A 72,089-nucleotide genomic window follows, 5' to 3' on the forward strand; every position below is an offset into this window, starting at 1 on the left:
GGCAAGAGCACCATGTCCACAGGAAAGCAGAGTGGGCTGGAGGCTTTAAGGGTGAAGTCTGTGAACACAATGCCCAGAGGGTCACCTGGTGCACTCTTTTATCTGGAGGTCCCTGGTGGGAGCTGTCACTTTATCTTTGTCAATCATGGCCTGGAGTGCCCCCAAAAGTCAGTGATTTACATTCCTGCTGATTGTGCTGTAAAACAGTCAGCTATCTCGTGCTTAGACACCCATTTAGTTGACACCATGTAATTACGGTTAGTGGGTAGCATGCCATTTTTCCCACATCACGTAACTCCTGTAAGGGGCCTCTGATGACATGAAGGACCTTGGTGTGATATACAAGGGCTCAGCCACCTTCCCGCAGGCACAGACCACAGCGCTCGTGGATGCGGGGACTTCCATGGTGGCCCAATAAAACCCCCCTACGCCTTCATTATCCATCACAATAAAATGTAACAGAAGATTAACAGGAGGTCCATGAGCAGAAGTCGTTGTTCCTCAGGAAGTCTGTAAAGCGTTGTTGAGACGCTCATTCTGTGGCGCTATTGTTACTGTGGAGACTCGTAATATCACATTGCAGCCAGGGAGCTGATCCCCGGCCGCCGGGGTACACGATACCATCTACAGGAGTCTACCCTGAGGTATGGCTGCACCTCACACCCCCAACTCTCCTTCAGTTTATCCATTCTGCAACATGTGTACAATGTCTCAGGTATCTGATCCATCGCATTCTCCTACATCCCGGCCCCCATCTTTTGCATTTACCGAAGACGCATTACCTGTGAAATGGGAGAAAAGGTTACTAATATTAGTATTTGATGTTTGAAACTTGGGGTCCTGAACAGTGACACTTGGGGTCCAGGATAATGACACACTGACACTTTGGGGGAGATCTATCAAACATGGTGTAAAGTGAAACTGGCTCAGTCGCCCCCGGCAACCAATCATATTCCACCTTTCATTCCTCACAGACTCTTTGGAAAACGAAAGGTGGAATCTGATTGGTTGCTAGGGGCAACTGAGCCAGTTTCATTTCACACCATGTTTGATAAATCTCCCCCTTTGGGTATAAGACAGTGAAACACTGACACTCAGAGTCTAAGATAACGAAAGCCCGACACTCGGAGTCCAGGATAATGACACGCTGACACTCGGAGTCCAGGATAATGACACACTGACACTCGGAGTCCAGGATAATGACACACTGACACTCGGAGTCCAGGATAATGACACACTGACACTCGGAGTCCAGGATAATGACACACTGACACTCGGAGTCCAGGATAATGAAACACTGACACTCGGAGTCCAGGATAATGACACACTGACACTCGGAGTCCAGGATAATGACACACTGACACTCGGAGTCCAGGATAATGACACACTGACACTCGGAGTCCAGGATAATGACACACTGACACTCGGAGTCCAGGATAATGAAACACTGACACTTGGAGTCTAGGATAATGATATAATAACACTCGGGGTACAGAATAATGACATTTTGACACTTGGGGTACAGGATAATGACACGCTGACACACATGGGCCAGAATAATGGCACATTGACACTCTGGGGCCAGGATAATGACACGCTAACACTCGGGGTCATGGAAAGTGACACCCTGACACTTGGGGGACAGGATAATGACACATTTACTCTTGGGGTATAAGGCAATGACATGCTGACACTCAGGGACCAAGATAGCGACACACTAATGAGGTAAGCCAGGGTAGCCAGGTGGTTTTAACTAGGACAGGTAGAACAGTGTAGGTGCAGGTGTTGTGCTGTGGGGACTTAAGAAGATAGAGTACCTGCATCTGCGACTATGACGATCTGCCTATTGCTGTCTGTGGCCACTGAGTGACACTGATCCAGGAACACAGGCCCCACCTAGTGGGTAAAGCTAGCCACTGGGTAGACTGCTAAGAAATCTAATACCTTGCAGCAGAGTTCTCAGCTTTACATGCTGTTACCTAACTTTTGACTTAAATCCTGTCAAGGTAGCAGGATAAGAGAAAGTTCCCCAGTATAGATAAGTTTCTCCTCAGTCTGTAGTAGCCTCACTAGAGCTGCACTAGCCCGCCATGACTATTGTTGAGGATAATTGAAATAAAGAAAGTACTGGAGCATCACATTCTTTTGGCTCGTACTCACTGGAATACTCTGACTGAACACTGGACTGATCTGCCCCAAACCTGCTTCACCTCGCATTATATACCCTTCAGGGAGCTGTCTGACGGGGCAGAAACACATCAGGAGACACTAACCTCTAGCCTGTAATAGGCTAGGAAATAGAGGAGGGACTAGTGTAAGGTAACCAGCTCAGGGATTGGCTCTCAGTCACTGTGACAGACAGAGGCATACCCCGGAAACACATGACCTTAGACAAGTTTATAGTTAACCCTGTAATAACTTTTCCTTCAGCTGCGCCATGTACTATATAGATGACAGTGACATCTAGTGGTGAGAGTGCAAACTACAGCCTTCATCCCAGAGCATATACACATATCAATACTGACCTACACATGCTGAACACAGCAGTGGCACAAACGCTCTGGGACACTGCACTAATATTTGGGTTACAGGATAGTGACACAAAGACACTCGGGGTTCAAGACAGTGACACTGACACTTATAAAGACACAATGACACTTTCTTCCATAGATGTCAATAGGTATTGGTCCCAGCTCACCTCTGTCCACTCCCTGTGCAGGTCACAGAGCATGCCCATTACACTCTCCCATACTCGTCAGCTGTCTCTGGAAGAATGTGATGGACTCAAAATATTCCAGAACATTTATTTATTTTCGAATCGGATGCAGAACACGCAACGTGACGACTGATGGAGCCGATAGATCCTGAGGGTAGTTTAGTTTACATACATAGACTCTATATTGTTGCTGCTTATGGAGGGGGGGGGGGGGGGGGGGGAACGCGGCCCAAAGTGACGGATCAGGTTTTATCCCCTAATAAAATAACAAAATAAATGTTTCTTTTGGCAGCGAAGCCGCTTAACGCTGCGAGTGTAGAAAAAGCAAGAGGCTGCAAGCGGCAGCTATCACATTGCATCACTACTGCCGATAATACAGGATCCAGAAGGTTCTATGGAACCAATGTAGACTGCAAGCAAAGAACAGAAGAGAGAGAGAGAACGGGAGAGAGAATCAATTAAAGGGGTAGTTCACAAAAAGAAATGTTTTCTTTCAAATCAACTGGTCCCAGCAAGTGGCAGAGATTTGTATTTGACTTCTATTAAAAAATCTAAAGCCTTCCAGTACTTATTAGCTGCTGTATGTCCTGCAGGAAGTGGTGTTTTCTCTCCAGTCTGGCACAATGCTCTCTGCTGCCATGGACAGAGGTGGCAGCAGAAAGCACTGTGTCAGACTGGAGAGAAAACTGTCCAGAGCAGTAGCAAATCCCCATAGAAAACCTCTCCTGCTCTCCAGACCAGAAATAATACAACTTCCTGTAGGACATACAGCAGCTGATACTGGACGAAGTACTGGACGAATTGAGATTTTTTTTTTTTTAATAGAAGTAATACAAATCTCTGGCACTTGCTGGCACCAGAAACCGAATAAAAGATGTCCAAACTATCGCTTATAACAAAAACAACCGCTACATAATAACCCATAAGCTCGAGATCCGGTCATCGACTAAATGTTTATAATAGGATGGCCAAGAAATTCTACAGGAGAAAGTGAGAAGACGCCGGAGTGGAGATCAGCGCGACGCTACGGATGACCCCAGGGGTCGAGGAACAACATGAATCGGACCTGCTGTGCAAAACTGTTATCAACAGGAAGTGGACAAGAGGTCAAAATGGTGTCCACAAAAAGATAGTGCACGCCTCAGGTCATGTGACCAGGAGAAGCCGATATCACAAAGACAAAGGCTGCGAGTGCGGACAAAGTGGAAGACGCCCCCCCCCCCCCTTCAATATAGGAAGCCATCAATCTCCAAAATAGAGGACAAAGAACAGGGGAAACTTGAACTCGGACCATGGACTCCAGCGCTGCGTCTACACGTGACAGGATCTAGAGAGGCGCGAGAGACGACAGATTACAGATTATAGATTACAGATTACTGACGGGTGTCAGGAAGGGCGAGAAATACAAGGAAACTGAATAGACAAGAACGTCAGATCAGGAGACAAATGTGCAGTCACCGCCCAGTGTCAGGAGAGAGGTCCCTGCCCAGCACAGCGCTCTGCCCGACACGGATTATAAGTAATATATATAGCGTAAATATATACATATTCAGCATAGTATAGGGCAGTATTATAGTACTTATCCAACTTGAAAAGTAGAGAAATGAAATGCCGCACTCACCGTACTTTGTTGCAGGCTTTAATTTTATTCGTCAATCAGACAAAAACGCTGGGGAGGAGATGGGGCAGGACGTGTCTCCTGTGCTACGGCCGTTACAGTTGGATTACTACTGTACTCTCCCTATGCCTAGCACCATCCACCACCAGAGTGGTGTCACACTACAACACCTAGCAAGTGACCGCTGTTCCTCCGACATTGTAACATCTTTACCGGGGGTTCACCACAACAGTAGTTATATTCTTGTATATAGGGAGCAGTATTATAGTAGTTATATTCTTGTATATAAGGCCGTATTATAGTAGTTATATTCTTGTATATTGGAGGCAGTATTATAGTAGTCATATTCTTGTATATAGGAGCAGTATTATAGTAGTTATATTCTTGTATATAGGGGCAGTATTATAGTAGTTATATTCTTGTATATAGGAGCAGTATTATAGTAGTTATATTCCTGTATATAGGGGCAGTATTATAGTAGTTATATTCTTGTATATAGGGGCAGTATTATAGTAGTTATATTCTTGTATATAGGAGCAGTATTATAGTAGTTATATTCTTGTATATAGGAGCAGTATTATAGTAGTTATATTCTTGTATATAGGAGCAGTATTATAGTAGGTATATTCTTGTATATAGGAGCAGTATTATAGTAGTTATATTCTTATATATAGGAGCAGTATTATAGTAGTTATATTCCTGTATATAGGAGCAATATTATAGTAGTTATATTCTTGTATATTGGAGGCAGTATTATAGTAGTTATATTCTTGTATATAGGGGGAAGTATTATAGTAGTTAAATTCTTGTATATAGGAGCAGTATTATAGTAGTTATATTCTTGTATATAGGGGCAGTATTATAGTAGGTATATTCTTGTATATAGGAGCAGTATTATAGTAGTTATATTCTTATATATAGGAGCAGTATTATAGTAGTTATATTCCTGTATATAGGAGCAGTATTATAGTAGTTATATTCTTGTATATAGGAGCAGTATTATAGTAGTTATATTCTTGTATATAGGAGGCAGTATTATAGTAGTTATATTCTTGTATATAGGGGCAGTATTATAGTAGTTATATTCTTGTATATAGGAGCAGCATTATAGTAGTTATGCGGTTCAGGGAAGAAAAAGAGTGCTGCACCTCACACCTATGGCTGATACTAGTGCCGCTAGGCTAAATAAAAAACACATCAGAATTTTGTGTATGAATTGATCAAGCCATATTGCCCCATGTACCTCGTGCCGGTATCTGATACACATGGGTCCCTACACTAAGTCCACACCGTGCCAGTCAGTGGCCACCAACCCCGCAGGCGTGCACAGTCAGGGAACGGGGGCCATGGGACGGCCCTACGACCCCCATGCCACAGGACCAGACCCTCCTGGTGAGACCCACATGACCGCAATTAGCAGGAGACACCTGAGTGCACATGGTTTTAATCCCTCCTGTTTTTTCCCATTCTGTCTATAGCAGCTATGGTGAGTGCAATACCTCATCCAGACTTGTGCTGTTTGGGGGCGACCTTCTCCGCCGGCGGTGCTGGCCGGGTTCTGGTGTGGTGTTTTTGGGTCTGGTCCTGTGGCATGGGGGTCGCAGGGCCGTCCCATGGCCCCCGTTCCCTGGCTGTGCACGCCTGCGGGGTTGGTGGCCACTGACTGGCACGGTGTGGACTTAGTGTAGGGACCCATGTGTATCAGATACCGGCACGAGGTACATGGGGCAATATGGCTTGATCAATTCACATACAGAATTCTGATGTGTTTTTTATTTATCCTAGGGGCACTAGTATCAGCCATAGGTGTGAGGTGCAGCACTCTGTTTCTTCCCTGAACCGCATTATAGTAGTTATATTCTTGTATATAGGAGGCAGTATTATAGTAGTTATAGTCTTGTATATAGGAGCAGTATTATAGTAGTTATATTCTTGTATATAGGGGCAGTATTATAGTAGTTATATTCTTGTATATAGGAGCAGTACTGTAGTAGTTATATTCTTGTATATAGGAGCAGTATTATAGTAGTTATATTCTTGTATATAGGAGCAGTATTATAGTAGTTATATTCTTGTATATAGGAGCAGTATTATAGTAGTTATATTCTTGTATATAGGGGCAGTATTGTAGTAATTATATTCTTGTATATAGGGGCAGTATTATAGTAGTTATATTCTTGTATATAGGAGCAGTATTATAGTAGTTATATTCTTGTATATAGGAGCAGTATTATAGTAGTTATATTCTTGTATATAGGAGCAGTATTGTAGTAATTATATTCTTGTATATAGGAGCAGTATTATAGTAGTTATATTCTTGTATATAGGAGCAGTATTATAGTAGTTATATTCTTGTATATAGGGGCAGTATTGTAGTAATTATATTCTTGTATATAGGGGCAGTACTATAGTAGTTATATTCTTGTATATAGGAGCAGTATTATAGTAGTTATATTCTTCTATATAGGGGGCAGTATTATACTAGTTATATTCCTGTATATAGGGGCAGTATTATTGTAGTTATATTCTTGTATATAGGAGCAGCATTATAGTAGTTATATTCTTCTATATAGGGGGCAGTATTATAGAAGCTATTAGTAGCGCCATTAATCTCTGTTCTCGGTCTCGCTATGACTTTGCATTGTTCTCTATGACTCTGGGGATCTTGTATATGTGAGTTCCCAGTATTGCTGTAAGTTTCATAAAAAGTTGCAGAGCTCTTTACGTCCTTCTGCCCCCGGCACACTGGATTCTTTGCTCGGGGAGGGCTGCACGAAGAAGGTGCCAAGTTGTCAGGTTCATGTTCCAGTATTTTATGATGGTCGCACCTTTTTTTTCTTGCAGTAATGTAGAACATGTTCTAATATTTCTGCCTGTATCCCGTCTCCTATAGGTTCCCGACACAGTCCACGCCCCGGTGTTTGCTACCAGCGGCTTTTGTTCCTGCGCTCAATGTATCCACCAGTGAATCTGACTCCCAGCAGTAATTCCCTTATAGACTTTATATAGATCAGTCACTGACGTATTGATACAATAATCTGTCTGCCCTCCTGGTCTCCAGACTGCGGTTATCTTAAAGGAGCCATTTTCTTACCTTATAAACCTCAATATTTAGTACTCCGGGGCATAAAAAGGGGGCAGCTCTAACACCCCCTCTCACCCCCAGTCTCCCCCTCATCCAAGTGCTGATATACATACAAAGCCAATACAACTAGGACGCCAAGTGTCCTCTTACCCCCTAACAAGACTGTGTTATCTGGGGTGTTACATAGGACTGCAGGTGACATCTACTCCATTATCTGTATTCAGAGAGTTATCGTTATGTTATCTGGTGTTACATAGGACTGCAGGACACATCTACCACAGTATCTGTACTCAGATATCGCTGTGTTATCTGTGCTGTTACATAGGACTGCAGGTCACATCTACTACATTATTTGTACTCAGAGAGTTATCGTTATGTTATCTGGTGTTACATAGGACTGCAGGACACATCTACCACATTATCTGTACTCAGAGAGTTATCCCTGTGTTATCTGTGGTGTTACATAGGACTGCAGGTGACATCTTCTACATTATCTGTACTCAGAGAGTTATCACTGTGTTATCTGTGGTGTTACATAGGACTGCAGGTCAAATCTACTACATTATCTGTACTCAGAGAGATATCTATGTATTATCTGTGGTGTTACATAGGACTGCAGGTGACAGCTACTACATTATCTGTACTCAGAGAGTTATCACTGTGTTATCTGTGGTGTTACATAGGACTGCAGGTCAAATCTACTACATTATCTGTACTCAGAGAGATATCTATGTATTATCTGTGGTGTTACATAGGACTGCAGGGGTAATCTACCACATTATCTGTACTCAGAGAGTTATGACTGTATTATCTGTGGTGTTACATAGGACTGCAGGTTACATTCTATAACCTGACACTTCCAGCTCAGCTACATCAGTAGTAGTAGAGGGTTGTGTGTTGCTCTTGCTCCCTGGTCACACCGCACATTCCTGATATCTGGCAGCGCCCGGAGCGTCTATTATGTTAAATACCGCAACTATTTTTCCAGAGGAAACGCTCGCTCGTCCTCGAGTCTTAATTGAAGCTTTTACCAAAACCGCCGTGAAAACAATGCGGCCGGAGTGACGGGTGCGGATTCTCCGTCCTTCTGAAGCGTTAATGAGCTGACGTAGAGAGGACGCTGCCGCCCTCTGCTGGTTAATAGTAATAACCCCACCTCCTGTGGTAACGCTTCACAGCCCGGCACATCGTGCGTTTATTATTTGCTGCGATGCGGTTTTCTCTGCAGACTAAACCCATAGGTCGCTATTGTTATTATTCTATTCCTGGATTCATTGTCTGCGGCTCCGGAATAATCCTGGAAGATTCTCGTGATCGGGGGCAGCGGCGTTATCATCGTCTCCTAGTGCGTTATAGCTGCGGTTACTGTGCGGCTCAGGGTCTGGTGCTGATCACGTTACCGCAGCCTGTACCGCATTCTTGAGGATTGTTACTGACATCATATTAGCTCCCAGTCTGATGGAGCGCGGGTCCCAAACTGTGCTGCAGTCACATCCAGAGCTGCACTCACATCCAGAGCTGCAGTCACATCCAGAGCTGCAGTCACATCCAGAGCTGCACTCACACCCAGAGCTGCACTCACATCCAGAGCTGCAGTCACATCCAGAGCTGCACTCACATCCAGAGCTGCACACACACCCAGAGCTGCACTCACATCCAGAGCTGCAGTCACATCCAGAGCTGCACTCACATCCAGAGCTGCACACACACCCAGAGCTGCACTCACATCCAGAGCTGCAGTCACATCCAGAGCTGCACTCACATCCAGAGCTGCAGTCACATCCAGAGCTGCACTCACATCCAGAGCTGCATTCACATCCAGAGCTGCACTCACACCCAGAGCTGCACACTCATCCGGAGCTGCACTCACACCCAGAGCTGCACTCACATCCAGAGCTGCACTCACATCCAGAGCTGCACACACACCCAGAGCTGCAGTCACATCCAGAGCTGCACTCACATCCAGAGCTGCACACTCATCCGGAGCTGCACCTTAGCCCCTCTATACCATGTCAGCCCCGTTGTACCACCTCAGCCCCTCTATACCATCTCAGCCCCTCTATACCATCTCAGCCCCTCTATACCACCTCAGCCCCTCTATACCACCTCAGCCCCTCTATACCATCTCAGCCCCTCTATACCACCTCAGCCCCTCTATACCACCTCAGCCCCTCTATACCATCTCAGCCCCTCTATACCATCTCAGCCCCTCTATACCACCTCAGCCCCTCTATACCACCTCAGCCCCTCTATACCATGTCAGCCCCTCTATACCACGTCAGCCCCTCTATACCATCTCAGCCCCTCTATACCATCTCAGCCCCTCTATACCACCTCAGCCCCTCTATACCACCTCAGCCCCTCTATACCATGTCAGCCCCTCTATACCACGTCAGCCCCTCTATACCACCTCAGCCCCTCTATACCATGTCAGCCCCTCTATACCATCTCAGCCCCTCTATGCCACCTCAGCCCCTCTATACCATCTCAGCCCCTCTATACCACCTCAGCCCCTCTATACCATCTCAGCCCCTCTATACCACCTCAGCCCCTCTATACCATCTCAGCCCCGTTGTACCACCTCAGCTACTTCTATACCATCTCAGCCCCTCTATACCATCTCAGCCCCTCTATACCATCTCAGCCCCTCTATACCATCTCAGCCCCTCTATACCACCTCAGCCCCTCTATACCATCTCAGCCCCTCTATACCATCTCAGCCCCTCTATACCACCTCAGCCCCTCTATACCATGTCAGCCCCTCTATGCCACCTCAGCCCCTCTATACCATCTCAGCCCCTCTATACCATCTCAGCCCCTCTATACCATCTCAGCCCCTCTATACCATCTCAGCACTGCTATGCAACCTTAGCACCTCTATACAGCTCAGCTTTTCTATACTATCTCAGCACCACCTCAGACTCTAACTTTGTACCATCTCAGATTGTTTAAAATATCAATACACTCCTCCTAAAACTCTTGTCCAGCATACACCATCTCAGACTCTCTACCTATACACCACCTATGCTCCACACCATCTGATTATCTACACATCACAGTTCTTCTACACCATCTCAGACTCTCTACACAGCACAGTACCTCTACACCATCTCAGACATTATCTTCACACCACCTCCTCAGACCCTGATCCACTCTGCACCATCTCAGACTCTCTACACCATCTCAGACTCTCTACACCATCTCAGACTCTCTACACCATCTCAGACTCTCTACACATCACAGTAGCTCTACAGCATCTCAGACTCTCTACACATCACAGTACCTCTACACCATCTCAGACTCTCTACACATCACAGTACCTCTACATCATCTCAGACTCTCTACACCATCTCAGACTCTCTACACATCACAGTACCTCTACACCATCTCAGACTCTCTACACCATCTCAGACTCTCTACACATCACAGTACCTCTACACCATCTCAGACTCTCTACACCATCTCAGACTCTCTACACATCACAGTACCTCTACACCATCTCAGACTCTCTACACATCACAGTAGCTCTACAGCATCTCAGACTCTCTACACATCACAGTACCTCTACACCATCTCAGACTCTCTACACATCACAGTACCTCTACATCATCTCAGACTCTCTACACCATCTCAGACTCTCTACACATCACAGTACCTCTACACCATCTCAGACTCTCTACACCATCTCAGACTCTCTACACATCACAGTACCTCTACACCATCTCAGACTCTCTACACCATCTCAGACTCTCTACACATCACAGTACCTCTACACCATCTCAGACTCTCTACACATCACAGTAGCTCTACAGCATCTCAGACTCTCTAGACAGCACAGTACCTCTACACCATCTCAGACTCTCTACAAATCACAGTACCTCTACACCATCTCAGACTCTCTACAAATCACAGTACCTCTACACCATCTCAGACTCTCTACACATCACAGTACCTCTACACCATCTCAGACTCTCTACACATCACAGTACCTCTACACCATCTCAGACTCTCTACACATCACAGTACCTCTACACCATCTCAGACTCTCTACACATCACAGTACCTCTACACCATCTCAGACTCTCTATACCACCTCAGCCCCTCTATACCACCTCAGCCCCTCTATACCATCTCAGCCCCTCTATACCACCTCAGCCCCTCTATACTATGTCAGCCCCTCTATACCATCTCAGCCCCTCTATACCATCTCAGCCCCTCTATACCACCTCAGCCCCTCTATACCACCTCAGCCCCTCTATACCATCTCAGACTCTCTACACATCACAGTACCTCTACACCATCTCAGACTCTCTACACATCACAGTGTGGATCACTCCTGTGAGGCACTACCGGTCACTTGCTAGGTGGTACTGTGTGATGCCACTACTGTGGTGGTTGGTCAGAATATAGCTCAGCCAGGTGTTATGTTGTTGTGACGCCAGTGCTGTTTGGGCACACAGGTATGGGGGCACACCTGCTTTTATTTTAAAGTGGCCAGCTATACTCTTTCCCCTGTGGTCGGTGACCTGCCGAGCTGTGAGAGGGTCCCTTGGGCGCTTATCACGGTGGTCCGGAGTGGAGTTGTGACCCACCCGGACTATTGGTACCGCCACCCACAGAAAGGGGAGATGACCCAAGGAAGGTGCAATTACTGTGTCTGTGTTTAAGTAATAGTCACTGTTACCTGTTACCATAAATATACTGTTCTTTACTTTAGTAATACTTGGTACAGTAGTATACAGTAGACTTGTAACTTGACAATATACTTTGGACCTGACTGACAAGACTTGTGCTGAGAGCTTGAGAGGTAGTATAGCCATGCTGGCTAGATTGCGTGCTGAGAAGCAGAGTAAGTGCAGAGGAGTAGAGAGGAGGATGTCACGAGAGTCCCAACGCAAGTAGTACTATGCTCTGCCGGAACTTTAGAAGTAGAATAAGCAGAATACTTAAGAGTAGAGAGAATGCTTGTGCCCGTGTTTTGACTTCTTGTCTTTGCACTACCTACTGCCCCCCCAGTGTCGGGTGACTTGTCCTATGAGGGTGACACAAGCCCCAGACCTTGCTACCTGGTTTGAGCAGAGTGGCCAAGGTTTCCTGGTTACACCCGCACTGCGAGATGTAGTATGTAAGGTTTTTAGCAACTTTGCTCTATCCGGATCAATTCCTCTTGCCTCAGGATACTGTACTGCACCTTTAGACTAGTTCTCGGCGTGGGCTGGGATGATTTCTGACTTTGTCCCCTCTGTGAGTGTTTAGCACTGTATAGTGTATAGAACTGCTGCTTTCAAGAAAAGAGTGTCCGTGCTTCCCATGTTTGTCTGTCCACTGTCTTGCTTCAGACTACACTGGACTGTCCTCTAGCAGGGGACCTGGCATAAGCCAGGGCCCAACTTGGCCGTTGTAGGGACCGTTGTGGCTTGTGTCCTCTCTGTACAGGAACCAGACTAAGACTAACTAAGTGTGAGACTACACTTCTTCTCCACATCTGACAACCTTCTACAAGGTATGGAATACCTGCTGTAAGTGGGTGAGAAGAGAGTGCTGAAGAAGAAGGAGAATAGAGATAGGTGAAAAAGAGAAAAGAGCTCTCATTGGTGCACAAATCACAAACAACAATAACACATTGAGTACAACAGCTGTGAAATACATAGGTACAAGATATACACACTAGCGACATCTAGTGGCAAAACTTAGGGACTACTTCATTACCACTTTTACCTAGAGTACAGGCTTTTGTGAGGGGTATATAAACTAGCAACACCCGTGGTGGGACACCTCAAAAGCTCCTCTACACCATCTCAGACTCTCTACACATCACAGTACCTCTACACCATCTCAGACTCTCTACACATCACAGCTCCTCTGCACCATCTCAGACTCTTTACACATCACAGTTCCTCTGCACCATGCCAGACACTCTAAACATCACAGTATCTCTACACCATCTCAGACTATCTACACATGATAGATCCTCAACACCATCTCAGATTATGTACACATCACAGTAGCTCTACACCATCTCAGACTATCTACACATTACAGCTCTTCTACACCATCTCAGACTCTCTACATATCACAGTACCTCTACACCATCTCAGACTCTCTACATATCACATCTCCTCTGCACAATCTCAGACTATCTACACATCACATCTCCTCTGCACAATCTCAGACTCTCTACACATCACAGCTTCTCTGCACCATCTTAGGGTGGTATAACACGGGCCGAGCAGGGCCCGATAATACCTGTAAACGAGCGCCGATCTGCTAGATCGTTGCTCGTTTACTGGGCCTATTACACGGCCCGATAATCGTTTGACAAGAGCTGCAAGGACATCGTTACCGATGTCCTTGCAGCCCTTGCTAAACTGGCATACATTACCCATCCACGTTCCAGGGCTGCTCCTGCCGTCCGCTTCTCCCGGGGTCCCGCGCGCACTCTAGCTTCACAGCGGCCTGTCAGCTGGTAGGCCGCTCAGCCAATCACAGGCCGGGACCGCCGCGGCCTGTGATTGGCTGAGCACCCTATCAGCTGACAGGCCACTGTGAAGCTAGAGTGCGCGCGGGACCCCAGGAGAAGCGGACGGCAAGAGCAGCCCTGGAATGTGGATGGGTAATGTATATCGTTAGTCGCTGGCCACGCACCCCTATTACACGCAGAGGTGCACGGTCGGCGCCCGACATAAATAGGGTCTAACCTATATCAACGATCAGCCGATGATCGTTGTCATCGGCTGATCGTTGCATTTATTACACGGGGCGATAATCGGCCGAATCGGGCCAATTCGGCCGATTATCGTTCCGTGTAATAGTACCCTTATACTCTCTACACATCACAGCAAACAAAAATCACTTTATCTAAGAGGAGAACAATTTCAAGAGCCTCTTTGCTATCTGAACTTTTGTGGAGCTGTGGCCGGGCCAGAGAACCTTCTGTTTTATAGCCACATCTATTCAGGGGATCAACCATCACACGAACTAGACACAAGCCCCAGACCTTGTTACCTGGGATGAGCAGAGTGGTCAGAATTTTCTGGTTACACCCACGCTGCGAGATAGTGTACGTAGGCTTCTAGCAACTTTGCTCTATCCGAATCAATTCATCTTGCTTTAGGATACTGTCCTGCACCTTTAGATTTGTTCATGGCATCGGCTCGGATGATCCCTGACTTGACCTCTCTGTGAGCGTTTAGCACTGCATAGTGTATAGAAGTGCTACTTTCAAGAAACGAGTGTCTGTTCCCATGTGTGTCTGTTCTGTACCACACCTCACACACTACACTGGACTTGTCCTCTAACAGGGGACATGGCATAAGCCATGGACCAACTTGACTGGTATAGGGACCGTTCTGGCTTGCGTCCTTGGTCTAGAGAAACCAGAGTAATACTCACTAAGTGGGGCAACACTTCCTCTCCCCATGTGACAACTTCCTACAGTATATGTAATATGTGCTGTGAGTGGGTGAGAAGAGAGTGCAAGACAAGAAAGGAGATAGGTAGAAAAGAGAAAAAGCTCTCATTGGTGCACAAATCACAGAAAAAATAACCCTTCAGTTACCTACAGCTGTGCAATACTTAGATTTATAGTATACATACTAGCGACATCTAGTGGTAAAACTTAGGTACTACTTCATTACTACAGTACTACTACTTTGAAGTACAAGGTTTTACGAGGGGTGTAAATACAAGTAACACCCGTGGTGGGACACCACAATTACAGTATAGCTCCTCCTCCTTATCATTAAGGTTATGATGTTGTTGTGCTTCCTCATCATTGTGGTTATTGCAGTATAGCCCTACCTAATCCTCTTACCTCTTCCTTCTCCTCTTTTCTCCAGGTTCTCTTACCCTTCCTCTTCCCCTGATCTACTTTCCTCCCCCACTCTTTATACATTTCAACTCCCCCTCCTTTACCTTCCTACTCTTCTTCCCCAATTTTTTATACCTTTCCTCTTATCCTCAACCATCCCCCTCTTCCTCCCTAGTTTCTCTCCCCCTCTTTTACCTTCTTCCTCCCCATGTCTTCTTACCCATCCTCTCCTCCTCTACCTCATTTTTTTCTTCCTCTCCAGCTCCTTTTCCCCTTCCTCTACCTTCCTAACTCCTCTTTTTCTTCCTCCCCAGCTCCTTTTACCCTTCCTCTCCTCCTCCTCTACTATCCACCCTCTTCCTCCCTAGTTTCTCTCCCCCTCCTTTACCTTCCTCCCCATGTCTTCTTACCATCCTCCCCTCCTCTACCTCGTCTTTTTCTTCCTCTCCTCTTCCTCCCCAGCTCTTTTTACCCTTCCTCTCCTCTTCCTCCCCAGCTCCTTTTACCCTTCCTCTCCTTCTCCTCTACCATCCCCCTCTTCCTCTATAGTTTCTCTCCCCCTCTTCCTCCCCATGTCTTCTTACCCATCCTCTCCTCCTCTACCTCATCTTTTTCTTCCTTTCCTCTTCCTCCCCAGCTCCTTTTGCAGCGAGCCGGGGTACTTGGAAGAGAGTGAGGGGAATGAGGAGAGGCTGATGGTGGTAGTAGTCTCTCCTGAGTGTAGCGCTGAGCTCCTCTGTGAGGGGACGCACTGAGGGCTGCAGATGGAGAGTGTGCTGTACCTGCAGCATAGCTGGATCTTGTCACGGTCACAGGTGGGCACAAGGGCTTCTGCAGGTACAGGGGGACTCTCTGGCGCTTCCCTGTATGCTCCCTCTCTTCTGTGGGCGACTGCAGAGGTTCCTGTAGGGGGGCTGCACCTGTGTCAGTGGCGTAGCCACCGTGGTCGCGGGGGTCGCCGCCGCGACCGGGCCCGCCACAAGGGGGGCCCGCGGGGCCCCCCGATCAATCACTCTTGTGACCGCAAGCATTGTTTTGCTTGCGGTCACAAGAGTCGGGCTCCGTCTTCCCCCGGCTGCTGCGCGGCTGCCGGGGGTGTCGCGTCTTACCCCCGGCAGCGCGCGCATCCCAGAACTCCCTGCGCGCCTTGGGCCCTGACTTCCGGTTCCGGCGCGCAGGGAGTTCTGGGATGCGCGCGCTGCCGGGGATAAGACGCGACACCCCCGGCAGCCGCGCAGCAGTCGGGGACAGACCAGGAGGAGTGAGAATCAACGTGGGAGCGCGATGTCAGGTGAGTTAAGTTTTGTTTTTTTTATCAGCCTGTACGGGTGGGGGGAAAGGAGGGGGGCCATCTATGAGGGTGGGGGGAAAGGAGGGGGCCATCTATGAGGGTGGGGGGAAAGGAGGGGGCCATCTATGAGGGTGGGGGGAAAGGAGGGGGCCATCTATGAGGGTGGGGGGAAAGGAGGGGGCCATCTATGAGGGTGGGGGGAAAGAGGGGGCCATCTATGAGGGTGGGGGGAAAGAGGGGGCCATCTATGAGGGTGGGGGGAAAGAGGGGGCCATCTATGAGGGTGGAGGGAAAGAGGGGGCCATCTATGAGGGTGGAGGGAAAGAGGGGGCCATCTATGAGGGTGGGGGGAAAGAGGGGGCCATCTATGAGGGTGGGGGGAAAGAGGGGGCCATCTATGAGGGTGGGGGGGAAGGAGGGGGCATCTATGAGGGTGGGGGGGAAGGAGGGGGGCATCTATGAGGGTGGGGGAGAAGGAGGGGGGCATCTATGAGGGTGGGGGAGAAGGAGGGGGGCATCTATGAGGGTGGGGGAGAAGGAGGGGGGCATCTATGAGGGTGGGGGGAAGAGGGGGCCATTTATGAGGGTGGGGGGAAAGAGGGGGGCCATCTATGAGGGTGGGGGGAAAGAGGGGGGCCATCTATGAGGGTGGGGGGAAGGAGGGGGCCATCTATGAGGGTGGGGGGAAGGAGGGGGCCATCTATGAGGGTGGGGGGAAGGAGGGGGCCATCTATGAGGGTGGGGGGAAAGAGGGGGGCATCTATGAGGGTGGGGGGGGAAGGGGACCATCTATAAGGGAGGGAGGAAGGGGACCATCTATAAAGGGGGGGAAAGGGGACCATCTATAAGGGAGGGGGGGAAGGGGACCATCTATAAGGGAGGGAGGAAGGGGACCATCTATAAGGGAGGGGGGGGAAGGGGACCATCCATAAGGGAGGGGGGGGAAGGGGACCATCTATAAGGGAGGGGGGGGGGGAAGGGGACCATCTATAAGGGAGGGGGGGGGGAAGGGGACCATCTATAAGGGAGGGGGGGGGAAGGGGACCATCTATAAGGGAGGGTGGGGGGAAAGGGGACCATCTATAAGGGAGGGTGGGGGGAGAGGGGGCCATCTATAAGGGAGGGTGGGGGGAGAGGGGACCATCCATAAGGGAGGGTGAGGAGAGAGGGGGCCATCTATAAGGGAGGGGGTATAGGGGGCCATCTATAAGGGAGGGGGTAGAGGGGGCCATCTATAAGGGAGGGGGTAGAGGGGGCCATCTATAAGGGAGGGGGGCAACATAGGGGGAGAGGGAATACACAGAGGGGGGCATATATTATTAGGAGGTCACATAGAGTCAGGGCTACCCACTAAATGAGGGTGTAAAGGGGCCAGTACAGATGTGCAGTGTGTAGAGAGATGGAGATGGTGTCAGAGTGAGGAGACTAATATGTCTGTCTGGCAGATTCTGTGGATTCGTGGCTCGGAGAAGTTCTCATAACGGCCCAGGACGGATGGAGAAGATGATGAAAAGGAAAGAACTCCGATCAGAAAAGACGTCTCCTGTGAGTCACCTGATATAACTGCACAGTAATGTATATGGTGTATAGAGCCTGTGTAGAGCTGGGGCCACCTCTATATGACTGGATGAGGTGATTTAGTGTACTGGATTTGGTCAGTAACAATATGGTGGTGATGGTAGTGGTTGTGGTGTGGCGGTAATGTTTCCTCCCTATATACTGGTAATATTGGTCTCGGTATACAGGATTTGGTCGGTAACAGTATGGCGGTAATAGGTAATATCTGTCTTGGTGTGTGTGTGTGTATATATATATATATATATATATATATATATACATACATACAGTGGTACCTTGGTTTAAGAGTAACTTCGTTTAAGAGCGTTTTGGTTTAAGAGCTCACAGTTTTTCAAAATTGTGACTTGGTTTAAGAACATTGCTTTGGTTTAAGAACTTCCTGTATCGGGTGGGAGCGCGAGTGGAGAAGGGGCATGGCCTGCATAGCGGGGTCTACAGCACTGTACTCTAAACACCTTCCAAATCATAGCAGATCCCCTTCAGGCTGGGGCTTACATCAGGGGACAGGACTGTGGGGGGGGGGGGTAATCTCTCCATAGCTGTAACCCCTCTCTCCCCGGACAGAGAGTGCTGCATGTATGTGCCCACATCTGTCCTGCTCATTCCTCCCTGCTCCCTGCAGTCTCTGTCAGCCCTTGTGTTTCCCATCCTCTCCATTACTGTACAGTACAGAATAATAAATATATTTGGGGTGCGGAACCAATTGTCTGCATTTACATGATTTCTTATAGGAAAATTTGCTTTGGTTTAAGAGTGGATTTGGATTACAAGCACGGTCCTGGAACGAATTATGCTCATAATCCAAGGCACCACTGTGTGTGTATATATATATATATATATATATATATATATATATATATATATATATACACAAACACACACAACAATAGCATCACTTGGTCGTGAAAGGAGGGGGGGGGGGGCCCAAGTTGGCCTCTCGCACCAGGGCCCAGGAGACATTAGCTACGCCCCTGACCTGTGTGTAAGGTGGTCGGTGATGTGGACCTGTAGTTCCCCCGGGGCCAACCCCAAATACTGCTGTCCGGTACAATGGCGCTTGATGGTGGTGTGGTGCAGATAACCAGGACAACAGGGAGACAAGGAGGGAGGCAGTATAACAACAACTCCTTTACTGATAGACGTGCAGGTGTTATACAGTCCTGTGGCACACAGCGGTAAATACTGGCGGCCTTGCCTGGGTTACTGCGCTTGTGGAGAGTCTGGTGGTGTGTGGAGAGATGATCTGCCTCAGATCCTGGTCAGTACGTGTGGGACGCTGGTGGGCACTGTGATCCTGTGGACCTCTTCCCCAATGGTGCTTGCGTCTGTCTTTCCCTCCCTGTCAGCTAGGGAGCTTCCTGCTTAGGTTACTGGGAAGGGCCGTAGGCCACAACTTTCGGGTCCTAGAGGTATCCAGGGGTCCTAGTAAATCTTACCCCCCAAATTCAGGAAGATGGGTGCAGAGGCCTCAGTTATCTCTGCTACCCAGTATACTCAAGTCCTTTGGCTTAGCGGTTCTGCCCTTAGGATTCCCACTAACAGTAGAGAAATACCTTGTATCTCTGTAAATACTCCTGAAGAACTCTCTCTTTTCCACTCTCCTTTTTGTTCAGTCTCTCCTCCTTTATCTCCTTCCCCTTCTTTAGTACCAAGCAGGCTTAACTGGCCTGTTTGCAGAACAGCCACTAGCTGCACTATCCAGGGACTGTACACACTGAGCACTGGGCTCTGACTTGCCAGTGACTGCACACTGACTGAACTGAACACTACTTCCTGTCACAGATAGGTTGTATGAGGAGACTGCTCCTCCCCCTTCTAGCAACTTCCAAGCTTACTACACTACCTAAGCAGTTCCCACTAAGGACAGTAGGTGTCGCTGTTTTGTGTGGTGTGCAGTGTGAAGCATGTAACCCATTCTCTGCCTGCCAGTTACACTGGTACAGAGAAATACATAACAGTTCAATATAAAACATGTTACCTCATAGAATAGACAATAAAACACTTGTAGACAGGTGCCATCCTCAGCCCAGCCACAGGGATTACGCTCTGGTATATTACACTTTTCCCCTTCCTCTACCTTCCTACCTCCTCTTTTTCTTCCTCTTCCTCCCCAGCTCCTTTTACCCTTCCTCTCCTCTACCTCCCTCCTCTTCCTCCCCAGCTCTTCTTACCCCTCCCCTTGCTTTCTCCTGTCATATTTTTTCTTGGTGTTTTTGCGTCTGGATCAGTGGCCTCCTCTAGGCCGGTCCTGGTCCTAACCTGGTCCTCTGGGTGTGATTGTGGAGGAATGTAATAATCCACTTCTGCTGACCAAAGCGAAAAGTTTACCTGCTCATATTTGTCTGTAATTAGATTTAGTCTGCGACTCGACTCGATAGAAAAGTGAAATATGAATTTGTGTTGTAAAAGGCGTTAACAAGTCGTAGCTATAAAACAGGTGCACAATGAGTCATGGCCGCGGCGAGGAGGAGGAAATGCTTTTATAGGACCGGGCCCATTCATCCTTCCTCAGTTTTACGCAGTCCCCAGAGTCGCTATAAACACCGAGGAAAGTGTCAGCGACTCTCAAGGCTCTTCAGGGATAGAAACAAAATAGATCTTATTAAAGATGGAGGAAAATAACTACCAGTTTAGATTATTCCTATTTAGACATTATACTCTGGCATAAGAGGATGATGAGGGTTGTGCTCCGCACTGAGAAGGATCCTGGAGGTAAAAGTGTATATTATTCTCTGTATATTTTCTCCAACATAATGGCCAAAAAAAATCAAGATTTGATTAAAATTATTATTATTATTTTTTTTTTTAACTTTTATGCCAAGAAAAACACCCAACAATTTCGAGTGAATTTCCCTTGGAAGCCGAGTCGGTCACTTTCCTCCTTGCTGGAACCCTGTCACTATAAAGTAGCGCATGTTCTCAGCCTATTAATGTATGCGCGAATCTCTAGAAGATTTTGGCGAGTGAACGGCTTCCTTCAAGTGTCTTTCGTTGCTGAACTGCTGCCGCGTACCCACCGAAAAGCCGTCCACTATAAACAGCAGGATCAGTAAACAGGAACCGGGTGGGAGCAATGTCATATAATACGGCTGTAATCGTGATGGTGGAATTCACAACACAACGCTCAGGGCTTCTTCGCGTATCGTAGTCCACCTGACTGGTTCTTGGCACTAAAAAAGAAATAAAATAATCCTTCCATACACTCCCTAAATAACACTGCTATATAGTATGGAAAAAATACTGCCATATAGTGTCCTTATAACAGTGTAAAAGATGACTCGTGCAATAAGGCCATTCATTACGTGAAAAAAAGGTGCCATTAGTATGCTAAAAATACTGCTATACAATGTGTACCGCCATATAGTACAAAATAATAATACTTCCATATAGTGTCATTATAACACTGTAATCCTGTCTTCAGTGTCCAAATGAATCTGCTATTCAGTGTCCTAACAACACTGCTATACAATGATTAAATAATGCCGCTATATAGTATTGTAATGATACTACAATATAGTGCCCTCATAACATTAAGACAGATGACTCATGCAATACTGCCTTCAATTCCTGAATAAATGTGCCCTTTAGTGTCCCAAAAATACTACTATTTAGTGCCCTCATAAAGATGTAATAGTTTGCGCATGCAATACCAATACTGAATAAATTACACTGCTATACAAAGTGCAAATAATACCGCCATACAATGATGCAATAATACTGCCACATAGTTTTGAAATAATACTGCCATGTACTATTGAAATAATACTGCCATATAGTGCCCCCACACAGCACTGACAGATTACTTGTGCAATATTGGCCTTCATTGCCTATTAACGTCCTAATACCACTGCTACACAGTGTATAAATAGCACCGCCATACAGAGTCCCAGTCATAGACCAGTGTGAGACCACAGCTTCCTGTCTCTCAGTGCTTAGTGTGGATGTATTTTGGGGTGACAAAGAATAAAAATGACAATTTTCCAGTTTGTTGCCCCTTAAAATTGGCCCTGGGGGTAACCCCATAAGCTGGAGGCAATCAGCAAGGCCGGCAGCGGCTTCTATGTGGTGTGGCTGCGGTTGTACATGTTTCTGCTGGCTGGGCTCTGATCTGGTTTCTGTTCTCTCCATCTGGCACATTGGAGCAGCTCTGAGCTGTTTATAGAAGGGCCCAGGCTTTTCCCTTTACTGTTTCTGACAACAATTAGGGGCTTTGGAGGAATCTCCCAGACGTGGAGATCGGGAGGGGGGGTGGCGGTTGTTTTTCTCTATTAGTTCCACATCTGCTGCTCTCTGTACACTTATATCATCACAGGCCGCCGCACGTGTATGGAACTAATATGGAGGGTGTGTCTGTGTATGTACGTCTCTATGTATACATGTGTGTAGTATATATATGTCTGTGTATTATGTATAGGTGTGCGTCATGTTTATGTCGTAACCCAGGGGCTGCAAGATGATGCAATGGAGGAGCTAGGGATGTTGTGGTAGCGCTGCGGCACTTGTCACAGGGTCTGAGTGGAAGCTAGCTCACTCTAGGAACCGACACCCTACGAGAAGTGTTCCTAAGACTCCCGCTTACGGTGTGCTGGTGCAGGACTCAATCACAGAGAGTTCAGGAGTAACTAGAACAATAAACTTTACGGGGTAACCCAGGGGAGCCAGGCGGACTTACCTAGGGCAAGATGTTATGTACCGCTTAGGCACTTGTCACAGTGGCCAGAAGTAGTATGTGCCCACCCCTGCATGTACTGACCCACGCCCATCAGAGTATAGTGCCTGTAGGTGCAGGTGTATTGTGAGTCCAGCAATCAACTTAACCAGGAAAAACCTTTACTGATTAAATCTTCTTTAAGGTAAAGTCTTTTTATTTGTTTATTTTTTATAAAAGTGCAGAAATGCACCTGACAGAGATCCCTTTGGTTGAGCTGGTTACTAGTAATCTTTTTTGCATAGAATTAAGAATACAGTATTCTCGCTGGTGGAATATAGATAAAGCACAGCTTCTCACTGGCAGAATAATACTTTTAGTTAGAGTTTCTGGTTTCAGTAAGTTACTTGACTGACTTTATAGACTTTTCTTGACTAGCGGTGCTGACAGTAGACTGCCTGCAAGTTTAGGGTTGTGTGGGGCTCTATACAGACCCTTAGGTACTAAGCTGCGGGGGCCTACTGAAGTAGTACCTAAGCCCAGGGGTATGAACGTCCGCCTATTGCTGTCAGTGGGCACTGAGTGACACAGATCCAGTGACATAAGCCCCACCTAGAGGGTAGAGCTAGCTATTGGGGAGACCCCTAAGGAATCTTAGCCATTTGCAGTAGAGCTTTCTGCATTAGTTGCGCTTACCTAGACACTGACTGACTTCAAGTACCGCCTGCAGATTCTTGTAGTGTTTTGAATAAAAGAAGACAACAGCTGCCCAGTGTGGATATGGAATGCCATTTCTCGTCCTACCACACACTCACTGCATAACCCACTAGCCGGACATGGCTAGGGTGAAGGTGCTTGTAACAATATAAAGTCCTTCATATAGTCCCACAAGCTCTGGCAGAACACTGCAGGAGGAGCTCTCTTTCTGGTACACTCTCACAGGAACGCTCTGACTAAATAACTGGCCCAAAATACCTTAGCCTAAATAGCCCAAAGGGTTAACTGATTGGTAAGAAGCTGAGCTGTGATAGGTTATAGAGATAGGAAAAAACACTGTGTGGTACCCAGCTCAGGGTTTGCTTCTCAGTTTAACAACATAGAGTGGCATACACTTGAGAATAAACACGGGAGAATACATAGTGACATCTAGTGGTGGGAGTGAAGAATACAGGATCTTCATCCCAGAGCATTAAAAAACACTAGCACCAACCCACACATGCTCGAAATAGCAGTGTAACACCCGCTCTGGGACACTGCATTTACTTTCTTGGAAGGTGCAATACAGAATACAGCCAGTTTTCAGTAAACAAGGAGTAGGTCTGTCAGTAGTTCCCCTTTAAGTGGGAACAGTCCTTCCCTAGCAGATGGACTGAGACTTAAGTATAGGTGAGCTTTGGTTTTAATCACATGGAAGTAATTTTAGAGGGTGGCGACTGTGCGGACCTAGAGGGGTACTGTCCAAAGCCTATGGCACTCTGCTGGGCAGGGTCCTGACAACTTTGGCTTGGCTGCGGGGACTTTAGGACTGAGAGGAAAACCAGTACTCACAGTCGGAGAATCTGTCGATACTGTGATGAGAACACGGAGCAGGAGTGTGTGGTACAAGGAGGATTATTGGTAGGAGATGACCTCTGACATTAGCCAACAGGACTCTGCATACTTGCAGAGGGGCATTTTGGCGAAATGCAACTTCTCCAACCTCTGACTTGACTAGGAACACAGTGGATGGGGAAGTGGATGGGGGATGGTGGTGCAGACGATATTGGTGGTAGTGAGGAGAATGGAGGTGGTGTTGCAGAAGATGGGATGGTGCGGAGGATGAGGGTGGTGGTACAGAGGATGGTGTGGTGCTGCAGAGTGTTTAAGTGATGATTATGGGGGTGGTGGCGCAAAGTATGCGGGTGGTAGGAAGGAGGATGCGAGTGGTAGGAAGGAGGATGGGGTGGTGGTGAGAATAGGGGTGGTGGTGCGGAGGATTAGGGTGGTAGTGAGGAGAATAAGGGTGGTGGTGCAGAGAATGCGGGTGGTTGTGAGAAGCACCACCACCCCCATCCTCCACCTCCTTCTGACTCGTTTGTTTGTTACACCTTTTATGGGTTTAGTATTTCTTAATACAAGTCAAGTTCTCCCCATAAAATAATACAAGGAGACGCATGTGGCTGATGACTGCTCAGAGCTGGAGGGTCTCGACACCTCGCTGTACGGTGGTGGGTGAGGGTTGGGGGTTAAAGTAGAGGGGGCTCGGGGGGTTACAGGGGCCACACTCTGCGCACTTTGTGTTTTATTTTTCTACATTTCCCATTAATTGTAACAAATACAAATAGTGCAGGAGGCGCCACTCAGCCGGTCACTGACTATAATGGGCTGACATGGACCCTGTAACCAGCAGAATAGAGGTGCTTACCAAACACTGCACAAACCCCTTCATAAGCTGCGAGCTGTCACAGCTGGGGGGTCATTACATTGTTAAATCTCTATAACAAATCTCTATCCTGTGCTACTATGTATCAGAGCACCAGTATGGGCCCTGGAGAAAGGAGAGAAACCAATGCCGAGCTATGTAGAATCTATGTGATGGCCACCCCTGAGCTCACCTGAGAAAGTAGTTGTGATGTCACAGAACACACACTGGTGATGTCACAACAGTTTATATCACCATAGTCCTTTTATGATGTGACAGACATCTGTAGAACTAAACTCCACTTCTTATGTCATAATGTACACTCATTGGCATAAAAGTAATGCGCGAAGCAGGATGTAATGCTGATAAGACACGTGTGATGTAATGATGATCTATGTGTGATGTAATGACATGTTTGGTTTAATGAGGGTATATGTGCCGTGGCCCAGGCTGATGAGTGTGATGTTGGGCCTGCTGGTGGGTTCTGGAGACTACTTGTCACTGTGGCCAGGAGAGGTAACACCCACCCCCGGACACACTGCAGCCGGACCTTAGTTAGGAATAGGTGCAAGTGCGGCGGTAAAGATCCCACTTTACGCAACGTTCAAACTTTAGGTATCTTAGTGCAAAAACAAATAGTACTTAGTGCAAAAATCAACAATGATAATCCAACAGGTAGATAGGTTAGTTGAAGCGTTTTTGTAGTGTTGAAGAAATTCTTGTACTCACATATGGATGAGTCGCAGTTATCTCACCTAACCGCCTTCTGCCCCACAGTGTCAAGTTTCCGTCCTGCTGGGGTAGTACAAGTCCCAGGTCTCTGGGTGGAGCTGGCTGGTAGTGTCCTTCCCACTAAGCTGAGCGTCTTGTCAGTAAAGAACTGCAGGTCCTGTCTTGAGTTATCCGTCCCTTCTCTCTAAGGTGGTCGACTGTCCTGTGCTAGCAATTAAATCCTCGGTGATACTCCCTTGTCTCCAGCTTCCCTAGGGGTCTGGTCTGGTTGATTACCTAGCTGGTAGAAAATATGTCTGCTCTCCTCTCTGTGCTGTGAGAGTGTGACATCTAGTGGTTGGAGTAAGGAACAGCAGCCTCCTATCCAAACCTGTGACACTAGAGTAAGGTACACGTTTACCAAAGTGTAAGAAGAAGAAAAGAAACACGTAGTGGGATACTACATATGTGTGATGTAATGATAGATAGATAGATAGATAGATAGATAGATAGATAGATAGATAGATAGATAGATAATATATGTATCCAACTTGAGATAAGGTTGGAATGTAAGGTGGAGGAAGCTTCATGTATAGATAGGAGGAAACAGAAGCAGAGCCATAATTGTGTCACCATGTCAGGAGAAGCAGATTGGTGGTGACCTTCTCTACCCATGGGTCAGCATCATCCGCCTCTCTAGGACAGATAGAGCAGCGGCTCCCCCCTCAGGTGGGGAAGTGCTGCAGACACTTACTAGACGTTATGGAGAATTCATCCAACTATAGATTTAATACTTAGCATTTCTTCCCACAAGGGATCCTTTAAGGACAGTCTGTAAACACAAGGGAAAAGAGACATAAGGGGTGACACCCTGGGGGTATCCGAGGAGAGCGGGGATACATGAGGGTATAAGGCGACATGTGCTGATGCCATAACAGATCATGTATACCTCATTACAACTCATCTGCACTTCAAATAATCTTCTGGGCCCTGGTCACAGAGAGGAAGATGAATAGGAGAGGCGAAGGGGGGTGGGGTGTAATCGACACTCCGGTGGTTTGGACAAATTGTCTTCTTTCCCTTCTCACATCCAGTCCTGGTAATTGCAGCCTTCCCTTCTATTGTTCCGTCAGGCTCCCGCACTCAGGGCTCGTGCCAAAACCAGGCGCATGACTGGGAATTCGGGGTAGCAGTGCCATGGTATGTGGCTTTGATCATCGCAGGTCATCTACATGAGGATAAAATGATGAGATTAAAATGGAGGGGGTGAAGAAGGCGGAGTGGGAACAGACAGCGCTGTGCATCCACCACATCCATCATCTACCACTTCCATCATCCTCCGCATCCATCATCCACCGCATCCATTATCCATCATCTACCACATCCATCATCTACCGTCACCGATTATCGACTCTGGACATGTCCCGGAGCGCCCCCCCTCCTGCATAAAGGAGCACAGAAGAATCAGGGGGAAAGCAGCAAACGTGGATGGATAGTAACATACGCGGTGAACACTGAATAAAAGGGACAAAAGTCAGGAGAACTCAGAATGAATCAACGAATAATAGAAAACAGCAACGACACAAGAAGAAAGTATGCATAATATAATTGATATCATTTCTTGGTACTTATATATAATTTATATTACATGAAGATACAATTATGAAAAAGTATTTAATAAATGAATAAATAATAGAAAATCTAGAATGTCAGAATGTAGCATCACATTATAATTACATGTACTAGATAGATAGATAGATAGATAGATAGATAGATAGATAGATAGATAGATAGATAGATGATAGATAGGAGATAGATAGATAGATAGATAGGAGATAGATAGATAGATAGATAGATAGATAGATAGGAGATTAGATAGATAGGAGATAGATAGATAGATAGATAGATAGATAGATAGATAGATAGATAGGAAATAGATAGATACAATAGATAGATAGATAGATAGATAGATAGATAGATAGATAGATAGATAGATAGATAGATGATAGATAGGAGATAGATAGATAGATAGATAGATAGATAGGAGATAGATAGATAGATAGATAGATAGGAGATAGATAGATAGATAGATAGATAGATAGATAGATAGATAGATAGATAGATAGGAGATAGATAGATAGATAGGAGATAGATAGATAGATAGATAGATAGATAGATAGATAGATAGATAGGAGATAGATAGATAGATAGATAGATGATAGATAGATGATAGATAGATAGGAGATAGATAGATAGATAGATACATAGATAGATAGATAGATAGATAGATAGATGATAGATAGATAGGAGATAGATAGATAGATAGATAGATAGATAGATAGATGATAGATAGATAGATAGATAGGAGATAGATAGATAGATAGATAGATAGATAGATAGATAGACTGCTCACTGTAGTGCAGGGTGAGCGCTGAACATCAGAAGTGAGAGAAAGAGCAGGACCTGCCAGCATCCTGCAGAGAGGGATGAAGGACCTGATCCACATGACCCGCAGGTCCTCAGTACTAGTGTGGAGACTGGCTGGACAGAGAGGAAGAGGGAGAAGACTGAGCTATAAGTGCTGTGTGTGTCAGTCAGTAATGTTTGTATGTGAGTGTCAGTCAGTTATGTGTGTGTGTCAATCAGTAATGTGTGTGTCAGTCAGTAATGTGTGTCTGTGAGTGTCAGTCAGTTAGTCAGTAATGTGTGTGTATAAGTAATGTGTGTCTGTATATTTGTTTCAGTCAGTAATGTGTGTCAGTAATGTTCGTCAGTCAGTGTGTGTCAGTCAGTAATATGTTAGTGTTTGTCAGTCAGTAAGTGTGTGTTTGTGTGTATGTATATGTATGTGTGTTAGTCAGTAATGTGTGTGTGTGTGTGTGTCAGTCAGTAATGTGTGTGTGTGTGTAAGTGTGCTTCTTGCTATCCCTCTATTACTGCTTAAATACCTTCCCTGAGGGGATCTTCTCCTGTAGTAATAATGTGGTGGTTAACCCCTGGTGTGGTGTTATGTCAGAGGAGAGGCCGGTCATTCACCAGATGATGATGTGTGACTCTACGCCGGAGGTGGTTGGCCGAGATACAGCCGGACCTTGGAGTGTTATTTCGTGATGCCAGTGCCTGGTAGGCACACAGGTGTGATGGCACGCCTGCTTTTATTTGACAAGGCCGTTGTACCTTTTTCCCCTGTGTCCTGCCGGGCTGCTACGGGATCCCTTGGGTAAGAGTGATCACGGATGGCCAGAGTGGTGTAGTGACCCTCCTGGTCTATTGGATATTCCACCCACAGAAAGGGGAAGTGTCCCAAGGTTGCGGTGTGTGCTGTGTCGGTGGATGGTGATAAATCACAGAGTCTCTTTAACTTAAGGAAGACTGGTTTACTAGTTGCAAATGTGCAGCAGGTCATACAGAATCAACAGTATGCGGTTTCTCTGAATAAAGCACTTGATAACACACTTGGCAATAGTTCCCAATAAATACTTGACAATACAGCAACCTGATCAGTAGTAGAAGTACAATGTAGGATACAGTCGTACCGACTGGGTAGTGTGCTGACCTGTGCCTGCGTATTGACCTTTACTTACTCTTCACACCACCTTATGCCCACTAGACTCGGCTGAACCTTCCTAAATGGTAACATAGGCCCCAGACCTTGTTACCTGGGATGAGCGGAATGCGGAGGGTTCCCTGCTGACACCCGCGCTGCAAGATAGAGTTCATAGGCTTACTGCAACTTTGCTCTATCTAGATCAGTTCCTAGCTTCTTTTGGCTTTTGTGGATACTGTCCTGCTCTGTTACTTCTTCTAGTCCACGGCGTGGGTTGAGGTTGTCTCTGGCTTGTACTCTCCTGAGAGGGGTTTAACAGTGCATAGTGCTGTGTAGCGTCACTTGTGAGAAAGTTGTATGCGGCGTACTCTCTTGCGTCCTTTCCATACGGTGTTCTAGCTAAGACTGAACTGAGGTACGGGGATAGGACCACTGTGGAGAGCTATCTAGTTTGTCTCCTTCCTCCACAATGCCTAACACGAAAGACCCTTGCTCCTCCTCCACCCATGTGACTTAGCTCCCTCATGTAACTAACGTGCACTGTGAGTGGGTGAAGAGTGCAAAAGAAGAAATAAGAGGAGAGTTGATAGGAGAGAAGAAAAGTGGGTTCCTACTGGTCCGCAGATTCAGGTGACACATAAAGAAACAATAACCCTTTGCATCTTTCAGCTAATACACATACAGTGACATCCAGTGGCGAACGTTAGTACTACTTTCATCACCACACAAGTACAATAAGTACAGACTTTTGCGAAGGGTGTATATAACTGTAAAACCCTTGGTAGGAAAACACAATAAATATCATGATACCTGAGCTGCAGTGTCCACTGCAGGATGCAGGTCACATTGTATCTAGGCTCGGCCTGAAGCTCCCAGGTCCTCAATCTTCTATAGGATAGTTGTATATCCTCACCTTACATCTCTGACAATCTTCCTGCTCTCTATAACTGTACAGAGGAGAGGACATTGCATATGTGATGCATTATGGTGCAGTGGACTAATATACATCCTGTTATACAGGGACACACTTGTGTACTAGTTTTTTTTTTTATCCTACAGCAGGTTCATCAGCTATAAGACCAGCCGGTGATGTCAAGGTCATTTGCATTGTTTTATCCCTTTTATGTTTGTTTTTATGTTTATGTTTTTTAAAAAAGTGTTTGTGAAAGTTGCAAAGTTTTTATTTTCCTTCATATAGAATGCAGGATCACAGCAGCACAGAGGATGTCAGGAGAGAAGTGTGCTGATCTTATAGGGGGAGGTCACAGGGTGAGAGTAACATAGGGGAAGGAGCAGGGTCACAGCAGCACAGAGGATGCCAGGAGAGGAGTGTGCAGATTTTTTAGGGGGGTGGGGGGGTCACAGGCTGAGAGTTTTATACAAAGAGCAGGGTCTTTGTCAGCGCAGAGTATTTCAGGAAATATTGGGGTAGTTTTGTCTGAGATATGAGGTGGGAGAGGGAATGGTAACAAGTGGCCGGACCCTCCGTATAACATAATAAATATAGGAATATGAGGTAATAGCAGAGAGCGGCGCTGACAGAATATGAGGCAGGATTTATGGGGGAGCAGCGGGGACCCCACAATAGGCACAGGCTCCGGGACATTATTACCTTGTGTTATAAAGTTTTATTCTCATTACTGAAATGTAAAATGAGCCGATGATGATGAAGATGACGACGAGGATGATGATATTTAATACTGGAGGAATAAGAAACGATACTGTGCAGGTGCAGGAGCTACGAGCCAAGAACACAGCCCAATCTGTAATAATGTCTCATACATATAACGGGTCAGTGCAAGACATTATACAGCTTATTACTGTACATGTATGACATCAGCAACCACGGCTCTCCAAAAACAATAGATAGATAGATAGATAGATAGGAGATAGATAGATTGATAGATAGATAGGAGATAGATAGATAGATAGTAGATAGGAGATAGATAGATAGATAGGAGATAGATAGATAGGAGATAGATAGATAGATAGATAGGATATAGATAGATTAGATAGATAGATAGATAGATTGATTGATAGATAGATAGGAGATAGATAGATAGATAGATAGATAGATAGATAGATAGATAGATAGGAGATAGATAGATAGATAGATAGATAGATAGATAGATAGATAGGAGATAGATAGATTAGATAGATAGATAGATAGATAGATAGATAGATAGATAGATTGATAGATAAATAGATAGATAGGAGATAGATAGATAGATAGATAGATAGATAGATAGATAGATTGATAGATAGATAGATAGATAGATAGGAGATAGATAGATTGATAGATAGATAGGAGATAGATAGATAGATAGATAGGAGATAGATAGATAGATAGATAGATAGGAGATAGATAGGAGATAGATAGATAGATAGATAGATAGATAGATAGATAGATAGATAGATAGATAGATAGATAGATAGATAGGAGATAGATAGATAGATAGATAGGAGATAGATAGATAGGAGATAGATAGATAGATAGATAGATAGATAGATAGGAGATAGATAGATAAATAAATAGATAGATAGGAGATAGATAGATAGATAGATAGATAGATAGATAGATAGATAGATAGATAGGAGATAGATAGATGGATAGATAGGAGATAGATGGATAGATAGATAGATAGATAGATAGAAGACAGATAGGAGATAGATAGATAGATAGATAGATAGATAGATAGGAGATAGATAGATAGATAGATAGATAGATAGATAGGAGATAGATATAGGATAGATGGATAGATAGATAGATAGATCTCCCTACTGTGATGTGATCACCCAGGTCTGGGGCGGTGATGGATTCGCGGTCAGACAACCTTCTGATGGGCTCCAGGTGACTCACTACAGGGCGGATTTACAGACGCACATATTTGGTATCACTGTAGAACTTGACGCTCTGCCATGGAACTTCTGGGTTTTCCACAGGTCGTGGGAACAGTAATAAGTCCTGCACCACTGTATATGCAGTGAGGCCTCCGTCCTCCGCCATCTATTACGTGGGTCGAGATTCAATGTAAAGTGGTTTGGACTTTTGTGTATCCGAAAAACGACCACAAGCTTTACAGTGAACTTAGAAAAACTCATCTGTAACCAGAGATACATAGAAGGTTAAAAGAGGGAAGAAAAGGGGCAGAGGAGGAGAGAAGTGACAGAGGAGTAGGGAAGAAGGGGGAGAAGAGAAGGGACGCAGAGAAGGAGAGAAGAGACAGAGAGGGAGAGAGAAGAGAGAAGAAGGAGACAGAAGAGGAGAGAAGAGAAGGAGGCAGAGGAGGGTAAAAGGGGCAAATGAGGAGAGAAGAGATAGGGCAGACCAGAGGAGGATAAAAGGATCTGAGGAGAGTAAAAGAAGCAGAGGACAGAAAAGAAGAAGTCAGAGGAGGGTAAAAGGGGATGAGCAGGGGCGTAGCTAGGATTCATGGGGCCCCATAGCAAAAAACTGTATGGGGCCCACTCCTCTAAACACTATAATATATATATATATACACACACACACACTCACACACACACACACACACACACACACACATACTCGGTGATGTGGCCAAAAAATAAATCTCATGTGGCCAGAGGCAGAATCCTGCGTGCGGCCACAACAGTGACTGGCAGAGCAGAAAGCCAATGTCTGCTTGTTCTGTCCATCTACTGTATGTAACTATAACAGCCTATTAGGAGCCTCATGATTATATACATAGTTGGAGGAGCAGACTACCTTTTGCTTAACCCCTTATTTACTGCAGTGTGTAAGTGACTCAGTGTTCTCTTACATGCTGCAACACAAAAAAAGGGTTAATACAGAAGACAATTAGCTCTCTCCTTCATTACTCCTGCTCTCATAACTCCTGACCTCTGCAGGAGCTCAGAGAACAGAGGTCAGAGGTTATCAGAGTAGTGAGGCAGAGCGCTAATTGTCTTTAGCAAATTAACCCTTTTTTGTTTTGCAGCGTGTAAGAGAACACTGGGTCACTTACACACTGCAGTACATAAGGGGTTAAGCAAAAGGACACAGGAAGCTCTTATCTTCCCTGTGCATCCCTGGGCCCCCTCCCTCCACAGGCCCCATAGCAACCGCCTTCCCTGCCTCTATCGATAGCTACACCACTAGGGATGAGGAGGAGAAGGGCAGAGAAGGGTAAACAGGTCAGAGGAGAAGACTGTTTACCTTACTGTTTCTTCTATTAACTCACCTATCTACCTTTTGGAGTAGTCTTTAGAGATGAGCGAACTTTTCAAAAGTTCGTTCCGACCGGACTTCCGGATTTTTTCGGAAAGTTCGGTTCGACCAAATTTCGGATTTCTTCGGATTTCATAGTTTAAAGCATCTATATGATACGGGGGTAGTGTATTTGGTTGAATTTAGGGCTCTACATGTCAGTAACATCATTATCTTTTCGATATCTCAAAGTCATTTTTTTTTTCTTAGACTTCAATATTCACCATTACAGGGTCTATGCAGGAAATTCACCATTACAGGGTCTATGCAGGAAAAGGGTCACAAATGCAGTGAAGGAGCAGCAGTAGTCATTGGAGGCCAGTGGAGGTCCAGCAATAGTCATTTGAGGCCAGTACCGGAGCAGCAGTAGTCATTGGAGGCCAGTGGAGGTCGAGCAATAGTCATTTGAGGCCAGTACCGGAGCAGCAGTAGTCAACATGGAGGACAGGCATCAGCAACAGTAGTCAACATGGAGGCCAGGCAGCAGTAGTCAACATGGAGGATAAGCATCAGCAACAGTAGTCAACATGTAGGCCAGGCAGGAGCAGCAGTAGCCAACATGGAGGCCAGGCAGGAGCAACAGTAGTCAACATGGAGGTCAGGCAGGAGCAGCAGTAGCCAACATGGAGGCCAGGCAGGAGCAGCAATAGTCAACATGGAGGCCAGGCAGGAGCAGCAGTAGCCAACACAGAGGCCAGTACAGGAGCAGCAGTAGTTAACATGGAGGCAAGGGCAGGCACACCAGTAGTCAACCTGGATGCCAGTTAAGGCCCAGCAGTAGCCAACAAGGAGGCAAGGGCAGGCACAGCAGTAGTCAACATGGATGCCAGTTAAGGCCCAGCAGTAGCCAACATGGAGCCAAGGGCAGGAGCAACAGTAGTCAACATGGAGGCCAGGCAGGAGCAACAGTAGCCAACATGGAGGCCAGGCAGGAGCAGCAGTAGCCAACATGGAGGCCAGGCAGGAGCAGCAGTAGCCAACACGGAGGCTAGTACAGGACCAGCAGTAGTCAACATGGAGGCAAGGGCAGGCACACCAGTAGTCAACCTGGATGCCAGTTAGACCTCTATGCTGTACACCTGCACCAGGTATTTTTGTCTCCCAGGATAAGACAGATGTGATATACACACTATCAGAAGGATCCGAGTATAGAAATTGTCTATATGTATAGCACTTTTTTATAGACTTTTATGCTATACACTTGCACCAGGTATTTTTGTCTCTCAGGATAAGACGGATGTGATATACACACTATCAGAAGTATAGGACTTGTATATCTGTAGAGCACGTTTTTGTTCCGTACACCCTTTGCTATCCTATGCCTAATCTATCTATCTTTCGCCCTCTCTATATTTCTCTCTCAGTCACTAGATGTTTCTCCTCTCCCCTTTCCTAATCTTTCCTTTCCTACAACATCTTCTCAGTAGTCTGTAGTACACAACAGCAGCAGCACCAGCAGCGTTTTGATAATCACGAGCTGTGTGCACTGCAGCCAGTAACAACCTCCTCCCTCTCTCTGTGCAGACTGCGTGGTGCGGTCATGTGACCGCTTCTCTTAAAGCAATACCGACGTCACACAGGGGGTGGGCTAGTGCAAGATCCCTGCTGATTGGATGTGTTCCGGGCATCATGGGAAAGCGCTTTTCCCGCCCGGAACACTTACTGCTTTCTAGAATGGCGGCTGCCATTTTAGAAAGCAAGAAAAAAAATAAATCGGAGCACATTTCCAAAAATCTGAATCTCTCTCAGTCCTCCGCTCTATAACCTGGGTCATCTCTCTCAGTCCTCCGCTCTATAATCTGGGTCATCCCTCTCAGTCCCCAGCTTTCTAACCTGGGTCATCCCTCTTAGTCCTCCGCTCTATAACCTGGGTCATCCCTCTCAGTCCTCCTCTCTATAACCAGGTTTATCCCCCTCAGTCCTCCGATCTATAACCTGGGTCATCCTCCTCAGTCCTCCGCTCTATAACCTGGGTCATCTCTCTCAGTCCTCCGCTCTATAACCTGGGTCATCCCTCTCAGTCCTCGTCTCTATAATCAGGTTTATCCTCCTCAGTCCTCCGCTCTATAACCTGGGTTATCCTCCTTAGTCCTCTGCTCTATAACTTGGGTCATCTCTCTCAGTCCTCCGCTCTATAGCCTGGGTCATCCTCCTCAGTCCTCCGCTCTATAACCTGGGTCATCCTCCTCAGTCCTCTGCTCTATAACCTGGGTCATCCCTCTCAGTCCTTCGCTCTATAACTTGGGTCATCCCTCTCAGTCCCCCGTTTTTTAACCTGAGTCATCCCTCTTAGTCCTCCGCTCTATAACCTGGTTCATCCATCTCAGTCCTCCTCTCTATGACTTGCTCACATATAACATGTATAGAACAATCCTCAGTTTCTTTACCATTGTATTTTTTTTTTTATCTTTCTTTCATCACTACTGAATATACGACGATGAATCTCTGAAAGGCTTTAAATTTAATTCCACAAGAATAACAATGTATCCCCAGCAGAAGACGAAGATTTACAAGTTTTTTTTTCTCCATTTTTTTTTTTACAGGAATTTTACTTAACCCTGATGACCCCGCGCCGGAGCCTTTAGTGAGAGTGTGCTGGTTTTCTGGCAATCTCGCTCACGGTGATTAGTGCGATCCATGTGAAAGTACTTATTACAGCCAGACATTATATCACTACCTAATCCCAGAAAGACAATAAACCTGCCCAGATTATGTGCCATATTCATATTTAATCAATTCCAAGTTACAGATTCCTCCAGGAATTATAACCACCTACAATGTGAAGAGTTCACATCTATATACTCTCGTACGTGTATGAGGATAATAGACTGCGGTATATAGCTCCCTTTCATGATACGTTTCATGATTTCTTCTCAACTACACAACTCACATAGTCGTATAGAAAGGATAAATGCCGCCAAGTGTTGGAGAAGTCGTGTGACATTAAGCTTCAGAGAAATGAGTATATCACAACTTGTCCGCCTCCGAAAACTGAACTGAATGTGTTCTCTGGTACTGTCAGGAATAGGTCACATAGCAATACATGGGAAGTGTCCACGACCATAGCCGTCATCGGAGAGTTGTGCTGCCTCTTTGTATCATTAAACTGGAGCTATCTGGTTTCTAACCTGTCTATCGCACCACGGACCCCATGTTCTCACCACTTTGATTAGTTTTGTCAAATTTCGATATAAAACAATGGAGCTTCTACGGACTGTCTGACCGAGCCGAGTTTAAAGAGATTTCAGGTTACTTTTGAAGATCTCTATGGTGGATGAAACCCGGATGGGTTGGGGTAGAGAGTTCCAGAGTATTGGGGAGGCTCAGGAAAAATCATGGAGGCGGTTGTGTGAGGTACAAACATGGGGGAAGCTCAAAAGAAGGTCGTTGGATGATCGATGGGTGCATGAAAATTAGTAGCGGGATATCAGGTCAGAGACCTACGGAGGGGACAGGTGGTGGATGGCCTTGTATGTCATGGGCAGCAATTTAAAATGAATATGTTGGGCAACGGGAGCCAGTGAAGGGATTGCCAGAGGGAAGAAACAGAGGTGAAAGGTGAATTAGCCGGGTAGCAGAGTCGAGGGTAGACAGGAGGGGAGCGAGGGTGTTAGATGGAAGGCCAGAGAGGGGGATATTACAGATTTCCTAGCGGGAGATAATGAGAGCATGTACCAGCAGGTTTGTTGAGTCAGGGTTGAGAAAAGATTCGGGAAATATTTTTGAGGTGAAGGCGGTAGGAGGTGGTCAAGGTTTGAATGTGCGGTTTAAAAGAAAGGGCAGAGTCAAAAGTGACCTCATGCAGTGGACTTGGGGGACAGGGGACAGAGTGCAGCCATTGATTTTGGTTGAGAGATTAGATGGAGGGGTGGAGCGAAATGGGGGAAAGATAAGTTTTGTCTATGTTGAGTGTCAGGATGGTATCTCTGGGGAGCATTATGCGCCCCTCTGCTCGTGCTGTTCGGCCGAGAAGGCACTGATTTTCTTGTATCCTGTTTCTGTGTTTTGTTTTGCTGTGTGTGAACTCTGGTTTATTGCTCACCTGGGTTGGGAGACACACCCGACTTCACCTGCTGAGTTCTGTCTGGCCATGTCATGGTTAATCTGTGTTCTGGTTCTGCTGTGACTGACAGGTCATCCAGCCAGTGGATCTGTCTTGTTCTCAGGTGTCTGTGCTTGGAGATCAGGGGGATGGTCCAATTACGTTCTGGACCAGAGCCCTGGTCTCCTATATAACAAACCTCAGTCTGTGCACTTATTGCTGGTTATTGACTTGTCTCTGCCCGCTTGTATCTTCTGTGTATTTGCTATCCCTGATCTTTGCCTTATTCCTTGACCTCCCTTGCTTGCCGCCTGCCCTTGACTATATTGCCTGGACTTTGACTACGTTTATAGGATTGTGATTTTGTACTTTTGCTGCCCGATTGTTGTGACCAGGACTGTTTACTATTCTTCATTGTGTTTTGTCTGTCTGTCTTGTATTTGTGTTCCACCTAGCCAGTGCAGGGACCGCCGCCAAGTTGCTCGCCGCCATCTTAGGGCGGATTGTGGCAAGTAGGTAGAGGACAGTGGGCGGGGCTGAGCTTAGGGCTCACTGTCTTGTCTTGTCCTGCTGTCCGGTTCCTGACATTGAGTTTTAGAAAGTAGGAGGAGAAGGGATATATAGCCGATAGACACTCTGGAATCCTGGATAACAGGGAGTTGACATCCGGACCAGACAGGTAGATCCAAGTGTCATCGGCATAGAGGTAGTAATTCAAGCCGTGGGATTCTATGATGTGTCCCCGGCCAAAAGTATAGACAGAGAAGAGAAGGGCCCAGAGGACAGAGCCGTGGGGAACACCAACAGTGAGGGGACCAGGGGAGGAGGTGGTGTGGTAGATGCTAAAGGTGTAGTTAGAGAGGTAAGAGGAGATCCAAAAGAAAGCTGAGCTAGAGAATCCAAGAGGTGAAAGTTTTTAGGAGGAGGGAACTTTTTCCAAAGGCAAAAGATAAGTCAAGGAAAAGGAGCACCGAGTATTGGTGTGAGGCTTTGGCGGTTATTGGCCGCTTTGGTGAGGGCAGTTTCTGTGGTGTAGTGGGGGCGGAAACCAGATTGCAGGGGGGTGAAGAGTGAATTGGATGAAAAGTGGGGGATAGTTCATGGTAGACATGTTGTTCTAGGAATTTCGAGGCAAAGCGTAGAAGTGAGATGGGGCAGTAGCTGGATAAGGAAGCATACAGTCATACTAGGTATAGCTTGAAGATTTCTAAGTTTATCAAGTTAAACCTATAACTCTTCTGTTTTGATTTTGAGGAAGGCAATAACCCTCATAAAGCAGATGCCAATTGCCCCATCACGGGATCACTGTCCTGTCGCATGTAATTTAGTGCCCATAACTTGTAATGTTATATTTTTCAAGAAAAGCATCCAGGCCTCCCTTGTGTGGATGAATGAGCCATGACAACATCTTGTGACAGAGTTTTTCATAGTCTCACTGCTCTTACAATAAAGAATCTGCTTCTGTGCTGGTGATAAAACCTTTTTTCCTCTAGACGTAGAGGATGCCCGCTTGTCATGGTTACTGGCCTAGGTGTAAAAAGATCCCTAGAAAGATCTCTGTACTGTCCATTCATATATTTGTACATTGTGATCAGATCGCCACTACGACATCTTTTTTTTTAAGGTTAAATACCCCAAGCTTGATAATCTCTCTTTGTACTGTTACCCATCCATTCCTTTAATGACCTTGATCACCTCTTCTGCACCCGCTCCAGTTTAGCCATGTCCTTTTAATATACAGGTGCCCAAAACTGTACACAGTATTCCATGTGTGATTTGTCTAGTGATTTGTAAAGAGACAAAACTATGTTCTCATCTTTAGCATCTATACCTCTTTTGATGCATCCCATTCTTTTATTAGCTTTGGCAGCTGCTGCCTGGCACTGACCACTACGAATGAGGTTACTCTTCACCAATACCCCCAGGTCCTTTTCGAAAGCAGTTTTACCAAGTGTTTTATTATTTAGCACAACACTGTACTTATTATTTCTATGGCCCAAATGCATAACCTTACATTTATCCACATTAAATCTGATTAGCCATTTATCTACCCAAGCCTCCAGCTTCTCCAAATCCCTCTGTAATATAATATTATCCTCCTCTGTGGTGCTTACTTTACCCAGTTTAGTGTCATCTGCAAAAATGGAGATTCTACTCTGTAGCCCCTCTACAAGGTCATTAATAAACATATTAAAAAGAGGTGGAACCAACACTGCCCCCTGCGGAACCCCACTAGTAACTGTGACCCAATCAGAGTATGTCCCATTAATGACCACCCTCTCTTTCCTATCACTCAGCCAGTTACTCACCCATGTGCATATATTTTCTCCTAGTCCAAGCATCCTCATTTTATAGACCAACCTTTAATGCAGTACTAGATTTCACCACTAGTACTGTGTGTGGCCTGTCCCCAATCTCCTCAATTGGTTCCAAATCTCTCCCTCTTGTGTCTTAAGGTTCTTCTATTCTATTGCATTGTCATCACCATGTGTGTCCTCCTACCATGTTATTGCCCCTTCCCAATGGACAGCCTAGAAGACACTCGCTCCTGTATCCACCACAGCAATCCAATATGAGGGTGGCCTGATATATGGCTGACCTAGGGTCACCTTTATGTGTCCACCATACCATATAAATGCACAAGAGAGTGCTCAGAGATTCTGGGCCTGTGAGACAACTCAGCAATATTCCCATCATCTCATGTAGTACAGAACAACAAGGAACATTGAGGAGATTGATTACAATGATCATGACCTTTTATTCATTCTCCTTACTATGATTCATTAATACATGTAAAGAAGACATCAATCTAGTGTAGAAAGCATCGGACCCCGACTAGTAGGAGCCCTCCCGCTATGAATGTCATCTATGGGCCGCGTCTTCGTCTTCTTCTTCCTCCACCTATTCTCAGCTGCATTTTTCCCTGAACGATTCATATTTATGATGGTGTCTTTGGAATCCTGGAATGTGACGCCGGAGATGGAATTGTTTAATATAACCATAGGTTTACTGTGGTCAGCATTGATGGAAGATGAATCACGCCATTTATCTGAGGCCAAGCAGACTCGCACACATTGTCAGAGGAATTTGATGGAACGAGTAGTGGACAGAGCGGAGACGTCTTGCTATGTCTTCCTAATTCCCCACTGGGCTGTCCACCAATAAAGATTCACTCTTCCTTGAAGATGCAGTCAATTTAGTCAGATTGTGGTTAGTTGATCTAATGAATTACAGATTGAAACAATTCCTGACTCCGTACAGTCCAAGAGCCCATCAATGACAATGAAACTCAAGATACTTTACGTGCTGAACAGTAAAAACCCTAATAGCGTGGACCGCAGTCAGCGCTACAGACACAGCATGATCCAGCGCGGACGTGATTGTAGTATCTACTGTCAATAATGGGGGCAGCCATTGCTATTATCCAGGCCGAGGGGTTCTCTATGTACAAGGAAACATGACAGTAATAAAGTTAAAGGCGAAGTCTGGCAGATTACAAAGTCCTGCAGCTGGCAGCGGCAGGAGGGAAATTGATTACAGGTACTAACTTACCTTTCCCCGTGCCCGCGAGTGGGAGGGCCGGCTGGCGGACCCCTGCCAGGCTCCGGGATCTCCGGAGCTGACACGTCACAACCCGGCTGATGGACTCGCCACTCTGCCAGTCAGTGACTGGGCTGGGATGCCAGTCACTTATTGGCTGAGCAGCCAGTCCATCAGCCGGGAACGGTCTTTTCTACCAAGTCATGGTGTCATCACAACTCGGGGGAAAATGCCTTTTGGCGGGGGTCCCGCAGCTAATCCCATGCCTCACCGCGGGCACAGTGTGGTGACCTACTTAGGTGTTGTGTCAGAGGATCGGCCGGTCACTTGCTAGATGGTTTTGTGTGACGGCACTCCGGTGGTGGTTGGCCAAGATACAGCTGGACCTTAAGATGTTATGTCGTGATGGTTGGGCACGCCTGCTTTTACTTTAGAAGGCCGGTTGAGTCCTTGTCCCCTGTGGACATTGTCCTGCTCGGCTGCTACGGGGTCCCTTGGGTTGATATCACGGATGGCCGGAGTGGTGTAGTCAGTGGTGGATTAAATGTACCCTGGGCCCCGGGCTGTCCACCTAACCTGGGCCCCCCCGGTCCATCAACAACCAACGCCTGTGTACCTGTCAAAAAGCCTTTTTTCTCTCAGGTTAAGTGGTGGATGAAGTAGGGAAGGAAAGGGGGGTTACTTGGGTTACTAGGAAGAAGTGTGAGTATTACTGCATAGAGCAGTGCTGCACCCCTACCAAATAATGTTCTACTGAATACAAAAATGTAACTTACAGATGACGTCTTCTTTGATCTTAGGCGTCACTTTCCTTTTCCTCTGGGCCGGACCGCTGTAATGATTTCTTCCAGCTACAGTTCATCTCATCAGAACCTGCCAGACAAACATCTTAGGCTCCGCACATTTCCAGCAACTTAAAGAGGACCTGTCAGGCTCCACACCCCCAGATAGATCCCCTTATACTTACCTCATGTCGCTGAGTCCCGCTGCCGGAGCCGGTCCCGGGACGGAGATATCCCGGTGAGAAGCCGGCGCGCGTGCTGTGGAGATGAGTCCAGCGTCCATAGAGAATGAATGGAGACGGACTCCTCTCTGCTGCGCACGCACGGCTCCATTCATTCTCTATGGACGCCGGACCTCTCTCCACAGCGCGCGCGCCGGCTTCTCACCGGGATATCTCCGTCCCGGGACCGGCTCCGGCAGCGGGACTCAGCGACATGAGGTAAGTATAAGGGGATCTATCTGGGGGTGGGGAGCCTGTCACCCCGGCGCGGGGGGTGACAGGTCTCCTTTAATTCCCTGAGTACATATAATGTCCCTGCAGTCCTATGTAAAACCACAGATAACACAGTGATATCTGAGTACATATAATGTAGGAGATGTCCTATGTAACACCACAGATAACACAGTGATATCTCTGAGTACAGATAATGTAGTAGTCACCTGCAGTCCTATGTAACAGCACAGATAACACAGTGATATCTCTGAGTACAGATAATGTAGTAGCTGTCACCTGCAGTCCTATGTAACAGCACAGATAACACAGTGGTATCTCTGAGTACAGATAATGTAGTAGATGTCACCTGCAGTCCTATGTAACACCACAGATAACACAGTGATATCTCTGAGTACAGATAATGTAGTAGTAGTCACCTGCAGTCCTATGTAACAGCACAGATAACACAGTATCTCTGAGAACAGATAATGTAGTAGTCACCTGCAGTCCTATGTAATACCACAGATAACACAGTGATATCTCTGAGTACAGATAATGTAGTAGATGTAACCTGCAGTCCTATGTAACAGCACAGATAACACAGTGGTATCTCTGAGTACAGATAATGTAGTAGATGTCACCTGCAGTCCTATGTAACAGCACAGATAACACAGCGATATCTCTGAGTACAGATCATGTAGATGCCACCTGCAGTCCTATGTAACAGCACAGATACACAGTGATATCTCTCTGAGTACAGATAATGTAGTAGCTGTGACCTGCAGTCCTATGTAACACCACAGATAACACAGTGATAACTCTCTGAGTACAGATATTGTAGTAGATGTCACCTGCAGTCCTATGTAACACCACAGATAACACAGTGATAACTCTCTGAGTACAGATAATGTAGTAGGTGTGACCTGCAGTCCTATGTAACACCACAGATAACACAGTGATATGCCTCTGAGTAGATAATGTAGTAGATGTCACATGCAGTCCTATGTAACAGCACAGATAACACAGTGATATCTCTGAGTACAGATAATGTAGATGCCACCTGCAGTCCTATGTAACAGCACAGATAACACAGTGATATCTCTGAGTACAGATAATGTAGTAGCTGTCACCTGCAGTCCTATGTAACAGCACAGATAACACAGTGGTATCTCTGAGTACAGATAATGTAGTAGATGTCACCTGCAGTCCTATGTAACACCACAGATAACACAGTGATATCTCTGAGTACAGATAATGTAGTAGTAGTCACCTGCAGTCCTATGTAACAGCACAGATAACACAGTATCTCTGAGAACAGATAATGTAGTAGTCACCTGCAGTCCTATGTAACACCACAGATAACACAGTGATATCTCTGAGTACAGATAATGTAGTAGATGTAACCTGCAGTCCTATGTAACAGCACAGATAACACAGTGGTATCTCTGAGTACAGATAATGTAGTAGATGTCACCTGCAGTCCTATGTAACAGCACAGATAACACAGCGATATCTCTGAGTACAGATCATGTAGATGCCACCTGCAGTCCTATGTAACAGCACAGATACACAGTGATATCTCTCTGAGTACAGATAATGTAGTAGCTGTGACCTGCAGTCCTATGTAACACCACAGATAACACAGTGATAACTCTCTGAGTACAGATATTGTAGTAGATGTCACCTGCAGTCCTATGTAACACCACAGATAACACAGTGATAACTCTCTGAGTACAGATAATGTAGTAGATGTCACCTGCAGTCCTAGGTAACACCACAGATAACACAGTGATATCTCTGAGTACAGATAATGTAGTAGGTGTGACCTGCAGTCCTATGTAACACCACAGATAACACAGTGATATGCCTCTGAGTAGATAATGTAGTAGATGTCACATGCAGTCCTATGTAACAGCACAGATAACACAGTGATATCTCTGAGTACAGATAATGTAGATGCCACCTGCAGTCCTATGTAACAGCACAGATAACACAGTGATATCTCTGAGTACAGATAATGTAGTAGATGCCACCTGCAGTCCTATGTAACAGCACAGATAACACAGTGATATCTCTGTGTACAGATAATGGAGTAGATGTCACCTGTAGTCCTATGTAACACCACAGATAATACAGGGGACAGGGGCACACTATAGGGGACACTCTGCATTATCCCCATAGCCCCCCTGCATTGCATGAACACAAAAGAAAACAAAACAAACCAATATACTCACCAAATCCTGGCCCCGGTCTTCCTCTCTTCTCTCCAGCCTGTCAGCTGCCGGACGGATCCTCCAGCAGGCCCGATGACGTCATCACTGGCCTGCTAGAGGATCTGTCTGAGAGAGATGCAGATCCGCGCAGGGGGAGAGGAAGCTGCCGCCGTCAGAGGAGATTAGTGAGGTCTGTAGGGGAGGGGAGGCAGAGGGGGCGCCGATTACATGGCCAGGGCAGGAGCTGGGCGGTGTCGGGCGCCGCTGGGCACCCCCTTAGCTGCTCCTCTTCAGCATGGGCGGCGGTGCACTGCACGTCAGCTCAGGCTCAGCTGACTTCATGCAGCATCGCCAGACGCCAGCTCCTTTCTCTCAACTGCGTCCCGCGGCCCGCCCACCTGGAGCAGCGTAAGCACACAGGGGTCAGAGAGCAAAGTGCCGCCCGGGACAGAAGGGGAGTTCCCATAGTTCAGCCAACCAGGCAGGGGATCGGACTATCGGAGATAGGGGGCGGCACCGTGGCGGACTCCAGGCACAGCGCGCCACAGCAGAACATTACTCAGGGGCCCATCCGGCCCCGAAAGTGATGTGCTGCTCTGTAACATCCTAATGTGGGCGGCGCGGCATGGGCCCCCCGGAGCCTCGGGCCCCGGGCGGCCGCCCAAACCGTTCACATTATAATCCGCCACTGGGTGTAGTGACCCTCCCGGACTATCGGAACTGCCACCCACAGAAAGGGGAAATGTCCCAAGCAGGGCCGGTTTTAGACAAAATGTGGCCCTGGGCAAAGTTGAAGGTGGGGCCCCAAATGCTAAAACATTGTAGCAGCAATTTAAGGTCCCGATACTTTTTTGTCAGCGGTTGGCGCGCTGCTCGAGGTGGGGTGATCTTCTGTGACCTTAAATAAGACCCCTCTGTGCCCTATATAGTAGATAGGTCCCTCTGTGCCTCCATAGTACATATAGTCGGTATCCCTCTGTAGGTAATTCTTCTGGTAGTTACCTCCACCACCCAGTATGTAGTATCCACCAATATAGGAGACATCTCACTGTAGCTTTTACACCTGTTAGCTAGCCCCCTGATAGTTGCCCCCTCAGCAGATAGCAGCTCCCCTGATAGTTACCCCCCCCCCCAGCACATAGCATCTCCACTGATAGTTGCCCCCTCAGCAGATAGCAGCTCCCCTGATAGTTACCCCCCCCCCCCCCCAGCACATAGCATCTCCACTGATAGTTGCCCCCTCAGCAGATAGCATCTCCTAGGGCTGGGGTGATGTGGGCAAAAAATAAAATCTCGTTTTTTCTTTTCTCGATTTTTTTTATTTATTTTTTGATGGGTGTAGTAGTATAGGCATAGTGGATAAGGGGTGTAGCAATAGTAGAAGCATATAAGATGAGGGGTGTAGTAGTAGATAAGGGGAGTAGCAGTTTTGGGAGTAGTAGTAGTATCAGGAGTGGAGGTAATAATAGCAATGGTAGTAGAGCAGTATTGGGGGTAGTAGTAGAGCAGTATTGGGGGTAGTAGTAGAGCAGTATTGGGGGTAGTAGTAGAGCAGTATTAGGGGTAGTAGTAGAGCAGTATTAGGGGTAGTAGTAGAGTAGTATTGGGAGTAGTAGTAGTAGAGCAGTATTGGGGGTAGTAGTAGAGCAGTATTGGGGTAGTAGTAGAGCAGTATTGGGGTAGTAGTAGAGCAGTATTAGGAGTAGTATTGGGGGTAGTAGTAGGGCAGTATGGGGGTAGTAGTATAGCAGTATTGGGGGTAGTAGTAGAGCAGTATTAGGGGTAGTAGTAGAGCAGTATTAGGGGTAGTAGTAGAGTAGTATTGGGAGTAGTAGTAGTAGAGCAGTATTGGGGGTAGTAGTAGAGCAGTATTGGGGTAGTAGTAGAGCAGTATTAGGAGTAGTATTGGGGGTAGTAGTAGGGCAGTATGGGGGTAGTAGTATAGCAGTATTGGGGGTAGTAGTAGAGCAGTATTGGGGGTAGTAGTAGAGCAGTATTAGGAGTAGTATTGGGGGTAGTAGTAGGGCAGTATGGGGGTAGTAGTAGAGCAGTATTAGGAGTAGTATTGGGGGTAGTAGTAGGGCAGTATGGGGGTAGTAGTAGAGCAGTATTAGGAGTAGTATTGGGGGTAGTAGTAGGGCAGTATGGGGGTAGTAGTAGAGCAGTATTGGGGGTAGTAGTAGAGCAGTATTAGGAGTAGTAGTAGGGCAGTATTGGGAGTAGTAGTAGAGCAGTATTAGGAGTAGTATTGGGGTAGTAGTAGGGCAGTATTTGTGGTAGTAGTAGAGCAGTATTGGGAGTAGTATTGGGGGTAGTAGTAGGGCAGTATTGGGGGTAGTAGAGCAGTATTTGGAGTAGTATTGGGGGTAATAGTAGGGCACTATTGGGGGTAGTAGTAGAGCAATATTAGGAGTAGTATTGGGGGTAGTAGTAGGGCACTACTGGGGGTAGTAGTAGGGCAGTATTAGGAGTAGTATTGGGGTAGTAGTAAGGCACTATTGGGGGTAGTAGTAGAGCAGTATTAGGAGTAGTATTGATGGTGGTAGTAGTAGGGCACTATTGGGGGTAGTAGTAGAGCAGTATTAGGAGTAGTATTGATGGTGGTAGTAGTAGGGCACTATTGGGGGTAGTAGTAGGGCAGTATTAGGAGTAGTATTGGGGGTAGTAGTAGGGCACTATTGGGGGTAATAGTAGAGCAGTATTAGGAGTAGTATTCGGAGTAGTAGAGCAGTATTAGGAGTAGTATTGGGGGTAATAGTAGAGCAATATTAGGAGTAGTATTGGGGGTAGTAGTAGGGCACTACTGGGGGTAGTAGTAGGGCAGTATTAGGAGTAGTATTGGGGTAGTAGTAGGGCACTATTGGGGGTAGTAGTAGGGCACTATTGGGGGTAGTAGTAGGGCAGTATTAGGAGTAGTATTGGGGGTAATAGTAGGGCACTATTGGGGGTAGTAGTAGAGCAGTATTAGGAGTAGTATTGATGGTGGTAGTAGTAGGGCACTATTGGGGGTAGTAGTAGAGCAATATTAGGAGTAGTATTGGGGGTAGTAGTAGGGCAGTATTAGGAGTAGTATTGGGGTAGTAGTAGGGCACTATTGGGGGTAATAGTAGGGCAGTATTAGGAGTAGTATTGGGGGTAGTAGTAGAGCAGAGGAGAGATATGGGGGTACTTTATCATACAGGATACTGTGTGATTCAGCACCCACCTCCATCATGTACTGCTCAGGGCCTGGTGGCCATAGATACAGAGGGAGGAGGGCCCTGAACAGTATATGGTGGAAGGGGGGACTGCATCATACAAGATCCCCTGCCCCCTTCCTGTATACTGTTCGCTAGGCTAGTATATGGGGAGGGGGTTACTGTTTTATAAAGACACCCGAGGCTCCGCCCACCCGCGGCCGCAAGTCCCGCCCCCTGGCCGCAAGTCCCGCCCCCAGTCTCCGTGACCCTCTAACCCCCCCCCCCTCTATTTCTTTACCTGGGCTTGCCGTTCCTCCTCTTCTGTAGGGCACAGGCAGCTCTGCAGGAGGGGCGCTCCGTCCTCACAGCTCAGCTCCTTCGTTTATTAGTGGAGCAGGGGAGCTGCTTGTGCTGCTCTGCTTCCTGCTCCACTAATGAAGGAAGGAGCTAGGGGGCCCCTGGGGGATGGGGGCCCTGGGCAAGTGCCTACTTTGCCCCCCCCTAACGCCGGCCCTGGTCCCAAGGATGTAGTAAACACTGTGTTGGTGCGGGTTGAAGAATCACAGAGTCTCTTTAGTATAAATAATCTGTTGTTTACTTGAAAAGTACTTGTGTGCAGCAAGTTATACAGCTTTACTTTGACAAGATAAGTTACACTTAATAGTTCCCTTGATAAAGTATTTGATAAGGCACCTGATAGTACAATAACCAGATCTGCGACAGGAATAGAGTGAGGAGTAAAGTCGTGCTGTCTGAGTAGCGTTCTGAGAGATACAAAGAATCAGAGTAGCAGAGAGGAGGATATTGTGAGAGTCTCAACCCAAGTAGTATTGTGCTCTGCCGGGATGTTGGAGGATGAGGTAGAAGAATACTTAGAAGAAGAAGAGAATACTTGTGCCAGTGTACTGACCTTTTCAGTCTTTACACCACCTAATGCCCACCAGTGTCAGGTGATCCATCCTATGAGGTTGACACAAGGCCCAGACCTTGTTACCTGAGATGAGCTCTGTGACTGGGATGCTTTGTGACTCTCCTAGTCCACGGCATGGGTTGAGGTTGTCTCTGACTTGTCCTCTCTTGAAAGGGGTTTAACACTGCATAGTGTTGTGTAGCGTTACTGAGAAGAAACTATTCGCTGTGTGCTGTCTTGCTTTCTACCCATACGGGGTTCTAGCTAAGACTGAACTTGAGTAGGGGACCTGGCAGAGGGCCAGGGCCCAGAGAGGACCACTGTAGAGAGCTGTTTAGCTTGCGTCCTTCCTCTACAAAGTCCAGCTCAAAAGACTCCTGCACTTCCTGTACCCATGTGACTTCCTTCCTCAGCGTATCTAAAGTGCACTGTGAGTGGGTGAAGAGTGCAATAAAAGAAGTAAGGAGAAAGATAATAGGAGAAGAAGAAAAGATTCCATTAGGTTCACAGATCCATGTGATATACAAACAAACAATAACCCTTTACATACTGCAGCTGTGCAGCATCTAAATACATATATCTAATACAGCGACATCTAGTGGCGAAACTTTATCACTACCTTCATCACCACTTAAGTACAATAAGTACAGGCTTTTACGAGGGGTGTAACCAATAGCAACACCTGTGGTGGGACACCGCAAACAGGGATAGGTAACTTAGTACTTGTAATCAATTTCCCCCGTGCCCCTGCCGGCTGCAGAATTTTATAATCCGCGGGAATTTTCCTTTAAGATACTGAAATATACTGATACCTAGGAGCTGGAATTTATGTAAAGATCGTTAATAGAAAGGTAAAGAAATTTATTGTTACTCTTATCACCTGTTGCTAAAGTAATGATGACCGCACTGAAGCTTTGTCCAGCTGTACAGTCCTCACTCCTCTCTATACTGATCTCTATGATCATAGAGAGAACTGCAAGTGAACTGTGTGGCCATGATGTTACAGCGGCACAGTCCTCTCTACCCCCTCCCTGCACTCATCTCTATGATCACACACACACAAAAAAAATAATAATACTATGTGGCCATATAGGTACAGTTGCACAGTCCTTTCTAACCCCTCCCTGCACTTGTCTCTATGTTCATAGAAAGAACTTTGTGGTCATAGAGTTATAGCTGCACAGTCTTCTCTACCCCCTCTCTGCACTCATCAAATGATGATGTGTAAAACTCGGTTTTGGCTGATGAAAATAAAAAGTGACCAAATACCCAGAAAACATCTTCACAATGTAAAAAAAAAATTAAAATAGAAGAATTCTGAATATAAATAATAAAAATTGTAATAAAAAGAGAAGTCCAGCATAAAAAAAAACCTCCTGTGCAGATAGAGGGAAGATAATAAAGAAAGTATATTTACCACTCACTGTGTCCCCCCACCCTTGCAATGCCACATTACCCCTCCTTGACCCCGCCACTCTTCTCCAGCAATGTATAGTGATGTATTGCCCGCTCAGCCAGCCGGGTCGGGTACTTTCACCCGAGTCGTGACGTACCAGGAAGCCGGGGGAATATATTACAGTGACAACTGAACAGTCCTCTCTCCCCCCTCCCTGCACTTATCTCTGTGATCATAGAAAGAACTTTGTGGTCATATAGTTACAGCTGCACAGTCTTCTCTATCCCCTCCCTGCACTCATCTCTTTTATCATACAGAGAACTGTGTGGCAATACAATTACAACTGCACAGTCCTCTCTATCCCCTCCCTGCACTGATCTTTATGATCCCTGATGCACGATTGAGCACTGTGGTTGACCACTAATATTAACCTCTTCAACTAAATCCCTGCCCCGCAAAATGTGCAGCGCCTGTCCCATTGTTTTCAATGGGAATAATCGCCACAGTTCACTCCACTTCACACCTTTTACATTTAATCAACTTTAAGTCATGCCGAAACCCAAAAAACATCTTCACAATGTAAAGCACAAAGAACTAAAAATATAACAATTCTGAATAAAAGTGATTAAAAAAATAATAGAAAAGAAAAATAAATAAATAAAAAATTTAAAAATAATAAAATTAATAAAGAAAAAATGAATAAAAAACCCCAATAAATTAGGAAAATGAAGTAATAAATGATAAAATGGATAAAATCTAAAAATATATAAAATTGAATCATACAAATAAAAAAATAGTTGCTAAAGATAAACAAAATAGTCAAAAAGTAAGTACAATTAATAAAAATCATAGAATACAATACTTTAAAAATATATAAATAATAAACTAATGAATAAAAAATATTACAAGTAAGAATTACATATAATAATAATAATAATAATAATAAATACCAATAAAATTTTACTATGAATATTAAAAAAATATTAAAATAAAAAAGATAAAAAATACAAATAAAAATAATAAGTTGTACTAGATGGCAAAAAATGTATACAGATACTTTCACACATAGTATTGTTTGTGAAGAAGCATTATATCCGAAAGACATATAGAAATTTTGTAGTCTGCCTCTATATTTTAGAAAGTTTGGAATAAAATTGGTTTACCAGAGTGCTGGAATGTGAATCACTTGGTTATGCCCTTACATCCTGTATAATACTCCAGAGCTGCACTCGCTATTTTGTTGGTGGGGTCACTGTGTACATACATTACTGATCCTGTACTGATCCTAAGTTACATCCTGTATTATACTCCAGAGCTGCACTCACAATTCTGCTGGTGGGGGTCACTGTGTACATACATTACTGATCCTGAGTTACATCCTGTATTATACTCCAGAGCTGCACTCACTATTCTGCTAGTTGTTGTTGGAAACAGTCAGCAAGCTTATCGTCTGACAGTCTCTCTACAGGTTTCCTGAGCTCCCATAATGCTGGGGGGAAATGTTCTTGAGTGCAGGTGGATTTTTGTTCCATCATCTCAGGGTTCACCCAGTGTAGTCAGCAGGGGTTCAGCCCCTAAGTTTCTAAGGTAATGGTGGATCCTTGTGAGGCCTTCACCTTAAGACTCTTCATCATCTTCAGGCACGGACAGTAACTCTGAGGTTTCTTGGGCTTTCTTATCCCCTTATACACAGCGTCTTGTGAATGCGCCAGGACGTAATTGAGAAGACTGATCGCTGCGTCCGGCTCCAAGAAATCTCTTCAGTAATGCCTTAAGAAATGCGGCTTTACATGTGATAAATAACCTTGACATTAAAAACTTCAGAGATGATGGATCTCGGCTTCCCGCTCACATGTGTTTCATATAAATGACACGTCGTACGGCGAGGGGAACGTGGTGAGGTCTCTAATCTTCTCTAATGGAAAGCTGTGGAAAACTTGCTGCTCAGCTATTTTCTATTAATCTTTGGAGATATTCAGCTCATCCGACAAGGTAACAGATAGAAGGACCTGGAAGAGCGGCGCCAGATATATATGTATATATAAGTACTGTTCAGATAGTGTGTATTGTAGGAGACTGTCCATCACTCGTATAACATTCATCATGTACCTCTACACAATCCGGCATCTTTCTATTACAGTTATACCCTTCATTACATTTATTGACCACACAGAGTAAACGTCCACAGGGAAATGAGAAAAAGCATGTAAACCAATTGTTCACTAAGTAACGAGTAACATAAACATCTACCATGCAGGGAGAAAAAAATAGTAGGCCCATAGAAGATCTTCTTCTTCCCTACAAATGTGTGCCTTGTCTGCAACGCCCTCTTCAGGTCAGACTACAACATCGTTGTAGAGTAAAGGCCCTATTACTTAAAGCGATTATCGGCTGTATTCGACTGATACCAACCGTTACGGCCGATAATCGCTTTGTGTAGTAGAAGATAACAATCAGCCGACATGCACGATGTTGGCTGATTGTTGTCTTTCAACAGGCTGAAACACCAATGATCAGCCTGTTAACAATCTGCTGCTGTCGCTCAGCGCAATAGGAGTGGCGGCAGCAGGCCGCCACTTTCTCCTATGGGCAGCCCGGACAATCTGACAATCACCCAGGCAGCCCCGCCGGCTCTTACCTGCTCCTTCTCACTCGCTGTTGGTGCGTGTAATAGCACCAGAAGCGAGCGGGGAACGAGGAGCAAGCAAGCGCTGACCTGACAGGTGCTCGCTTGCTCTCTATATTGTCTCTTGTATCTTTATTTGTCAATTAAAATGAATGTCCCTATATAATAACAATCAAGGTGTCAGGTGCGGTCAGAGCCTTTATATGACTATTGCCCAGCACTTATGTGCATATATCTGTATACAGCTGCATAGACTTACTAATTCTCCCCATTTCTCTACGATTAATGTGGTGCAATGTTATGTTGTAACCACAAGATGTCACTGCCACAAAACTAAGAGGAAATGATGCAAAATGAGGCAGACAAGACCTGAAACTAGTGTGGGGCAGGGCCTAAAACTAATGGGGGGCAGGGAGCAGCCTGTTCAGATGCAAACATAGGGAAAGAACAAGAGATATAGTTAAAGGACAACTCCCGCGGGACCCCCCCCCAAAAAAAACACAGACACACACAGACACCATACTCACCATCCCTCCGGTGACGATCGCCACTCCATTCGCCCGCCGTCCGCCTCACCGTCACCGCCGTCCGCCGTCCAGCGATGTCTCTGATTTCCGGGTCCTGGGGATGGAAAAGGCTGCCAGTGCGCTTGCGCACCGGCAGCCTTTTCATTGGCTGGAGCGCATCACATGGCTTCCAGCAACCTCAGCCAATCAGGGCTGACGAAGCTGGAAGCCATGTGATGCGCTCCAGCCAATGAAAAGGCTGCTGGTGCGCATGTGCACCAGCAGCCTTTTCCGTCCCATTTACTCTCTATGAAGACGCCGAGGAGGAAGAAGACCCGGACTGCCCCCCGGCTCTGCCGTCGTCGTCACCAGATGCCGCCCGGGAGAAGAGGACCGTGACGATCGTAATAGGTAATGTATATATTCTTTAACTTCCGGGCGGGGTGGTCGGGGGTCCGAAAGTGGGGGAAGGGGGCCAGACCGGGTATTTAACCACATTACAAAGTTATATAACTTTGTAATGTGTGTTAAATAAGCTAAAAAAATTTTTGTGGGAGTTGTCCTTTAAGTGGGAACTACTGTGACTAGGAGGTCAGGAGTCTGCCTACGTGGTTGTGTATCATTTCTTGCGTTTGAGGTACAGGTTGGCTTTGACCTGTGGAAGATGCTCGACAGGTGTGTTGTAATGGCTGATAAAGCAGAAAAAGAAGGAGTTATTGGTAGCAGCCAAGGTGCAGGAGGAGAGGAAATATCCTTACTCTGTATATTAAGCAGTCAACCCTAGCCTCAGAAGGTGGCACCCTTCTCTACTGCTGTATGTTCACTGCCACCAGAAATAGGCAAAAGTTGAGTGTCTCTCTCCTGCTGTTGAGAAACATTACTGCGGGTAAGATGGCAGCAGTGAGTATCAGTGGTTCTTTCATGGTCATTGGGGTCTTTTATCACCATTAGATTTAATGCTCTTATCAGAGTCCACACTTGGTATTAGAGGACGTTGCTTGAAGGGTGATCAGATTCCATACTCGGTATCGAAGGACATCATCTAGAGGTAACTTTGGGTGATCAGAGTCAATACTGTATATCAGAGGAAATTGCCTGGCGATAACTTTGGGTGATCAGAGTCCACACTCGGTTTTGAAGGACATCACCTGTAAGTAACATCGGGTGATCAGAGCCCATACTGTGTATTGGAGGAAATTGCCTGGCGGTAACTTTGGGTCATCAGAGTCCACACTCTGTATTGGAGGACATTGCCTGGAGATAACTTTGCCTGATCAGAGTCCACACTCGGTTTTGGAGGACATCATCTTGCGGTAACTTTGTGTGATCAGAGTCCATACTCGGTATCGGAGGACTTCATCTTTGGGTAAAACTTTGGGTTATCAGAGTTCACACTTGGTATTGGAGGACACCATTTGGCGGTAACTTTGTGTGAACAAAGTCTACACTCGGTATTGGAGGACATCGTCTGCAGGTAACTTTGTGTGATCAGACTCCATATTCGGTATCGGAGAACATCCTCTGACGGTAACTTTGGGTGATCAGTGTCCATACTCTGTATCGGAGGACATCACCTGAAGGTAACTTTGGGTGATCAGAGTCTACACTCAGTATCAGAGGACATCACCTGAAGGTAACTTTGGGTGATCAGACTCCATACTCTGTATTGGAGGACATCATCTTTTGATAGCTCTGGGTGATCAGAGTCCACACTTAGTATCGGAGGACATCGCCTGAAGGTAACTTTGGGTGATCATACTCTATACTCGGTATCAGAGGACATCATCTTTTGATAGCTCTGGGTGATCAGAGTCCACACTTAGTATCGGAGGACATTGTCTGGAGGTAACTTTGGGTGATCAGACTCCATACTCTGTATCGGAGGACATCATCTTTGGGTAACTGTGGGTGATAAGAGTCCACATGCGGTGACGGAGGACATTGTCTAAAGGTAACTTTGGGTAATAAGAGTCTACAAGCAGTATAGGAGGACATCGTCTGGAGGTAACTTTGGGTGATCACAGTGCACACTGGAGGTAACTTTGGGTGAAAAGACCTGAGAAAACCTGGAAATCTTTGTCATCACATCTGATATGAGTGTCTGGTCCTGGAACACATTTGCCTCAAAAATATGTAACACTGCTGAGGTCCAAGAAATTCTGATCTTTACTTGAGACGCGGCTGATATGTGCGATACACCTGCCTAATGGAAGCCACTTGTGTCTGCTGTTGTTGCTCTGTGCTGTACTTAACCTCGGTACTATGTTCGCTTCCTTGCTGCGTTTCGTGAGACGTCTCGTCTATTGGATTATTGGTGTTTGTTTTCTGAGTAATGGAGCCGTCTGTGGAGTGAGCGCAGAGGTATCGGGTGGAGATTCACATGCGGTGATGTTACCGATCCCGTCAGGATCGTCTCATGTGATAATCATATTATGACATTGCAGTCAGCGTCTCGCCCTCGTTCTAGGTTTGTTTGACGGGAACTTGAGGTTATCTGAGTCCGAGGTTCTAGAGTTCCAGGAACAATGAATAATATATAAAATTCTGCAGTGATACCTGGACAGGACGGAGTGTACCAACAGCATGTGTGGATGAGAATGACATCTCCAGGGTCACATGACTAGGAGCTGCCGGGAGAATAGATGTAGGGTGAAATATACTGTGATATATAGGGTGAGATATAGGATGTGATATAGGGGGAGATGTAGGGTGTGATATAGGGTGAGATGTAGGATGTGATATAGGGGGAGATGTAGGATGTGATATAGGGGGAGATGTAGGATGTGATATAGGGGGAGATATAGGATGTGATATAGGGGGAGATATAGGATGTGATATAGGGGGAGATGTAGGGTGTGATATAGGGTGAGATGTAGGATGTGATATAGGGGGAGATGTAGGATGTGATATAGGGGGAGATGTAGGATGTGATATAGGGGGAGATATAGGATGTGATATAGGGGGAGATATAGGATGTGATATAGGGGGAGATGTAGGGTGTGATATAGGGTGAGATGTAGGATGTGATATAGGGGGAGATGTAGGATGTGTGATATAAGGGGAGATGTAGGATGTGATATAAGGGGAGATGTAGGATGTGATATAGGATATATCACATAGGTGACACATCTGAATGTAACACACCAGTAAAATCCCTGGATATAACACAAAGGTGACATACTTGGACAGAACACATAGGTAACATACTTGTACATAACACACAGGTGACATACCTGAATATAACAAATCAGTGACACACCTGGATATAACACACAGGTGGTATACTTGGATATAACACACAGGTGGTATACTTGGATATAACCAGGGGCGGTCTTGGCATTTCTGGGGCCCCAAGCGAAGTTATGTCTGCCCCCCCCCCCCTCGACACGCGTTCCAAAACAATAGACCGCTGTGTGTTGCCTCCAGTAGTATATACCCCTTGTGCGCTAACGCCAGTAATATGTACTCCTTGTGTGCTGCCCCCAATAGTATATACCCCTTGTGTCCTGCCCCCAGTAGTATATACCCCTTGTTTGCTTCCCCCAGTAGTATATAGACCCCTGTGTGTTCCCCCAGTTATATATAGCCCCCCTGTGTGCTCCCCCAGAAGTATATACACCTCCTGTGTGCTGCCCCAGTTGTATATAGACCCCCTGTGTGCTGCCCCCAGTTGTATATACCCCTGTGTGCTCCCCCACAAGTATATAGGCCCCCTGTGTGCTCCCTCAGGGGTATTTAGCCCCCCTGTGTGCTCCCCCACTTGGATATAGACCTCCTGTGTGCTCCCCCACTTGGATATAGACCCCTGTGTGCTCTTCCAGTAGTATATAAACCCCCTGTGTGGTTCCCCCAGTAGTATATAGACCCCCTGTGTGCTCCACCAGTATTATATAGACCCCTTGTGTGCTGCCCCAGTAGTATACAGACCCCTGTGTGCTCCCCCAGTTATATATAGACCACCTGTGTGCCTCACAAGTAGTATATAGACCCCCTGTATGTTCCTCCAGTAGTATATAGACCCCCTGTGTGCCCCACCAGTAGTATATAGACCCCTGTGTGCTCCCGCAGTTGTATATAGCCCCCCTGTGTGCTCCCCCACTTGGATATAGACCTCCTGTGTGCTCTCCAAGTTGTATATAGACCCCATTCTGCTGCCCCAAGTAGTATATATACCCCCTGTGTGCTGCCCCAGTAGTATATAGACCCCTCTGTGAAGCCCCAGTAGTCTATAGCCCCCTGTGTGCTCCCCCTGTTATATAGCCCCCCTGTGTGCTCCCCCCATTTATATAGACCCCCGCTGTGCGCTCCCCCAGTTACACAGGCCCCTGTGTGCTCTCCCTCCCATATAGTATATAACACAATAAAACAAACAGTTATACTCACCTGGGTCCGGACGTCTCCTCTTCTCTTCCCTCTTGTGACCGCAGGAAGGGTTTTCCCTGTGATCACAAGAGGCCGCACTCCCCTTGTCCTGGTGCTGATGCTCCAGTGATGTCACTGGAGCGCCGGCACCACAAGGACAAAGCTGCCACTTGTGACCGCAGGGAAAACCCTTCCTGCGGCCACAAGAGTGACTGACAGGAAGGGAGCCAATGTCTCCCGCCCTGTCAGTGCTGCTGCATGTAACTATAAGCGCTCATTACGAGTGCTCATAGTTACAGTTCAGATGGCAGCAGCGAGCGGGTGCAGCGGCCCTGTCCAGCGGTCTTGAGCACAAGAGCGGGGCCTGGGGGCCCCCCTGGATGTTGGGGGCCCCAAGCGATCGCTTGGGGTGCTTGGTGCCAAAGACCGCCACTGGATATAACACATCAGGCAGAATACATTTTCTGCCTCCATTTCAGTTTTTGAGGAAAATATCAGACAACATAGGGCACCATGCTGAAAACACCACAGACTCTGTTAAAGTCAATGACTGGTTTCCAGCATGTAATGGTTTGGTATGTGTCCTTTTATTCATCGTTTTCCTATAATGATGAAGCATAACAACAGAAAATATAATGTGTCAGACGGCCCAAATATCTGTCAATATACATTCCTTGTTTTGCCAAAATCTTTTGATTTTGGGGCATATATGACTATAATTTCATTTCTCTAGTAGCAGAATTGACAGAACACACGGTCTAGAAAAAAACAGGACAGCTCCTAATATTCATAGAATAGAAAAAACTGGAACAAAAAAAATTCCCATATGAAGTAAGTGATGTTATTGCGCATGCTCTCTGCGTTCCCAGGACTCTGTAACTGTGAAATATTTCAGATAACGTCGGCCCCCAGGGCCCCTAAAATAACAGCCGGGAAGTGTGAGATTACCGTAAAGAAAAAACATGTGACAATGAGATGGAAAATACAATGGAAATCCCACTATGAAACATTTCTTGGACTGAATCAATTAATAATTTGCTGGTGTGTGACGTCCGGGCTCCATCTGTGCTTAAGTGTCTGCAGACTACTCAATGATCACGATTCGCACATATACAGAGCCCCCCCCCCCTCCCATATGGGTTAATACTTAGACTTAGGACCCTATTCCATGGGACGATTATCGTTCAGATTATCGTTAAGTTGTTAGAATCTAATCGTTTGGATGAATAGCAGTTAACGATTAACGACTGAAAGAGAAATCGTTGATCGCTTAATAAGACCTGGACCTATTTTTATCGTTGCTTGTTCGCAAATCGTTCGCATTGAATAAGACATCTTTCGGTCGTTCGCAGTAGTTACGAACGCAATAGCGACGACAAGACAACCGCAAGAACGATCATAAGTTACGATTATCGTTCCATGCAAATGGGTGAACGATTTCAGGTCTTTCGCAATAGCCGTCTTTTGAGATCGTTTATCGTTAACGATTATGCGAACGATAATCGGCCCATGGAATAGGGCCCTTAGATCACTACATTGTAGACAACGTCCAGTTCTTCGGTTTCTATGGCGAATAAGCCGCTGTGTGCAACTCGTAGAGATAAATTACATTTATTACTTCCACCTTATCCAAGTGTTCAATAATCTGTCAAAAAGTTTTCTAATAACTTTTTAATCCATCCAGACAGCAGGGGGCAGTGACCGGCTTTGTACAGTTCTGGACTTTGGTTCCCTCAGTCACAAACGGTTCTCCGCCTTGACACTCTTCGCCATTTCATTTGGGTTCTATGACCTGGATTTCTTTTTGGGAGGGTCCAGGAAAAGAATCACACAAAACCTTCCCTTTAGGAATGATCCCGTCCATCTCCTGTCCCTAACGTCTAATCCCCCATCCACTTAACACCACTATCAGCCATCCTTGGGAGTGGACGGTGGAAGTTTTACTACATCATGTGCTCAGTAATAAGTCCAGATGTCTCGAGTCCTGTTACACTGAAGTGTTTGCTCACAGAGAGGACAGAAAACCACAATGTATTACACAGATTAGTGCTAAGTATCTCGTAATTCCAGCAGGGTGCAGGGAACTGTGTAAAAAAAACTTACGGATGACGCTCAAAAGTCTCTACAATTAGCTCAAGAAGGAAAATACGTCTCACAGTTGTTCCAACATTAGGCGATCCATTTTGTGTAAAGCTGAATCGAAGAGATTAAGTTAAGTTCAGTTATATTCTGATGTTATTTTAAAGATGGTAGGAACCTAAGTACAGGGTTTAAAAAATTATAGAAATCACAGAAGAATATGGTGCTCAGTCCACTGTAGAGTGAGAAGTGAAGATGTCCCGGAGGGACCCTGCCCCTGGACCACCAGATGTCAAACTTATCTGAAAGGCAAAGTATAGAAACATAAAAGCTTCCTCTTCCTCTTCTTTTTCCTCCTCCTCCTCTTCTTCTTCTTCTTCTCCTTTTTTTCCCTTCTTCTCCAGTTGACCTTATGAATTCTATTCCTCAAAAATGTCTTGGAGAAATTACAAAAACAATAACACTTGGACAGTTCCAACTTCTTCTTCCTTTCCTTTTGATTCTTCTATTTCCTCTACAGCGTCTTGATTTTCTTATGCTTTTTGGTTTTCTTCTTTGAGTCAATTACATAAATAATATTCCTCCAGAATGTGCTGAAAAAACTGCAGAAAATCTTGGAGAATCTTATTTTCTTTTACATCTTTTTTTACCTTCATCTTCTGAATTTTTTCTTTTGCATTTGCTACTAACTTTTTGTCTTCAAATTGACTGTGAATAATATTAGTATGCATGGTCCTGAAGAAGTTACAAAATGAATAAGATCTTTTCCCTCTTCTTCTCCTTCCTCATCTTTTTTCCTCCTTTCCTACGTTTTCTTCTTCTATCACTTTCTCTGCTGCGATTGGCTTTTCTGTCTCTTTTGTCTTCCAGTTGCCAATTTCCATATATTGTCATGAAGAAATTACAAAAAAACAAACACTTGCACAATCTTCTCTTTTTTATTTCTTCTTCTTCTACTTCATTTTATTGAGCTTCTTTTTCTTTTCTTTCCATATGAGTCTTTCATCTTCCATTTGACCGTGTGAATAAAATTCCAGCTTATCGTCCTGGAGAAACTATACAGACCGCAAGACTGGCCTGATCTTCTCCTTCCTAGTTTTCTTTTTTCTTGTCTTCCAGGTAACCACATATGTATTTTGCGTCCAGAAAGTCATGAAGATATAATAAAGCCTTCATCGACCTCTCCTTTAGTCTGCTGATGTTTTCATCAGGTGGAAGGTGCAGAATTGTACAGTGCCCTATATAAATAAACATTATTATTTTTATTATTTACCCCAGGATATTACTTTTGCATCTTTTATGTCTTTCAGTTTTCTTCTATCTGAATTCAAACACACATACCATGTGGATTTTTCATGCATATCCATGTGGCTGAGGCAACTTGAGACTATTAAGTCAATGATTAAATTAAGGAGCGGAGTGAAAAAGATCCTGTGTTTTTTTTTCCCATTGACTCCAACATGAAAGTTAGATCCATGATCTGCAGTCTTCAGAGGACTGACCACTGGCTGAGGTGCAGCTGGAGAAAAGTCAGGATGGATCTGCAGGCCAGAACCAGAAGATCAGTGGAGTCTGAAGTAGCAAATAAAGAGTCAAACCTCAGAGCAGAAGTTAGATTTAGGAAACTGAAGAGCCAAAATCCAAAGGGCAAGACAACTGGCTAAACCAGGAAAGAGATGGTCAAACAAGTGTGTGTAGGAGCCATGTAGGATCCTGGACAGGGAGGCAGCAGGACAGCTGTCAGTCACATTTTCTTCTCTAAAGCAGACTGGTGCCCAGTAGTACTGCAAGGCAAAAACAGTTCTAGTATACACCACATTACATTGATGATGTTTGCATCCTACGTGAGGGTAATCAGACATCTATGGTTGAGAAGGGGTGGTAGATTATTTACTTCTCTTCCGTTAGGCCACCATAGGGTCTGCACTAACTTGTTTAACAACGTGAAGGTCACAGTGACTTGAAAATCCCCAGAAAAATGTTATAATTTACATTTGAACTCTGAATATTTTTAACGTTTCATGAGATCTAGTGGCTACATAGAGAAGACTTCCCTGCTCTACCACAGCCGATCTGCTGGTATATAAGGTCCCCACAGATGGGTGGTAAGGTCGCCTTCAAGTGGGCATCTTTGTTGCTGCCACAATCCTTAGCCTGCAACCTAGAAAGGAGATCACAATGTCCTTTAGCCACATCATACCCTTGTCGGTCAGCTCACCTGCTCCTTTTTTTCCAATTGGTGCACGGAAATCCTAGAACAAGGTCACAAATGCAAAAATATGAAGTCCAACGCCTTGGAGAAAGTATGCAAAACAGATGGAGTCATGCAAGTATGTAAGTTGTGTACCGGACATTGAAGAATTCTCCTCTTTATTGGGTCATGGGTTGAGAGCTGTGCACCCTTTATTCCTAGAAATTTTTCTGGTTGTTGCTACTTTTGTGTTGTAATGTGATATGAGACATGCATGTTCCCTCCCCCCAGGACCAGGTGCACACCTCACTACATCTCCTCCCCATAGACCACCCCCAATCCATGGATACATCTTCAGTCACCATCCTGACGATATTTTTCATCCTAAACAATCTTCCCACCCGATATATTGTATAAACCTGGCTGACAAAGCCGCCAGTCACAAATCCTATTCTACAAAATTTACACCATTTTTAATGACTCGAAAGTTCAAACTATTTAATTGGACAAATCTGTAAAATTTCTTATAGAAAAACAGTGTAAAACGGTGTTAACGCTCGGGTTTTATGATTCGCTAAGAAAATGTCATTGATTTTACAGCCCCTGTTAGAGATGTAGCCCCGCCGGGACGGTTATAAAACATGACTACGCCGGAATAGCAATATAGCGAGGCGGTTATAATTATTATGGGTTATTGGTCATTTAACACGAGGTTTCCACAACCACTAAAATGACTTCAAGGAAAATGGAGTCAAAGTCGCCAAAAGTCACAGAACATGAAAGTCTGTAAAACCGTAACGTGAATATAAAACCCTCGAGTACATAGCAAAGCTGGGAGTCGTGTGACAAGCAGGAAGTTTCTTCTGTATCATCCGCCATGGACACATCATGGGGCCCTATACAGCACCATATATGCCTCCTATAACTCTATACAGGAAGCAGGGTGTGCTCTATAGCATCGTCTTCAGGTTGGTTCACATTATGATTGTGACTTCTGACTCACCAACACCTGGGTGTCCTGTCAATGTGCAACTTGCCCATCTACTTCGATGACCCAAATGTTGTCAGACATTGATTACATACGGCTTGTTTTCTGTCAGTATACAAGTTTTTTTTTAAACTCCAACTCAATGGCTCCTCCAGGGTTTCTCAATGGCTGTACAGCTCTGCAGGGACATCCTGGGAAGCCAGGGCATCTATCCCAGATTCCCACCTTATTCAATTGTGTATGTGCTTTTAAGGTGTACACACAATTCACTGAGCGCTAGCTGCCTGGGACTTCCGGCACAGGCAGCATCTATAATAAAATGTGCAAGAAGAGTTGAAAGCATGCACTGGGAGAGCAGTGGTTGAGTGTGAGTTAGGTGAGTTTTTTATGCTGTTTTCATGGGGGCGATCTGCTGTATAGGGGCTGCACAGAGGGGACCACATACTATATGGGGACTGCAGAGATGGTGCTATTTACTGTATTGGGCTGCACAGAGGGGACCACATACTATATAGAGACTGCAGAGATGGGGCTATTTACTGTATGGGCTGCACAGAAGGGACCTCATACTATATGGAGACTACAGAGAGGGGACTTTTTACTGTATGGAGCTGTACAGAGGGGCCTAATACTAAAATGGATGTACAGTGAGAGGCGTAATATTATAGTGAATCTTGTAGTGAATAGTATGTCAAAGCTGCACAGAAGGGTCTCATACTGTTTGGGACCTGTATAGGGGGGCCTAATACTGAATGAGGGCTGTATAAAGGGATCAAATACTTTATATGGGAAAAAGAGGACTTAATACAATATGGGGCACAGAACTGGGCCTACCCACTATATAAGGGGGGCAATACAAATGTAGAGTTTGTAAAGAGATGAGGATAGTTCAAGAGTGAGGATCCTAAAATGTTTGTCTGTCAGGTTCTGTGCCTTGTATGCTAGTATTATTGGTAATATTGGTCTCAGTATACAGGATTTGGTGAGTAACAGTGGCGGTAATATTTATGGTAACAATATTTGCTCTTTATATACTGTTATTTGGTAGCTGTATGACTATTGCATTTAAGTGTACAGAGTTATTATGGCACAGAAAACTGTCTTCTCTATTTGAACATAAATAAGTGCGGTCATTGTAGGCTGTAGGCTAGTCTAAAAAATCTGAACTGCTCTGGCTTATTCTGCTATCAATGGGGTGATGTTCACATCTGGCAGTGCTGCGAGGTAGGAGTCACACGGTGACAACCATCACTCTCATCATCTCCGTCCTGTAAGGTGACTCTCGGTCGCTTTGTGATTTACTGGCTGTTGGTTTTCTTGATTTGCTGAGATTTTTGGATCTTGGAAGAGAAATGTTAAGCAAACAGATTATATCAGGTGTGAATGATGGGAGATACTGCCAGAGTCGCTGATGTCACTGACCGCAGCTGTCACTCTTATCTCTGGGTTTAATCAGGTAACGCAGTGATCATGTGACCGGCTGCATGGATACAAGGAATCGGATTCCCGGTGCTGTTAGTACACAGAGACATCGTAATGTTTCTTTTATGAATCATTTCATGTCATCTGGTTACAACCCCAGATACCTCTTCTTTTCCGAGCTCACATTTTGTACTATTACATCTCACCTACTCCTCTACAGGATCTACTGGATCTCATCTACTCTACATAATCTCATCTACTCCTCTACAGGATCTGCTGGATGTAATTTACTCCTCTGCATGGTCTACTGGATCTCTTCTAGTCATCTACAGGATCCACTGGATCTTATCCATTCCCCTACAGGATCTACTGGATCTCATGTACTCCTCTACGGGATCTAATCTACTCATCCGTGGGATCTGCTGGATCTCATTTACTCCTCTGCATGGTCTACTGGATCTCATGTACTCCTCTGCGAGATCTACTGGATCTCATCTGTTCTGCAGGATCTACTGGATCTCATATACTCCTCTGCAGGATCTCATCTACACCTTTGTAGGATCTGTTGAATCTCATCAACCCCTTTTTATGATCTATTGGATGTCAAAAATTCCTCTACATGATTTACTGGATCTAATATATTCTGAAAAAAGACAGATTTGGTCAGCTCTCCTAGAACACCATTCACACTAGGCAGGAGAACGTTACTATGGCTGAAATTGCAAACTCACAAAAAGCACAAAAATGCAACAGCTCACCGCAATGGCAAGATACAGACCCACTGTTATGATTAAGGGCGCGCATGCGGCAGAAACGCGTAGACCGCCGTATGGAGGGAGCTGTGATCTGTGTTCTTATGGGCCACTAAATAAATGAAGAATTTGTCTTTCACCTGCACTCGCCGGTCCGGTGTCTTGTTTCCAAGATACAGACCCACTACAGACATGAAAATAGTTAAAAGCAGCCCCCACAACTGCCAAAACAATTCCCATCTAATATATTCTGCAGGATCTACTGGATCTCATATACTCCACTGCAGGATTACATCTACTTCTCTGCAGGATGTATTGGATGTCAGCCACTATTCTGCAGGATCTTATCTATTTCTCTGCACAATCTACTGGATCTAATCTGTACTGCAGGATCTACTGGACCTCACATACTCCTCTGCAGGATCTCATCTATGCCTTTGCAGGATCTCATATATTTCTCTGCATGATCTGCTGGATCTCATCTATTCTGCAGGAATCTGCTGGATCTAATTTATTCATCAGGATCTACTGGATCTAATCTACTTTTCTGCAGGATCTCATCTACTTTTCTGCATGATCTGCTGGATCTCATCTACTCCTCTTTAGCAGAGGGGTGCTGGGGAGTGTGGCGGGTGCAGTGGGAGGTTCAGCGGGGTTGCAGGGGGAGGAGCATGGGGCTGTCCTTATCGGCATAGATGTTTTATGGGGAGACAGTGTACCTGATGAACCCCATATCCTTCATAGCGCCCTGCAGCTTTGAACATACCAGAGAATTTACCTCAGCAGCACCTGTTGCCATTGTAGTTGATATTCCTGTATTGTGCCCCAGTGCCCTGCTGGAATGCGACTCTTCATCGGCTTCTTCCACCTTTACTGGATTCTATATTTGCTCCATTCTATATTTTCCAAGGTAATTCTTGAAGCTATTCACTCCTGTCTGGACTGCTGATTCCTTCCACACTAGGATCTGCCGGGGAGTAGACGATGGCTCAGTCATTCATTCATATTCATCCTATTTGTTGGTGGCCGTGGACATGCTGATTTTTCCTCAGTTGATCCCCGCTGCAGTGTGCGTTGTGTTCGGGCCCTGCCAGTTAATCTCATAAATCAGCAAAGAAAATTCTTCCCTCATCTGTCTGAGGCCGAGCTCTTTCCAAAGCAATAAGCACATGAAAAGCATCAGACCACACTAACAGCGCAAGGGAAAGGTCAGCGGCTGGCTCGCCAGGAAAGAGGAAAATGTGAAAGTCAAGTGAAAGAGGCGCAGGAGGCCCCTGGGCGGCCACACCCCACTAACAAAACAAAGAAATTACAGCACAATGACGGAAAAATCCGACGCACAGAAGAGACTCCCCAAACATTTCCAAGTCCTCCGCAGCTCCTCAATAAATAACAACTTCAAACACGTCCAAGGAGCTGCGTATCAGGGACTTGGCAGCGGCAGGATGTTGGACCATCGCGAGCTTCAAGGTTAGGGTTTGGCAGATGTCTCCAAGTGGGGTGTACCATGACTTCAGTGGGTGGGGGTGGCCGAATGATTAGACTTAAAACTATGTCTTATTGTTGTTGTTCCAGCGCATTTCAGGTCTGGATCGGATGCTGCGGCTACTGGACCGGAATTTTCGAGGTTACACGAAAAGGCTGTGGGGAGACGACTGCGTTTGGGTTCATCACAGGGAAATCCTTGATCGAGGACCCTTGGGATTCTCTCCGCAAAGCAGCAATATAAGGGGCATCGGGTTGAAGACTAACAGAGATCTACAGGACATTAACTCTAGATATGAGGGAACAGATTCTGGACCAATCAAATTTATTCTAGATTTCCCTGGATTTAGGGGTATCTAAATCTTTTTGGATTTGTTTTTGAAAAACAGCTCAGATTGTGGCCTCTCATTTTATCCATCAGAAGAAAGGTTAAGGGTTAAGATAGGAAGCCTGCCATCCCTGACTACCCTAAATCTAATTTAATGATAGTGTGGTGTGTGCGCGACCGGTCATTTCCTAGATGGTACGTGTGACGCCACTACTGTGGTGGTTGGTTGGTGGAGTATAGCTCAGCCAGGTGGTAGGTTGTCGTGATGCCAGTGCTGAATCAGCACACAGGTATGAAGGCACACCTGCTTTAAGTTTTTGAGGCTGACTATACCCTTTCCCCAATGGTCGGTGACCTGCAGGGTTGTGATGGGTCCTTTGGGCGCTTATCACGGTGGTCCGGAGTTATGACCCACCCGTACTGTTGGTGCCGCCAACCACAGAAAGGGGAAATGACCCAAGTACGGTGTAACCTGTGTGTAGGTGGTGGTGCAATAATCACATCCCACTAAAATAAATAACCTTTTCCTTTACTGACGAGTACTTTGGCATACAAGGATACAAAACTTTGGATTTTACTTGACTAAATCTGCACCGAGAACTGAAGAAATAGTGAACATAGAGTAGCAGTGCTGACTTGGCTGAGTGCTGAGAACAAAAGGGTGAGCTGAGAGCAGTGAAGAAGAGTAGATTGTGAAAGTTCAGAGTATTGGAGAGGAGTAGGTCTTGAGAGTCCCAACCCAATTTAGTACTTTAGTACTGTGCTCTACCGGAACTTTAGGAGTAGAATACTTGTGAAGCTGAATACTTGTGCCTGTGTTTGACCTTTGTTGTCGCTGTACCACCTGTTGCCCTATAGTGTCGGTTGACCCGTCCTTCTAGGGTGACACAAGCCCCAGTTCTAGTTACCTGAGTTGAGCGAAGTGTCCGAAGGGTGTCCCGATATCACCTGCGTTGTGAGATACAGTACATAGGCTCGTAGCAACTTTGCTATATCCGGATCAGTTCCCATACGTCTGTCCACTACCACACTCCAGACTAGAATACACTGGACTGACTAAGTGTGTGTCTACACTTTCTTCTCCCCATGTGACAACTTCCTACAGGGTGTGTCACAGCTACTGTGAATGGTGGAGAAGAGACTGCAAAAAAAAAAGAATGATAGAGATAGGCAGAAGGCAAGAACAGCTCTCATTGGTGGTGTAGATCCTGAACAAAACATTAACCCTTGATTCACTACAGCTGTGCAATGTACAGACTAAGATATACATAATAGTGACATCTAGTGGCAAAACTTATACATGACTTTATTACCATTTAAACTGGAGTTCAGGCTTTTGCAAGGGGTGTTCAAAGTAGCAACACCCGTGGTGGGATACCACAGTAGTATGACATCTTGAAGTGAAAAAGCTTGTATACAGTTAGATACAGCACTGGGAGACCTCAGAGAGTGATATACAAGTCTCTTCAGAGCAACTGGTGCATTTTCGGTTCTGACCAAATATATTTGGTCTAAAATGAACCCAGTTACTGATTTGACTGAAATGGACCTAAAGCAAATTTTGGTAATTTAGACTTTAGACTTTTAGGTTTTGGTCTCAGGTTAGGGTTATCAACTGGTTATTACTGAAAAATACATGATGTAACAGCAAAATAGTGAGTGCAGCTCATATAACAGCAGAATAATTAAGGCAGTTTTGGTAGTGACATGAGGATAAGACATAATGTATTAGCAGAATAGTGATTACAGCTCTGAAGGATAAGATATGATGTAACAGCAGAATACTGAGTGTAGCTCTTAACGTGACCTGAGCATAAGACATACATCAATGTACCAGCAGAATAGTGATTGCAGCTCTGGAGGTGACTCAAGGATAAGACATGATGTAACAGTAGAATAGTAAGTACAGCTCTGGAGGTGACTAGAGGTGAATACAAGTGATATGTATATTTTATGGTACATACATAGTATATATCTTATTTGTAGAATTACACACCATGGTGTCTGGCTTGTCCCCTTCCTCCCTGTTCTGTGTCTGTGCACTGTGTGAATGTGGTCTGGCTGTATATGGCTCTGGGGGCAGTCAGGCCCCTCTCTCCCGTCCATATTGCTCAGACATATTGCAGGAAATAAATTCAAGCTGCAGGTAATTCGATTGTTTTTCCTCGGCGCTGTGACTCATTGTTCTGCGGCCACAGTGCCAGCAGTATTGTCAGAGGGACGCATACCGAGCCTTCCCCTAATAAGTCCAACCTGCAAATGGAAACACGGCGACTGCGGACGCTGCCGGTATAAAGTCTTACTAAGTTCACAGCTCATCAAGAAGCTTTGGGATCGCTCAGCCCTAAGAAGGTAAAGAACACGACATAATCTATGATAGCACCGCGCCATGCCAAAACCCATACGATTTTACTGGAGATTTACACGAGTCCACCGCTGCCAAGAAATATGTGATTATGAGCTATGGTTACCCAGAACATGGAGGATCCCGCTCACCCAAAGAGACTTCACTTTATTACAAGGTATAAAATAGAAGTTGGGGGGGGACAGAAAGACTTCTCCAAATAAGAGAGTGACTGCTGTTTATTAGGTGAGATAGTGAAAGAAAAATCATATAAGGTAGGACTGAGCCACACAAGTCATCACCATATCACCGGGGATTATACCTGGGCCTTATAGGAATGATGGGGCCTCAGAGCTCCCAGTATGTGTACATGTTTTCTAGAGTACAAAAATATTTTAGCAGAAACCTTAAGGTGGGCGGTGCTTAGCGGGAGGGGTGGGTTCTCCTTGACCCAAAACATTTACATGTTAGAAAATTGGTGTGACGTGTCGCAGAGATCTACACCAGCTCATGGAGAGTACAGGATAGATTGGGGCTGGATTGGATGATGGATGGAGTCCTGCCTATCTTTGATGGGAGATGTTGGGGTGTTGAGCCATTTCTTATAAACATTAGGTCTTCCATCTATTCCATCAGGATCCGCAAGTCTCCAATCAGTGGCATCTATAGCATCATGGAGACTATAGAAGACTATGGGGTTGACCGGACCATCTCCATGATTTGTTATTTTATTATGTTAGGAATGAGGGAACAATATCCATAGACATTAGGGTTGTTGGTGTATTTCAAGTAAAGTAAAAAAAAGTCTCTGGTCGGTGGTCATCTATAACATCATGGGGAGAAGAGGAAACATTGGGGCTAGACTGGCTGAGATCATCTAGATGGATCCTTGTTTTCCTTGATGGAAGATGTTGGGGGTGATGGGACATTTCCTATAGACTACAGATCTTCCATCTATTCCATCAGGATCAGTAAGTATGTGGTCTTCTATTTAGCGTCATGGAGAAAAGAGGGAAAACCAAAACACCAAAGCCCCTTCTCCACAATGTCCAGTAGTGTCCTAATGTCTACAGATTTTTATGGGTACATAAGATAAGTTGCTAGATCGATAGATATGAGATAAATAGATAGATAGATAGATAGATAGATAGATAGATAGATGATAGATAGATAGATAGATAGATAGATAGATAGATAGATGATAGATAGATAGAGGTGGCCACTTCTATGTCTCCATCATCATGGTGGCCCTATTAGCGAGTGGCCTGTCCTTGCAGGGTGGATGCTATATGGGGGCCTGGCAGCCCCTGTGACCTCTCCTTACAGTGCAAGGAAACAGACAGGGTCTCGAAAAGGAGAGGGGAACCTGGAAAAGCTGAGGAGGAAGGCGATGATCTCATGATGACATCACAGACCACTGCTGCCAGCTTTGCAGTCATCGAGGGCTTTCCAATCACATCATCATTCACAGAGCCGCACAGGAGCCCGGACGGCACCCGGCCAGCACTTTCTGTCGTTTTATTGGACTATTTTTTAATTATTATTTTTTATGAACATATATATATTTTATTTTTTATGATTTTTTTTCTTGATTTTACCCCTACACGAATCAATTTCAGGATATTTTTTTGGGGGGGAACATTTGTGCGCAGAGAATTCCAGCGCCCATCACTACTGAAAATTTTTTATTGGACTTGTCCGTCCGAAGCCAAAGTAAATGTTTCTGCTCTATAAATATCGTTGGCATTTTTTTTCCAGCTTTGCCTCGAGTTACAGTCAGATCTATTTTGGTTGTAGAATTTATGGCGGTTTTATTTATTGCGCTGTTATATAGATTACAGGAGGAGGATTTTGTTTGTTCATTTAAAGGGTTGTGTGGTTTGTACATGATGTGCTCATAGGAAGGATCACGTCACAGACTGGGCCTCTTAGGATCGCTTCACATCATGCCGGGATCTATGGCGGGACCCCCTCCATTTTATTTTATCTTTCAAAATTACCAACGAGCTACCAAAACTAGCACAACTCCCATCATGCCCCAACAGCTTTCTGCAATTAGCAAATCCAGTTATTGGAACAATGGCGGATGACACACGAATAACCACAACTATTCCTCCTTTACTTGGGTTGGGGCATTTCTCCATTCTATAATACACATATATATACTCAGCTAGAGCAGGGTTCTCTGGATCCTTTGTAGCCTTACTAGCCACTTATTACTTGACCAGGCCTTGCCAGAGGCTTTTCAGGTCCTGGTTGTTTGATGTCCCATTATGGGTGTTACTAGTTTATACACCCCTTGCAAAAGCCTGTACTACAAGTAAACGTGGTAATGAAGTTGTACCTAGGTTTTACCACTAACAATGTCACTGTTATTTGTATATGCACTTGTATATTGTAAACAAAGGGATATTTGTTGTTTGTCATCTGCACACCAATAAGAGCTTCTTTTCTCCACCTATCGCTATTCTCCTTCCTTCTCTTTGCACTTTCTTCTCCACCACTCACAGGAGGTATTACACATCCTGTAGGAAGTAGTCACATGGGGAGAGGAAGTACACGGCCACACTTGGGAGTCTTATCCAAGTCTTGGTAGAGAGAGGACACAAGACTTGATGGTCCCTGCTGTAGTTCAGCTGGGCCCTGGCTCTGCCAGGTCCCCCACACCAGTCCACTGTAGTCTAGTCTGGTGTAAGGTAGTGGACAGACGTATGGAAAGCACAGAGACTCTTTTCTTTTACAAAGCAACACCTATCCTTATGATGCAGTGCTAAGCCACTAAGGAGAGGACAATTTGGAGAACACCCCAACCCACGCCGTGAACATTTCTAACAGTGGATAGAGCAAAGTTGCTACAAGCCTGCGTACTCTATCTCG

This window comes from Dendropsophus ebraccatus, chromosome 2, assembly GCF_027789765.1.
Source record: "Dendropsophus ebraccatus isolate aDenEbr1 chromosome 2, aDenEbr1.pat, whole genome shotgun sequence".
In the NCBI taxonomy this organism is placed as follows: Eukaryota; Metazoa; Chordata; class Amphibia; order Anura; family Hylidae; genus Dendropsophus; species Dendropsophus ebraccatus.